Source organism: Rattus norvegicus, chromosome 1 (genome assembly GCF_021556685.1).
Source record: "Rattus norvegicus strain SHRSP/BbbUtx chromosome 1, alternate assembly SHRSP_T2T, whole genome shotgun sequence".
In the NCBI taxonomy this organism is placed as follows: Eukaryota; Metazoa; Chordata; class Mammalia; order Rodentia; family Muridae; genus Rattus; species Rattus norvegicus.
The window spans coordinates 53,148,321-53,220,409 of record NC_141534.1 but is presented as its reverse complement, the minus strand read 5'-3'; the positions used below and the strand labels follow the sequence as shown (position 1 = coordinate 53,220,409).

General features: G+C 43.9%; 1 long non-coding RNA gene across 3 annotated transcripts; it reads left to right on the top strand.

The window, feature by feature from the left end:
* Positions 1-16,447: 16,447 nt before the first annotated feature.
* Positions 16,448-28,194, top strand: LOC102549608 (uncharacterized). Of its 3 annotated transcripts, none has more exons than XR_015645393.1 (5): positions 16,448-16,787; positions 16,940-17,027; positions 21,469-21,651; positions 23,718-25,089; positions 27,920-28,194. It is a non-coding gene; the product is annotated as an uncharacterized LOC102549608 (long non-coding RNA). The 3 variants fall into 3 exon arrangements; XR_015645390.1 differs by having other exon boundaries at positions 16,940-17,166; XR_015645391.1 differs by lacking the exons at positions 21,469-21,651; positions 23,718-25,089; positions 27,920-28,194 and adding an exon at positions 17,602-17,712 and having other exon boundaries at positions 16,940-17,166.
* Positions 28,195-72,089: the final 43,895 nt, after the last annotated feature.

The window sequence follows — 72,089 nt, the reverse complement described above, 5'->3', positions numbered from 1 at the left end:
AGTTTGGATAATATTGGTATGAGGTCTTCTATGAGGGTTTGATAGAATTCTGCACTAAACCCGTCTGGACCTGGACTCTTTTTGGTTGGGAGACCTTTAATGACTGCTTCTATTTCCTTAGGAGTTATGGGGTTGTTTAACTGGTTTATCTGTTCCTGATTTAACTTCGATACCTGGTATCTGTCTAGGAAATTGTCCATTTCCTGAAGATTTTCAAATTTTGTTGAATATAGGTTTTTATAGTAAGATCTGTTTTTTTTTTTTAATTTCCTCTGAATCTGTAGTTATGTCTCCCTTTTCATTTCTGATTTTGTTAATTTGGACGCACTCTCTGTGTCCTCTCGTTAGTCTGGCTAAGGGTTTATCTATCTTGTTGATTTTCTCAAAGAACCAACTTTTGGTTCTGTTGATTCTTTCTATGGTCCTTTTTGTTTCTACTTGGTTGATTTCAGCTCTGAGTTTGATTATTTCCTGCCTTCTGCCCCTCCTGGGTGTATTTGCTTCTTTTTGTTCTAGAGCTTTTAGGTGTGCTGTCAAGCTGCTGACATATGCTCTTTCCTGTTTCTTTCTGCAGGCACTCAGCGCTATGAGTTTTCCTCTTAGCACAGCTTTCATTGTGTCCCATAAGTTTGAGTATGTTGTATCTTCATTTTCATTAAATTCTAAAAAGTTTTTAATTTCTTTCTTTATTTCTTCCTTGACCAGGTTATCATTGAGTAGAGCATTGTTCAATTTCCACGTATATGTGGGCATTCTTCCCTTATTGTTATTGAAGACCAGTTTTAGGCCGTGGTGGTCCGATAGCACGCATGGGATTATTTCTATCTTTCTGTACCTGTTGAGGCCCGTTTTTTGACCAATTATATGGTCAATTTTGGAGAAAGTACCATGAGGAGCTGAGAAGAAGGTATATCCTTTTGCTTTAGGATAGAATGTTCTATAAATATCCGTTAAGTCCATTTGGCTCATGACTTCTCTTAGTCTGTCGACATCACTGTTTAATTTCTGTTTCCATGATCTGTCCATTGATGAGAGTGGGGTGTTGAAATCTCCCACTATTATTGTGTGAGGTGCAATGTGTGTTTTGAGCTTTAGTAAGGTTTCTTTTACATATGTAGGTGCCCTTGTATTTGGGGCATAGATATTTAGGATTGAGAGTTCATCTTGGTGGATTTTTCCTTTGATGAATATGAAGTGTCCTTCCTTATCTTTTTTGATGACTTTTAGTTGGAAATTGATTTTATTTGATATTAGAATGGCTACTCCAGCTTGCTTCTTCTGACCATTTGCTTGGAAAGTTGTTTTCCAGCCTTTCACTCTGAGGTAGTGTCTGTCTTTGTCTCTGAGGTGTGTTTCCTGTAGGCAGCAGAATGCAGGGTCCTCGTTGCGTATCCAGTTTGTTAATCTATGTCTTTTTATTGGGGAGTTGAGGCCATTGATATTGAGAGATATTAAGGAATAGTGATTATTGTTTCCCTTTATATTCATATTTGGATGTGAGGTTATGTTTGTGTGCTTTCATTCTCTTTGTTTTGTTGCCAAGACGATTAGTTTCTTGCTTCTTCTAGGGTATAGCTTGCCTCCTTATGTTGGGCTTTACCATTTATTATCCTTTGTAGTGCTGGATTTGTAGAAAGATATTGTGTAAATTTGGTTTTGTCATGGAATATCTTGGTTTCTCCATCAATGTTAATTGAGAGTTTTGCTGGATACAGTAACCTGGGCTGGCATTTGTGTTCTCTTAGGGTCTGTATGACATCAGTCCAGGATCTTCTGGCCTTCGTAGTTTCTGGCGAGAAGTCTGGTGTGATTCTGATAGGTCTCCCTTTATATGTTACTTGACCTTTTTCCCTTACTGCTTTTAATATTCTTTCTTTATTTTGTGCGTTTGGTGTTTTGACAATTATGTGACGGGAGGTGTTTCTTTTCTGGTCCAATCTATTTGGAGTTCTGTAGGCTTCTTGTATGTCAATGGGTATCTCTTTTTTTAGGTTAGGGAAGTTTTCTTCTATGATTTTGTTAAAGATATTTACTGGTCCTTTGAGCTGGGAGTCTTCACTCTCTTCTATACCTATTATCCTTAGGTTTGATCTTCTCATTGAGTCCTGGATTTCCTGTATGTTTTGGACCAGTAGCTTTTTCCGCTTTACATTATCTTTGACAGTTGAGTCAATGATTTCTATGGAATCTTCTGCTCCTGAGATTCTCTCTTCCATCTCTTGTATTCTGTTGGTGAAGCTTGTATCTACAGCTCCTTGTCTCTTCTTTTGGTTTTCTATATCCAGGGTTGTTTCCATGTGTTCTTTCTTGATTGCTTCTATTTCCATTTTTAATTCCTTCAACTGTTTGATTGTGTTTTCCTGGAATTCTTTCAGGGATTTTTGCGATTCCTCTCTGTAGGCTTCTACTTGTTTATTAATGTTTTCCTGTGTTTCCCTAAGTGTGTTCATGTCTTTCTTGAAGTCCTCCAGCATCATGATCAAATATGATTTTGAAACTAGATCTTGCTTTTCTGGTGTGTTTGGATATTCCATGTTTGTTTTGGTGGGAGAATTGGGCTCCGATGATGGCATGTAGTCTTGGTTTCTGTTGCTTGGGTTCCTGCGCTTGCCTCTCGCCATCAGATTATCTCTAGTGTTACTTTGTTCTGCTATTTCTGACAGTGGCTAGACTGTCCTATAAGCCTGTGTGTCAGGAGTGCTGTAGACCTGTTTTCCTCTCTTTCAGTCAGTTATGGGGACAGAGTGTTCTGCTTTCGGACGTGTAGTTTTTCCTCTCTACAGGTCTTCAGCTGTTCCTGTGGGCCTGTGTCTTGAGTTCACCAGGCAGCTTTCTTGCAGCAAAAAATTTGGACTTACCTGTGGTCCTGAGGCTCAAGTTCGCTCGTGGGGTGCTGCCCAGGGGCTCTCTGCAGCGGCAGCAACCAGGAAGACCTGTGCCGCCCCTTCCGGGAGCTTCAGTGCACCAGGGTTCCAGATGGTCTTTGGCTTTTTCCTCTGGCGTCCGAGATGTGTGTGCAGGGAGCAGTCTCTTCTGGTTTCCCAGGTTTGTCTGCCTCTCTGAAGGTTTAGCTCTCCCTCCCACAGGATTTGGGTGCAGAGAACTGGGGGGGGGGACTTTCTAATGTTTCATATTTCAGTCTCCAACAAAAAGCTACTCTTAAATGCCTTGAAATTGATACGAGCATCTTGATGGGGAAATCCCCCAAAGCTGAGGTCAAGATTCTAAGAGCTGAACCAATATGATTGCATATGCACATCTACTGTAGTTAACAGGCACTGTTGGCTTGGAGGCAGATGGACTGAAAAACATTTGTGGTTTCTTTGGGAACAAGTGGAGGACTTAAGTATTAGTCAACGTTGGATGAATCATAACTTGACTTTCCAGAGACAGCTAGTGTTACCTGAGACCTTGCAACAACATCTCAAAGACCCAGCAAGAAGTGAAGAATTGAAAACATCTTTGTATAAAAACCAACCAACAAAATTGTTAAAAGAGCTAATCAAAAGAGATGATATACTAATCCATGTCCAGCTTCAGGTATTCTCTCCTAGCCTCCAGTATAGATGCCTATGATGTTCCCAGAGCATAAAACCTCAGTTGCCCTCAGTGCAAAGCGAGTCTACATATCATCTCTCCCTCACAACCTACTTATAGTGGTCTCATTTTTCTTTCCAACCAAGCTATGCTTCCAACACAGAAAGCAACCAAGCCGCCAGAGAGCACCACAGGTCTCCCCTTCCTCCCATTACTGCTTGCAGTAGCCAGTGTCTTCTGCTGAAAATGAGGCCATGGGAGAAAAGGCAAGACAGGCACCCAACAGGTCCTTGTTCTTCAGCTCCTCCATCATCGAGTGAGCCAATGGCCTATGTTGGTAGGATGATTTTCATCAAGAGATGGAGTAAGGACCACTGAGTTAATTTGCAATGTTTCTGTGGTTTCACTAAGACCAATATACATGTGAACTTGAAAAGTATGTCATGCCGACATGGGAATTGAATGTCTGTGGCCCACCAAAGACTCACAAATTGAAGTCTGATCCCTGGGGCCTTGGGAAGTGATGACGTCATAAGTATAGAGCCTCTTGAATCAAAATAGTGCTTTCTAGTGGGAAGCCCAAGAGAGACTTCTCATCCCGAAGACCAGTGGTTCTCAACTCTTTAACACTGTGACCCTTTAATTCAGTTCATGTTGTAGTGATCCCCCCAACCATAAAATTATTTTTGTTGCTACTTCATAATTGGAAATTTGTACTGTTATGACTTTTAGTGTAAATACTTTCGGAGACAGAGGTTTGCCAAAGGGGTCATGACCCACAGGTTGAGAGTCACCTCATAGAGGGGAAAGATGCCATCTATGAATGAAAACTTTGGTCTGCACCAGATCTCAAATCTTCTAGCTTCTTGATCTTTGAATCGCAGCATCCAGATCTGAGAGTACATTTCCTAGCTGATGTTATTTTGTTATAGCAGCCTGGAGAGACTAAGACATTCAATTGCATGAACAACTTAAATTCTCAGCATGTCCACTCTTTGAGACAGGATCTCCTTTGAGAGCCTGTACCACTGAGCAAGCTTTCCCCTTTCCAATGCCAGTCTGAGCTGGCCAGCACCCCTTGTACTTTCAGAAGTTCCCTCCTCCTACTGTCCCCACCGAGACCTCCTCTGCCACTCTACGTGGCATGTGCACATACAACCATCAGTCTGACTTTGCACAGCTCTTCACTAGGCTATTGAAATACTTTGGTCCATTCATCTTTTACTCGTGCACCTCTGGACAAGATTCACTGATGACTGTGGAGGAGGCCTTGACAGAACATAAGAGAGCAAGGCCTCAGTACTGCTTCCAGTCTACCCACCCTGGCTTCATGTCTTTTGTTGTGATGAACACCCGGACCATAAGCAACAGGGGGAGGTTCGGTGGGGGATCTGGATTATGATTCCTGCTCATAGCCCATTTCTGAGAGAAAAATCAAGGCAGGATCTGAAAGCACCACATCCAATCAAGAGCAGAGAGAGAAGAAACACCCAATCTCTGTTGACACTCAATTATCTTTCTCCTCTCTTGCAATGCTGGAGACCTCTTGCCTAGGAAATGTCTGTCACACAATGGGCTGGACATGTGTGATAGGTCCAGAGGCTACCATGAAGGTCCTGAACTGAGACTGTCTTCCTAGGTATTTCTTTTTTTTTTTAATATTTTTTTTATTAACTTGAGTATTTCTTATATACATTTCAAGTGTTATTCCCTTTCCCGGTATCCGGGCAAACATCCCCCTCCCCCCTCCCCTTCCTTATGGGTGTTCCCCTCCCAACCCTCCCCCCATTGCCGCCCTCCCCCCACCAGTCTAGTTCACTGGGGGTTCAGTCTTAGCAGGACCCAGGGCTTCCCCTTCCACTGGTGCTCTTACTAGGATATGCATTGCTACCTATGAGGTCAGAGTCCAGGGTCAGTCCATGTATAGTCTTTGGGTAGGGGCTTAGTCCCTGGAAGCTCTGGTTGCTTGGCATTGTTGTACATATGGAGTCTCGAGCCCCTTCAAGCTCTTCCAGTTCTTTCTCTGATTCCTTCAACGGGGGTCCTATTCTCAGTTCAGTGGTTTGCTGCTGGCATTCGCCTCTGTATTTGCTGTATTCTGGCTGTGTCTCTCAGGAGCGATCTACATCCGGCTCCTGTCGGTCTGCACTTCTTTCCTTCATCCATCTTGTCTAATTGGGTGGCTATATATGTATGGGCCACATGTGGGGCAGACTCTGAATGGGTGTTCCTTCAGTCTCTGTTTTAATCTTTGCCTCTCTCTTCCCTGCCAAGGGTATTCTTGTTCCCCTTTTAAAGAAGGAGTGAAGCATTCACATTTTGATCATCCGTCTTGAGTTTCATTTGCTCTAGGCATCTAGGGTAATTCAAGCATTTGGGCTAATAGCCACTTATCAATGAGTGCATACCATGTATGTCTTTCTGTGATTGGGTTAGCTCACTCAGGATGATGTTTTCCAGTTCCAACCATTTGCCTACGAATTTCATAAAGTCGTTGTTTTTGATAGCTGAGTAATATTCCATTGTGTAGACGTACCACATTTTCTGTATCCATTCCTCTGTTGAAGGGCATCTGGGTTCTTTCCAGCTTCTGGCTATTATAAATAAGGCTGCAATGAACATAGTGGAGCACGTGTCTTTTTTATATGTTGGGGCATCTTTTGGGTATATGCCCAAGAGAGGTATAGCTGGATCCTCAGGCAGTTCAATGTCCAATTTTCTGAGGAACCTCCAGACTGATTTCCAGAATGGTTGTACCAGTTTGCAATCCCACCAACAATGGAGGAGTGTTCCTCTTCCTCCACATCCTCGCCAGCATCTGTTGTCCCCTGAGTTTTTGATCTTAGCCATTCTCACTGGTGTGAGGTGAAATCTCAGGGTTGTTTTGATTTGCATTTCCCTTATGACTAAAGATGTTGAACATTTCTTTAGGTGTTTCTCAGCCATTCGGCATTCCTCAGCTGTGAATTCTTTGTTTAGCTCTGAACCCCATTTTTTAATAGGGTTATTTGTTTCCCTGCGGTCTAACTTCTTGAGTTCTTTGTATATTTTGAATATAAGGCCTCTATCTGTTGTAGGATTGGTAAAGATCTTTTCCCAATCTGTTGGTTGCCGTTTTGTCCTAACCACCGTGTCCTTTGCCTTACAGAAGCTTTGTAGTTTTATGAGATCACATTTGTCGATTCTTGATCTTAGAGCGTAAGCCATTGGTGTTTTGTTCAGGAAATTGTTTCCAGTGCCCATGTGTTCCAGATGCTTCCCTAGTTTTTCTTCTATTAGTTTGAGTGTGTCTGGTTTGATGTGGAGGTCCTTGATCCACTGGACTTAAGCTTTGTACAGGGTGATAAGCATGGATCGATCTGCATTCTTCTACATGTTGCCCTCCTGTTGAACCAGCACCATTTGCTGAAAATGCTATCTTTTTTCCATTGGATGGTTTTGGCTCCTTTGTCAAAAATCAAGTGACCATAGGTGTGTGGGTTCATTTCTGGGTCTTCAATTCTATTCCATTGGTCTATCTGTCTGTCTCTGTGCCAATACCATGCAGTTTTTATCACTATTGCTCTGTAATACTGCTTGAGTTCAGGGATAGTGATTCCCCCTGAAGTCCTCTTATTGTTGAGGATAGCTTTAGCTATCCTGGGTTTTTTGTTATTCCAGATGAATTTGCAAATTGTTCTGTCTAACTCTTTGAAGAATTGGATTGGTATTTTGATGGGGATTGCATTGAATCTGTAGATTGCTTTTGGTAAAATGGCCATTTTTAGTATATTAATCCTGCCAATCCATGAGCATGGGAGATCTTTCCATCTTCTGAGGTCTTCTTCAATTTCCTTCTTCAGTGTCTTGTAGTTCTTATTGTACAGATCTTTTACTTGCTTGGTTAAAGTCACACCGAGGTACTTTATATTATTTGGGTCTATTATGAAGGGTGTCGTTTCCCTAATTTCTTTCTTGGCTTGTTTCTCTTTTGTGTAGAGGAAGGCTACTGATTTATTTGAGTTAATTTTATACCCAGCCAGTTTGCTGAAGTTGTTTATCAGCTTTAGTAGTTCTCTGGTGGAACTTTTGGGATCACTTAAATACACTATCATATCGTCTGCAAACAATGATATTTTGACTTCTTCTTTTCCGATCTGTATCCCCTTGACCTCCTTTTGTTGTCTGATTGCTCTGGCTAGAACTTCAAGAACTATATTGAATAAGTAGGGAGAGAGTGGGCAGCCTTGTCTAGTCCCTGATTTTAGTGGGATTGCTTCGAGTTTCTCTCCATTTAGTTTAATGTTAGCAACTGGTTTGCTGTATATGGCTTTTACTATGTTCAGGTATGGGCCTTGAATTCCTATTCTCTCCAGGACTTTTATCATGAAGGGGTGTTGAATTTTGTCAAATGCTTTCTCAGCGTCTAATGAAATGATCCTGTGGTTTTGTTCTTTCAGTTTGTTTATATAATGGATCACGTTGATGGTTTTCCGTATATTAAACCATCCCTGCATGCCTGGGATGAAGCCTACTTGGTCATGGTGGATGATTGTTTTGATGTGCTCTTGGATTCGGTTTGCCAGAATTTTGTTGAGTATTTTTGCGTCGATATTCATAAGGGAAATTGGTCTGAAGTTCTCTTTCTTTGTTGTGTCTTTGTGTGGTTTAGGTATAAGAGTAATTGTGGCTTCGTAGAAGGTATTCGGTAGTGATCCATCTGTTTCAATTTTGTGGAATAGTTTGGATAATATTGGTATGAGGTCTTCCTAGGTATTTCTAAGTTGTAAGAAGTTGACAGTTAAACTAACCAGCACAGAATCCTCTGATTCTTTGCTTTTTTTCCTCAGACAAGAGGAACTGATAGCTTTGAGATGGCTTTCTGACACTAGCATCCTGGGATATCCTGGATGCTTGGAATGGCTATGGTGGGAAGGAGCCAGCAAGAGAGATTGGCCCATGGCCTGATGCTCAATGAGCTCTTCTAGATTAGAACAGACAGCACGTGCACGTCCTTGTTCTGAGCACATATTCCTGTACATTGCAATCTCCTCTGCTTTCTCCAAACTGAGCTCTCACTACACACAAATAACAATACTTTAGCGAAATGCTATCTCCTTACCTAGCACAGTCTAGCATCCCATTCATGATCCTCCAGCCTCTGCCACCCAAATGCTGGAATTACCACCACACCAGGCTTCAGGCATTTCTCATTCTTCAGAATGGACACTGTTTCCTAGTACCCTTGAGAACATGGCAGTGTCCAAGATCACAGCTCACCAAGCTGAGGTGCCCCACCTCTCCCTAATCCCACACTATCTGACAAGGCTGCTTTGCCCTCCCAGTTCTTTCGGAGAACCACAATTCCACATCTGTATGACCAAGGTCACAGCCTGCACACTCTGTAGCATCTGCTATTACAAGCCACAGGGATGTAAGTTGACTGTGGAAAAACACCCTGCACTAAAACTAAACTATATGCTAGTATGCAAATCCATTACAGCCTCAGGAAACATTTTCTTATTCCTTTATTATATCAGTTTGCTTACATTCTGCTTGGATACATTTAACAAACTTTTTTCATTCTACTATTTAAACAGTAATTTAACTGAATGGTGAGTGTGGTTCGGTGTGTTACAGGAGATGGACAGAATTACCATCCTGAAGAAAATGAACATCTAGAATAGAAACGGGCAATCAGTTACAACAGTAGAACAGGGAGAGATGTATGAGGTCAGAAGCATTTCTATGTTTCTGTTGATTTGGCTTTAAAACAGCCTCTCTGTAGCCCAGACTCACCTTAATCTCACTACATAGCCATGACTAGTGTTTGGCTCCTACTCCCCTACCTCAGGCTCGTAGTGCTAGGTTTACAAATGTATTGCCACCATGCTTGGCCTTTTTCGATCTCCATGTCAACTTTCCTCGAAAAATAGTAGCTTGTATCAGTGACCCCATGTTTTTCTTAACAAATAAACATTGGTATCTGTCCACTAGACCATCACACCTAAGTCTACCAAAGATCCCCATGCTTATGCTTTAAAGATTTCTTAAGCTGTAGCATCCAAACCAATCACACAATCTAAGAAAGACACTGTCACAAGATCAAATATTGGTAAACACGGCTCAACGTTACTTTTAACTTCTTGAGAAGGAAACGGAAATGAGCTGAGCACTTGAGCATTCCCTGGTAATTAAATTTTCTCAAAGTAGGTCATGGTTCCCATTCCAACTGTCTGAGGCAGCCCATTCGGTCACTGGGCAGCTTTAATTGCTAAAACATTCTTCCCTGTTACCAAGTGAAAGCCCTTCTTCATTTCTCCCCGAGAAGCCAGTTCTGACCTCTGGAGCTCCAAGTGGGGCTGGAATCTTTCTTCTCCATGATGGTGGCCCTTTAGTTCATGGGGTTAGATCTCAGGCCCCTGCTTGCCTTTCTTTCATCCAGACTGGCTCCCAGTCACTGTCACCTTCAGTCTCCTGATCAAGCAGGAGCTGATTTCTGATTACATTTAACCTTGCAGTTTCCTGGTCCATAATATCCAGCCCCTCCTGTTTCTATGGAAGCTAGCTAACAGGACAAGACTGAGTGCCTGTGGCTATGAGTTAACACCGAATGACCTCCCTCCCCTGGCCATTCTCCATATAAACACTGTCACCACCTTTAAGACTGTTTCACACATGTGACTATTTGAACAGTCTTGCCATGTCTGTGTTTGTGCAGCTGGGTTTCACTGACAGGACGACACACTGTCACAGCTACTCTGCTACATTCATAGTCTCAGATTCCACACAGTTCCCACTGTTCCCTGTTATTTAGAGAAACTGGCTCTGGCATGCCTCGTGTTCTGGGAGGGAAGACTCACAACACCCATGCCTTTGATAGACACCATCCTCCAAGTCCTCATGCTGGTAACTGCATATCTTGAATCAGACAGGACCCGGCAGGGGGAAATCCCCTTTGCATCCATAAATGAGGTTTAGAATGACAGTCTTTGAATAAGCCCCTTGGTCCCCTGCCCCTCTTGTCATTGGAGATCTGGTCTGCAAGCTCCTCCACCCCTCCACTTCCTCACTCCCTTCTGCCTTCATCTCTCCAAATGTCCCCCACTAGAGTTGTATTAGTGGAGTGAAGGAAAACGCCATAGATAGAGGCATCTTGGTTTACCAGTTGTCCCATTTTAACCTATGCATTGGCTTCCTCATATGCAATGTGAGATGATACCTACACCTCATAGAATCACTGTTAGGATTAAGAACAGCTTACACCAAGGTCTCAAACCACCGGGAGTGACTAAGTTTAAGTAGCTACAGAATATTGGAGATACTTTAACACTAAAGGAACGCACCACTTTCAGTTCTTATTTCTGCTCTTCTACTTTATGAAGGGCTGGGGATTCAACTCTTGGCCTTGTACATGTTAGGCAAGGGGTATGCCTCCAACCTTTATTTTAGTTTTTCAGTTCTGGGTCTCCTACAGGATCTTCACACCCACAGTCTGCACAGCTCTCCCTCCTGTTCCCCGCTAGGTCTGTATTGTAAGAGTCAACCACTGTTGAACCCGCTGTTAGTGTTCATCTCCTCTGCAAGGGTAGAGCTTGATTAAAAGGAAATCAATTCTTCATTTGGTTCCAAGCAGCTGGTACCATGCTTGCTACATCTACAGTACCCAATACATGCTTCCTCAGTTAAAAGTGAAAAATTCAAGATAAAGTAGAAGGATATTTTTAGAACCCTGAAGGTATGTAAATTCCCAAGAGTGTCTCAATGGTAAGATGTCACAATTATATTCCAGGGAAGTCCTATGTGTGCCAAGTGGTACTAAAGCTTTGGAGTGGATGCTCATCCTTCACACACAGCTGATACTAGCCTGTGCTCTGTAGAAGCTATCTGTCAACACATATGTCTCTTGCCTTGGGTCATGACCTTCTCCCAGGCAGGTCAAATGATTTCTTGATTTTTAACTATTTTGCTCTTCAAAGTGATTGACATATAGTAGGTGCATACTTAAAATACACTTTCAAGATGATTGACACATAGCAGGAACAAACATAAAACACAACATAAAACCTTTTTATAAAGATCTATTTTATTTATGTGTATATGTGTGTGCATGTAGGCATGCATGTGTGTGTGGATGTGTGCAAGTGTGTTTATGCCTGTGTATGTGTATATGTGTGCACATATGTGTAGTGTGTATGTGTGTCTGTGTATGAATTATATGCATATGTATGTGTGTGCATGTGTATATGCACATGTATGCATGTATATGTGTATATATTGAGTGTGTGCGTGTCTGATCAAGTAAGTGTAAATGTGTGTATAAGTGTGTACGTGTGTATAAGTGTGTGTATTGTGTGCATGTAAGTGTATATGTGTGTGTTCTGTATGTGTATAATGTGTTTGTGCATATGTGTGTTCTATGTGTGTATAGTGTGTATATGTGTATGTATGTATTCTGTATTAAACACACAGACATTACAGATATAAATTATACACATAGTATGTGTATATGTATTCTCTGTGTGTATAATGTTTGTGTCCTGTATGTAAGCGTATGTATGTGTTTAGTGTACGCGTGTATGTTTGTCTTCTGCTAGTGTAGTGTGTGTATGTTTGCACACATGCACATGTGGACAGATGCACACCAAATCCAGAAAACGGTCTGGTCTTCTGGAGCTGGAGTTACAGGTGTTTCAAGCTGCCTCATGATGGTGCTGGGAATGAAACTCAGGTCGTCTGCAAGAACAGCAGGTGCTCTTAACCACTGATCCATCTCTCCATGCCCTAAAATACTATTTCCCACCATGGGATGACACATTATGGGGTGGTATCTCTGCCATATTATACTTCCAACCTCCAGAACATGAGAAGATAATCTTCTTTCAAGTTGCCCAACCCATGCCACTTGGAGCAACACAGACAAATGCAGCAAGTTCCAATATCAAAACCCAGTCGGGAGAGCAGAGACAAGGCTAACATCTCTGCAGCTGCAGTTTGGCTCTGCAAAGGGTTTAGTGTTAGCACTTCAGCCTCTGTTATTCTTACGTCCACAACCCTCATCTATTCTGCCCCTTAGACTCCTCAGGGCTCAATCTGTTCCATCAGCTTGCCTGAATTTGGAATCTCCTGGGAGATGCACCCAGACCTGTCTGTGAGGGCATCTACAAAATAGACTCTCCTTCAATGTGGGAAGTATGATTCCACCAACCAGAATTCCAGACAATGTAAGAAAGGAAGAAAGTGCCAAGAACCAACATTCATTGCTCTCGGCTGACTGCAGCAGACACATGACACCAGCACTTTGTGCTCCATCTCTGTGCTTCCCCATCATAGTGAACACCCATGTAACCCTTGATCAAGTCAATTTAATCAGAATTTTTTGTCAGGGGTGAGTAGACTAACCAATAGAAAGATATCAAAAAAAAAAAAAAAAGAAAGATATCAAAGCAGCAGGGCAACATTCTGACTAGCAGAGAGGACTGTGACCCAGACAAGAAGGGTCCATGCCAGTGTATGTGATCTCAGGCTAGACCAGGTCCTGGCATCATTGTTCTCTGTGCTCCACCCAGGATCTGGGAACGGTGCTAATTCACGATGAAGAAGATACAGCATTTCTTATCTGGTCCTCGGAGTCACAAGGGAGACGTGCTGGCCAGAGCACGAGGTAGTCTCCTAACATTTGAGATGTCCCCATGGCAGGAAAGTTATGAGAGTTGCCTGTGGTGAGACTGAACTAGAGCTGATTCTCAAATGGGAAGAAAAATGTGAAGCCAAGAGAAAGAGGAGGAAGGGGAAAGCAGCAGAGACAGAAGCAAGGGCTGAAGGGAAGGACCGCGCGGGGCATCATAGCCCTGAGCTGCAACTTGCAGAGCAGACAGAGATGAACAGCTTCCTGGGGGTCCTTGCCAAGCTTATCCATCTTTGATGTGATAAGCTATGGGCACAGAGACAAAGACAGACCAACTAAGATTATTATTACTTTTTTTTATTATTTTGTTCGCAGAAAAACAAGAATATTAGACCATTTGGCTTGTTTTCCAGCCTAGGGGGAAAAACTAACAGTTGGAGTTAAAATGTGAGCATACCTCTCTCTTGACACCAATACAGGCAATAAATAAATAAATAACAGAAAGGCTTGGAGGCTCAGAAACTTCACAGAGAGACTGAAGAATGTGTAAATCGCATGTGATTTTTTTTTATCCACATCTCCTTAATTTTAGGAGACTCTGTAGCATAATATCTTCACTTTGCAAGAATCAAACACACGGAATAGGCTATTAATCGGTGCCTTGGGGACTCCATGTGGTTTTAAATTCTCCTTTCAACTTCTGAGCAAATACAAAATAGCTTTGCACTGGTTCTTCTTTTTTCTAAATTGTATCCATCCTTACAAATTGATGGTAGTTTTTTTTTTTTCATCCACAAAGTTTGTGGCAATTCATCTTCTCCCGGTACACAGAGCCTTGCAACTTTGGATTCTTCTGTTAACTGGAGGAGGGAAGGGGGTTATCAGTGCAGGAGCCAAGACAAGTCATTCCACTGAGTCGACAAGCTCCTAAGTGACAATTGTAAAATGCCAAGACCCTAACTGACCTCAAGATTTAAAAAGTAAGATGCACAGGAAAATTAAACTCTGGAGCCCTTCAGCACTTTCAGGAGAGTACGTTTCAGATGCCTCCGGGCATGTACAATGGAGGTCTCGATGCACATTGAGGGGATAAGAATAGAGTGGATCTGACACCACCTGCTATGTACGAGGCTCAGTGGAAGGTGGCCAGTCCATTGAAGAGCTGCCCTCAAGGTGTCTGGCCGCTATTTTACAGCGTTTGAATCCAGAGGGACAGTTCAAATCCAACTCACAAGTATCAACTGAGGCTTACTGAAAGCCAAGCATGAGGCAAGAACCCTTAGTGCTAAGTCTTAAAAGGAAAGGAAAAAGAGTGCAGGATGGTCCACATCCTAGGAGGACCATTAGGTCTCTGTTTAGATGTAAGCTTGAAACTAAAAGAGCTGGACAACGGTGATGTCTAGGTGACAAGATGCCTAGGCACTGTGAGGTGAGGTTTTTTAACAGACAGAGACAGACTTATAAGCAGACTACAAACTTCCTTACAAGATAGGATGCATTGAGGTAGCAATATTCATAGGAACAGAAGAAGAGGAACTGGCTGTCGGGGACTGAGGCCAGGGGCATGAGACAGTGGGCATGAGAAGTTCTGAGAAGTGATGATCGATCAGTGACATGTCTACGGTCAGCAGCACAGCACCGTGTGCTTTCAGACGCGAAGATGACAGACTGCACACTGAGCATCCACATGTGATAGCAGCAGAATGCAACAGAACACAAGGATGTTCAAGGCTGTGGAAGTGCTGGGTCTTTGATTGTGGGGTAGGTATCCTCAGGGTATATAGATTAGAGCCCAGTTTCCTCGAAGTGTACAGATTAAATAGATACAGCACAACCTGTATAGTAACTCCTCTGTCAAGCAAATGGATAAAGAAACAAAATGTGTGTTTGAGATAGGTGTAAAGGACCCCTTCACATCAGAATCCTTTTCAGAAGAAAGGCTCACTTTTGGGTTGCTTGTGAAAAGCCTACATCAGAAAAGAATAGAGAGTGTGATAGTTTAAGTAAAAATGGCCCCCGTAGGGAGTGGCTGTTAGGAGGCGAGTCATTGTTGGAGGAAGTGTGTCACTAGGGGGCGGGTTTTAAGGTCTAAAATGCTCAAGCCAGGTCTGGTGTCACATCCACTTCCTGCTGCCTGCCAATCCCTGTGTAGATCTCTCTGCTCTTTCTCCAGCACCATGTCTGCCTGGATGGTGCCATGTTTCCTGCCATGATGTTAATGGGCTGAACCTCTGAACCTGTAAGCCAGCCCCAATCAAATGCTGTCCTTTTAAGAGTTGCCTTGGTCATGGTGTCGCTTCGCAACAATGAAACCCTAAGATAGATACACGTACTGATGGTATTGGCTAGAATAATAAACCCACCAGTATCTCAGGTCTTTTACTCTTCAAAACTATAAACTAATATTTTTATTCCAGAGATATAACTTGAGTAAACATTTAAATCAAAATAAAAATAATAAAGAATGCCCTCGTTGGATAGTCCTCTGTCCACGCCCATACAGCACTGGGTGGGCTCACTAAGTTTAAAATCAAGAAGCATTAGGTAGAGAAAGAAAAGTGGGGGTATAAGAAGAGATAAAGGGAAGGAATTGGAGGAAACGTTATCAAAGCATGTTATATGCATATATGAATCTTTCAAATATTAAAAACTGGAGAAAAACGGCTAATAGAAATTTCAGGCAAAAGCGCTTTCTCCCACAAGAGGGCGCTCCTGGACCCGAGAGCTGAGGGATTGAGTCTGCAGTTCTGGGACGCTCTGAAACCTAGTTAAGTTACAGACAGCAGACACACTTTGTGGCTTTTCTGCACTCTGTAATGACGGTGGGATCCAAAGATCAAGGCTCTTATCAGACAAAAGCACTCGGGCTCCTTACTGGCAGCTTCTAAGTACAGAGGAAACTAGGGTGGACTACCCATGCTTCCATAGAGAATTTTCAGCTTTCCGGCTGCACGTTCTGTGGGAAGGACCATTCTCCCAGTTACTCAAGTCAAACTGAACTTCCATTTCTTGTTCCGGCCAATCAAGAGTACCAGTCGCCAGAAATTAAAAATAGCATGTTGCTGCAGGACAAGGTGGTAAATGACACAGAACTTTGGGAAAGTCTGGCTGGCTCCAGCCAAGCCTCACCCTCTGCCACTCCCTGTCAGGGAGGAAGCGTGAGGCTCCTGGGAGTATGGCCAGGAAAAGGTTGTGGCCAGGCAAGGGCGCGGAAAGGATTTTTCCTTTGAGTCAGGGATGACAGCTGTCCTCGTGAGGGGAGGAGTGGAAAACTGGATCTACTGAGCAGTGTCTGCTAAGTCCAAAGAGGCCTTCAGAAGCAATAGAACTGCCAGCTACAGTAGTTCGTGGGACATCAAAGCCGCGATTAGCACAGCTTCCTGGCTGTCGCACTCCGCGTATTTATGGCGCGTTGCACATTTAAGTGCTATTCTCATAAGACGTTTCAGCTGTCAAAGCGCCATATTTGGGCGATAAAAGTGACTGAAATTACCAGGGGGTCCTGCGTTCCCAATCCCAGCATTGTGCCAAAGCCAACGACAACCAAAAACCACCGAATTTATTTCACCATTTGCGGAACACCTGTGAGCAGCCTGGTGGACATGCAGTACACATGGGGTCCAGAGAGAGGGGGCTGCAGCAGGTAAGCCTGTACATGTGAGTTTATGCCAGTATCAAGGAGGGGGTCTCTGAAGAAACAAAAAGCACTATTTCCGTTCTTCGTTTTAAGGTAGGGGTGTGTGATCTGATGGCAAATTGAGACAGGACACTAACTCCCTCTCTTCTGACACCCAGACAAGATGGATGCCCTCCAACCTGACTTCTGGTTTTGTTCCTTCTCCTTCAAAATGGCGCATCGTGTCTGTGTCCTGTGGAAAATATGGTAGGTTTGGCCAGGGAGAGCAATGGCCAGGACATACAAAGAGAAGGAGCCTGTGACCACAATGTGTTCCCTGAGCTGAAGGACCCTGAGAGACCACATCTGGTCCCTGTGAGCATAGGCTTCCCACAGCTCCTTTCAGGTGGGTGAATTAAATAGTGAATACAGCATCATCACAGGCATGGAACCGAACAGAATATATCTCTGGCTTCTATTTAAAGTATATGTCTCCCACTCTCCCACCGTTGCATTTAATGTTTGTGGAATGTTAGACATGGGCAAACCATCAATGTCTGTCTGTGTGTGTGTGTGTGTGTGTGTGTGTGTGTGTGTGTGTGTGTGTGTGCGCACGCACCTGCCCATGCATGCACGCGTGTGTTCCCTACTCAGTAATTCACAGCCAGTTTCCTTACGTTTTGGTTCATACAGCCTGTCTTCCCCACCCCACTGCCAGGGACCCCTTCCCTGGGTTCAGCCCCCCCCCCCCCCCACACACACACAGCTATTCAAAGCCTAGTTTTCTTACAGAAGTCTCCAAGACTAGTACCATCATTCTCTATAAACACCTCTCTTCTAGGAGCTGGGCTTGAGCCTGAATCTCCTCTCATACGGCCACTTGCAGCTTCCCAAGATAGCTGGGGTCAAGATTTAGTCAGCCTTCTACAAATAAAGCATACCCTGACCCAACCATAGACGCCTCTGGTTTCAAACAGTTGCATCAGCCGGCACTGAGCGAGAGAGAGAGAGCGTGCGAGAACGCAAGCTCGAACTGGCACTCAGTGAGAAGGGAGCTGCACGGCAGGAAAACCTTTTTCTAATTTTCCAAACCCATGTTAACTTATCTTTGTCAAAATTGTGAAGCACTAATGTGCCCAAATGAAAGGTCAGAGGTATAGACTTGCGTCCTGTCTTCATTTCCTGTAGGAACAGTCTATGTGGAGTCAGGCAGGGAGTGTCCGAAGAGGCTCACAGCTTACCTGGGCCAGTCCCCATGAAGAAGGCACAGATGCATGGGTATTGGCTATGGACCATTCGATGGTCCAGTAAAAACAGTGGAGCCAGGCTCTGAACCCAGCCTGAACCACGAGGACCCATGCTTACACACTCCCCTTCCAGTACAAAAAAACCCATTCCCTAACAAAGGTCCTTTAACAGGTCTAACAGAAAACCCCTCATTCTTTGGTAAGAAAAAAACAACTAAATAGGAAAAAAAAATACTCCCAGGGCAACCAGTTTCTGGCCCCTTTCTCTGTGGTACCCTAAGCAGCAGAGAGCTACAACCTTCCTTTGCAAAAATCTTAACTTGCTTTTCTTTAAAAATATAGACAAATTCTCAGCAGCATCTGCGTGCTGGGGACCTAACACCTGTACTCGACATGAGGGCAGAGACGCTCGCTGCTTAGTTTGGTTCCCCTGGGGTGGTATGACGTCTTCTGGATATTTGAGAACTGTGTGGCTACAACACACACAAAGAGAAACTTTAGTGATGTTGGTGAACCTTTCTAACACAGATGTTGAAAATCAGCAATCTGAAGGGCTTGGGATTGGCCCCAAACCTAGCATCGGACACAGTTGCTTTCAGACTCCTCACTAAAGCAGATTGCCCGTGTAGTCCACGCTGCTACTGAGCACTCGGGGGAAACTAAGGCAGGCAATCACTTAAAGCTGAACCCAACCTGCATTACCGGATGAGGTCCAGGCCAGTGTGGGCTCATTGTTGTCTTTAAAAACAAAACAAACAGAAAGACAAGATTTCCCAACCCAACCTCAAAGGCAAGCTATCCCCCAAGGTTCCTAGCCAAAAAAAAAAAAAAAAAAAAAAAAAAAAAAAATTTGCTTAGCATTCAGAGATGGGAGGAGGGGACACATGCTGGGCTTTAGAATCAGGGTGGATCCAGTTGCCCACACAAGTGGTATAGAATCAGGCTTGTCAGGCATCTCCTTAGGCAGATGATGAACTTATAAAGCAAGTGGGAAGGTTTGGCAAGAAGAGGGAGATGATGTAATTATATTATAATCTCAAAAAACTGTAATAAAACTTTCTGGTTGGGGTCCCCTGGGCCACTAGGGGGAGCCAGGAGAATGATATGGAAGGGTACTTGGGGGGTCACCAGATCTGAGGAAGAGCTTAGGAATCACTACCACAGTGACTTCTGAGAAGCTCACATCCCTCTCTGAGGTGCTCTGGAATCATGTCGCTGTGTGCGGTACAGACAGAGGTGCTCACTGAGGATGCTGGCCCTTCCCGAGTCCGAGACCCACAGCCTCAGTTCTGGGCAGCCAGAGGCACTCATAGCTAAGCATGAAGGACACGGAGGCCGCCAGGGCAGGGCTATTCTCAGACTGTTGGAATGGAGGTGACAGGTCACATCATGGTGGTGTTCAGAGCAATGAGGGACTTGGCGCTTGAGAACATAGCCGTAACTAGACTGTCTCTGAAATTTAGGACTCCTCAGAGAGGTGCAGCAGCAAACCCTGAATGGGGAGGGGCTGTTGGACACAGTCATTCGAATAGAACATTTCACGTCTCCAGGGCATCAAGCAGCACAGCCTGGAGTTACCACATCCACATTACCCAAGAGAAAGGTCACAGACTCCGCCCATCTAGCGTCTGCCCTCACTCATTTTTTTTTCCTCTTGAAGGAAAGTGCTGACACCATTTCCCAAGCCTTAATTATACATAAAAGCTCTCTCTTTAGTCAGAGAAAAGCTGGATGTAAACTCAAACCCATATTGACATTATTGACCCACCACTGCCCCACACGAGCCTTGCATCTGCCTGCCAGTATGACAGAAACTGGTGGACAAAGGACACAAATGTCCCATGTCCTTGACAGACGTACAGCTTTCATTTCCACATCGGGAGAATTCTGTCCTAGCAGATCTGCGGGGAGGAAGAGAAACAGGCTCCTGATAAGAGCTTGGCGTGCAACTCCCCGGCATCTTTCAAGTGACAAGCAAGAGCTTCTGTGGCTCACCACTCTCTGCCTAGACAAATTCTAAATATGGATCTGCACATATGTACAGATTAGACTGAGCACACAGGAGCAAAACAAGCTGGCCATCCGTCCCTCCTGTCCCCTCCCTCCGTAGGAATCTGGCTGGGGATGGAGGTTTGAGTTCCGTACGGACATTCTTAGAACCCAGCTGAGCAGAGCACAGGAAATCAACATGCCTGCATCGGAACTGTGTTCTGCTCCATTACCCCACTTGTCAACCAAGGGTTATGTTCTTGTTGCCCCAGGTCCTATATTCAAAAGGGGGCCCACATATTCCACCATAGCATCCCCAGTGCATTAGCACTTAATGGCCATGAATCATGGAGCAACACTCTGTGTGTTTAACCAAGGTTATGGGGGTGGGGGTGTTGTTGTTTGTTTGTTTGTTTGTTTGTTCAGCACAGTGCTATTTTGGTCTTGAGCATACTTTTGGCCTTTGTGGTTTTATGGAAATTCAGTGTCCTTCAAGGGAGGGGAAAGAGTGATGTGCACCCAGAAGAAATCTGGTTTCTCAGCTCAGGCCCTTGGCTGCTTTGGAGAAACTGGGAGACAATATTCTGAGCTGCTCAGCAGCTGTTTCTGGCTTCTCTATGGTTTACCTGTCCTTCAGTTTCTGGTGACATTGCCATCTTAGTCCCATTTAGAGGTCTGCTATCCTCTGTGGGCTTCAATCTCAAAATATTCTGCGATGGAGTGCCTCCAACACTGCCCAGGAAACCCAGCTGAAAACTCAGAATGTATGCGAACAAGAGGGTCATTCGCTTGTTCAGCTAGACCTTCCATTCATGTCAGAGAGGGTTTAACTAAAATGACCAAACAAAGCCTCTTAATTAGAGCTGAAAACAATAAAGAGACAGACAGACAGACAGGATGGATAGATAGATAGATAGATAGATAGATAGATAGATAGATAGATAGATAGAAGGGTGGGTGGGTGGATGGATGGATGGATGGATGGATGGATGGATGGATGGATGGATGGATAGGCAGTCAGGCAGGCAGACAGACAGACAGACAGATAGATAGACAACAGATTCAAGATTCAGAAACATTTCTCCTGGGTAAAACTAAAGCTGAAAAACAAATTGTTCTGTAATCTATGAATCCCAGAAATGAGCCACAGTGGTTGGAATCACCAGTGTCTCTCCATTTTGAAGGAGTTTGGGTGGCTGCGTCAGGGTGCATGACGCTAACTGCTGTGTCAATGAATGACTACCTGGACTGGAGGGTATAAAGATGGCCTCTTTGTCAGTCCAGGCCGGTTCTCGGACTGTGAGAAGCTTTCAGGGCCCTAACCTCCTTCCTTACCATGACTGCAACGTTCGCTGGGCTGCATGGTACTCAGCCTCAAATCACAGATCAGAGAGGAAGGCGGAGAATAGCTTCCTAGCCACTATGACAAAGGAGTGATGGACACCACCTCTGCTTTTGTGTTCATGGTAAAGGTCACCAGGTCTTAAGAGTAAGCCAATGATGCTGGGAAGTGACATCCCCAACAGACCAATCATTTCCCAGAGACGAATCTCAGCAAGGCCAGAGCAGGCTGGGTTTCCAAGGACAGTCGGTCGTCGCTGACGTGCAGTCATCCAGTGTTGCAGTGGATCCTTGGGGCAGCATCTCTGACCTCGGTAAGTCTGTCCCACACCTTTGCAGTACCCAGGAACCTACAATTCTCCAACATATCAGGAAACCCATCTGTCTTCATCCTTCATGCAGATATAACTAATTCTGAAAACATTCTTACACTGGACTACGAATTCATGCTCATAAGCCTTCATACAGCGCTGACCCATTGGTGTTGCTTCTACCTTTCTAGAATCATCGGGATTTAGCTATATCCTTCAGTTGACGGGTTTTCAAGAGATCAAAGAGCCGTGTGCCTCCTTTAGGTGGTTAGTTTTTCTAAACATTCTCAGCCTCACATTGGTTCTGTCGTCCTTCACACTAGAATACTCATGTAGTTCAACCTTTCTAGGAAGTTTAGCTAATGGGGTCTGGAGAGGTGACTCAGCATTTAAAAGCATGTATTGTTTATTTGTTTATTTGTTTGTTTGTTTGTTTGCAGAGGACCCAAGTTCAGCTCACAGCACCCTTTTCAGGCAGCTCACAACTACCTCATTGAAATCCAGTTGCAGGAAAATATGGTCTCTGTGGGTGCCAGTATTCATATAGAGTACACACACACACACACACACACACACACACACACACACACACTCACACTCACACAAAAGTAATAAATCTTTTAAAAAATATTTTTGCTAAGAATAAGAACACAATATCAAGAAAACAGAAAACAGAAGCGGAAGCAGGGATGGGGAGATGGGTGGAGAAAGTCTCAGTGCACCCCCATTATACAGAGAAGCTTGCTCTGAGCATCCTTCTGACCCCAGTGCCTTACTGGCTGTGGCTGGGTTACCTGTGGTCCTCTGTTTTCCTACCCAACCTCCGTCAGCCTTTGTGCACGGTGGGGCCAGGGTGTTTGTTTCCAGCCAATGCTTTCTGAAGCTTAAAAAGAAAAACACAGCAGAATTAAAACGATGACAAAGGGGGCCTGAGACCGAAAGGCGGTATGTGGGCTTTACATCCCCAGAGCTGTGCTCTGCACAGAGAGGTGACCATGCAGTAGATGCCCAGTCTCTTTGTGTCCAAAAGAATTAATAAAGTTCAGATTAAATATTAAAAAGGAAAGCTCTAGCCAGCTGTTTCTGCAGGAAAGCTGAGAAATGGAGAGTTTGCTACTCCTCTGCAGGGCTGGCTCTATAAAAATAACAAGATTTTTTTTGATACAATTAAATTTTGCAATTAGAAATTGCACCACGTATAAGAACACTTTACATTGGCGGTGCTGTTCTGTTCAAATGATCCAGAGACGTAGCTGGCCTCCTTTTATATTTTATTTTGCTCTATTTTGATGGGAGAAAAAGGTAGGCAGAGTTGTGAACAACCTCTTAATACAGTTTAGAAACTTGGTGTGCAAAGGGCACTGATATAGTAATTACCAGTTTTCTTTTATCAGCCGCCCTCCCCTGTCACCTCTGCTATTTAAAGTTACTGTTCACACACTGTGGCTAATTCCTTTTGTTAAATTTCACATTGAATGCAGCTTCCTGAATGTTTGTTATTGCGGGCCTATGGATGTAGGCTTCTCAGATAAAGGGAAAGCCGGGTGCATTCATCTGTACGCAAATTGAAAATGAGTTTAACCCCTTGACTTCCGCAGCTCTGCACCCTTAGGCAGAATATGTTCTACCCATCCGACCGACATGATTTAACATTGTGGCAACATCTGTGTTTTACATTTAAGGGCATTTTCTAGAACAGCCAAAGCAACTGTGTGTATGAGCTATGTTAATGCAAAGAAACCGACTTGGGGAGGAGGCCCAGGGCCTTGGTTGGGGAAAATGATTCAGAGCTGGGGATAAGGAGGGAAAAAAAATACAGCAACACTTTTGAAGTTGGAAAAGGCCTATTTTCATGACTACGGGCATATTTCCTGTCGAATCATCAGATTATTGCCAGCCAGAGGCCTTTTTAAGCCAAGAGAAGGAAGCAGAAAGGTGCTGGAGAGAGGACTTTTGCCCCACTCTCTGCCCCGCCCTGCCCCTGCTCCTCTGCTGTCTAAAGTAGCAGCACTAAGGGAAGCCCCCATTTGTCTTCTCTCACCTTTTTTTTTTTCTATTGCAATTTTCAGAGAGAAGCAGAGGGAGGAGAGAACATAGAAAACAATCGACCATGGCTTTCTCTTCCTCTCGGTTTAACTTCGAAACAAGAGGCACAAAAGGTCAACCACACAAGAATGGATTTTGCATGATTCCAGGGAGAATTTAACATTGGTTGGTTCGTCCAGCAAACACTTGCTGAATGACCCCTACCCGGTCCCCCTGCCCTGACACACTCTGTGGTGTCCCCAACCTTGTACAAAGGAGCTCTAAAGGGCCACGTGTCACAGGAAGACTGACATAGACAGGAAAACACATAGGCAGTAGGTGGAGAGGAACTGAAGCAGGAGAATGACAGGAAAGGGCTGTTGAGGGACAGGACAGTCAGACTCTGCAGAAACTCCCAGATAACCACCTGCATAATCCGTGCTCTGGGAGAAGGGCAGAACAAGCCCTAAGAAAAGGCCAGGAAAGAGCCTACATGAGTACTACAGAAAGCAATATGCTGGACGAGACCAGGGAGAGCCTAGGGATGAGACCTTGAAAGCTGTCAGGCCTTGGATTTTACCCAAGGTCCACAGGGGAGTCAATGGAGGTCTTTATCTGTCGATGTGTTTAACAACTATTGTTTAAAAAAAAAAAAGCAACAGGAATCTTGTGTAGGCATTGCCCACCTCCAATAAGCACTTTTATTTCACCCAAACTCCGCCCATCTCGATGTTATTTTATCGTGTCTTGTTTTTTGAGATAGAGTCCGGTGTACTCGCAGGCTGACATCAAACCCGTTATGTAACTGAGGATCACCTTGAACTGCTCTCTCTCCCTACTGCCTCCGTCCATCCCCCCACCCCCACCCCCCACCCCCAGTACTGGGATTCAAGTCTGCACCACCCGGCAGGATTTACCTAGAGCTTCATCTAGGCCATGGGAGATGCCTGCCAGCAAAGCGTCCCTCCCCACAATTGTCCTGCAACACTCTTAATTCTGTTTCTTTCCCACATAAATAATTCAGTGTATATCACACCGGATCACTGAATAGTTCCTTAAAAGCTGCACTCTGATGATCAAACACTGTGGCTGTGTGCAAGAGGAGGCTGTGTGCGTAGCTTTCATTCTACTTCGCTCGGATCGGAATACGAGGAAGCCTTCGTGTCCTGCGCCTGGTTGATAGTCACTTTATTCTCTCTTAATCTGGAGGTTCCTTTTCATTGGAGGGTTTAAAGTAAGGGGATTTCATACTTCTTGTGTGTTAAAATCTCTGCTTAAGCCCTGTGTGGTGAGAAGCTGTCCTGAGAGCTCAGTGGAGGAAACAGCAGCTGCTGGGATCTGTGATGGCGACCGAGTACCTTGTGGGAGCAGCCCACATTCAGGGGATCCTGAAGGAGGAGGAAAGAATTCGGAAGGGTAAAAGAATTGCATGCTGACAGTCTTGTTTTTCTAGGTAGAATTTAGCGGGCTGATTTTTTTTTTTTTTTTTTTTTTTTGGTGTGGCGTGCTAACTGAATTTTCAGATTACAAATGTATTATCTACCCGAATAAATGAATCAAACTTCCAGTGGACCCACGCGTGGAAACATAGATATATTAAAAATAAAATTAGGTCTGCAAGCATGCTTGGATAAAAGTAGGGTAATATAGCAAAAGGGAATCTCAAATTCACGCAATAACATCTTCTGTTCGGATTACCCCACACGCCTAAAATAAGATTGTTTCTAGTTACCCAAAAGTGATTTCCTCTCAGAATTGATCTTTTTCCTTGAAATTCTCACTGATTATTTAAAGTGACAGCATGGCCTGGTAGAATTAACTATTCTTCCCAGAGAGACAACAAAGTATCTGACTTTAAAATTAAATTCTATTAAGAAGAGGCAGGCGCTGCAGATTACTTGAGCCAAGCCCTGTAGATTGTTTCTGGGTCCTGGACTATCCAGGGCCAGCCACCCTATAACCAAGCCCCACCGCGCCCTGCAGCCAAGCCACGCCCCTCAGCCACACACAAACCACCCCCCACTCCTCTACTCCTCCCTCACTCCCCCACCCCCCACCTCCAAGGGCGCAGTCAAGCCCACCCTTGTCTCTCCACTCAGTTGATAGTTTTGGCCAGATCCCCCTTTGGCCAGACCTCCCCCTCTTGCCCTCCGTTCATCTGCAGCAAGTTTTCCGACATTCTTGCAGAGTTTGGAGTGAGATTCTAAGCACTCTCATAAACTTTGTTCTGTGTTCTTTTACCCATGGGCAGCTTTCTGTACGCTCACTGCCCATTTGAATTGAGCTTTCAGAGCATCTGGAAGTGTCGCTTAGGAAGGCAGCCAGTATGCTCAGAGGTCCCTTGGGTTATGACTCAGATCCTCTACGAGCCTCCAGTCAGTTTCTTAGGTCCCATTGTCACTTAGAGCTTTAAAAATGGAAGAGCTGAAAAAGGAGGAAAGGAAGGTAAGCTAGAGAAACCCATCATGGGGTGCAGCGAGTTCCATTCATTAACATTATTATTTAGCATCAAATCTGAACCAGCTCTGAAGCACCACAGGTGCAAATGAACAAATGGGCCCGCAGGCAGTTTCTTCTACTCTTCGGATCCATGCTGTCACTCTGCCCAACAGTGAAATCAGGATTCCGGTTTTACCCCAGTGGTCCTCTCGCTCCTTGTAATTTTGAGAGCATGCGCACAGCTAAAACTGAGGCTCATGCCTGCTCTTCCTGTCCTACGCATGTGCTCACTGACAGCGAGTTCCCTGACTGTAGCAATGCTGTGTAGGACCACCTGTCTCTCTCCAGTGATGTGATTCACATTTCCTCGGGTTTTGACACAGAACCAATGTCATTACGACTGGTATTGGGTAGACAGGATACCAGAGACTACTCCTCATTCTAAGCTGTCAGCCGCCGCCTGCATTTCTTGGAGAAATCTGAGGCTCTATCTCTCCAATGCCTGTCTTCTAGATAAGAGATCACAGATTGAAACACTAATAAATGGGCTCTTTTTTAAAAGGCAAACAAACAAGAGCTCTGATATTCTTTGATGCTGAGTGGGCAAGATGGCTGTCTAGGTAAAGGTAATCATCACCAAGCCTTGAATTGAAGCCAGGACCCACAAAGTAGAAGGAGAGATCCAGCTGTCGCAAATTGTTCTCTGACCTCCTCATAAGTACTGTAGTATGTTTGCATGCATGGAAACGTATATACATGCATATGTATAGCAAATAACGATAAATGCCAAAAAAATCCCTATGATGTTTTCACTGGAAAAGAGGAAAGCTTAAAGTTCCTTATATCTGCAGATAAGAAGATTAAAAAATCCTTTCCCCTGATTCTATCAGAGCAGAGCATTTGGTTTTTCATGAAAGGCTTTAGGAATCTGCTGAACAAAAATCACATGCTATTGATATGACCCGTTTTCCTCCCCCGGGAGCACCTCACAGATCAATAGCTCAACAAGGATGCTGTTCTCTGTGGCTCTCTCTACAATCGTGCCTCAGACAGCATGTCCCTCGTCCACCTGAGAGGGCTCTTCCACATTCTTAAAGGCCCTTCATTTCCTATAGGCAACGTAAGGTAATTAATAATTACCATTTTGATGGTGAGCGGTTTGCCTTGTGCCAGCCACAGAGCTAAGCATTTAATATAAGTTATCTCACTTAATCCCTTCAACAACTATTAAGATCTCTTCATTAAACATACGAGGCACCTGGGATTCAGGAAGTTTAAATAACTTGCCCAGAGTCGCTTGATTGAATTATAGAAACACAGCTCATCGAAGCTTATGTTCTTCTTCCTCACTCCCTTCTGGAAAAGTACTTTTATCATTTGCTCATTAAGGCCACCCAACATCATATAGTGAGGTGTGTGTGTGTGTGTGTGTGTGTGTGTGTGTGTGTGTATGTGCCTGTGTGTGTGTGCAAGTATGTGTATGAGTGTGTTGTAATAGTTTATGTATGTATGCTTGAGTGTAGTCTATATGATTGTGTTAGAAGAGTGTTGTGTGTTGTGTATGTGTGTCTCTGTGTGTGATGTGTGTATGGTGTGTGAGTGGCGTCTATGTCGTGTGTGTCATATGTGTGTGACATGTTGTGTGTGTGTGATGTGTGTGTGTTAGATCTATGTGATGTGGTGTGTGTGTGAATGTGTGTGTTAGTGTGTGTGTGTGTGTGTGTGTGTGTGTGTTTGTTTAGTCAGACTCATTTCCTTTGTTACATTTCCAGCTGAGTGAGCTTCATAGCATTTCCTTATTCCTCAGGGAAGTGGATTCTTTGCAAGAACCCAAGGTCAGCTCTGTGCAGCGCTTCCTGTTGAGCAAGCAGGAAGTGTGCAGGAGTCTCCAGGAAGCCTGTCAAGGGGAGATTCCTGCAATTGAAAAGACAGAACCGTGAAGGAGCCAGGCTGGCCTTAGGACTTGACAAGAAATAGCTGTTATACCCTCACAAATAAAAGGGGAGGATAGAAATTTTTATTGTTTAAAAATTAGCAAATACTTTCTACTCACATGATATGAAATATGCTATTCTATGCTATTGGTTTGCAATTTCAATAAAAGTTGACGAAATCCTGAAACGAGGGGAAGGGGCTTCATTTTGGAAAAGCCTGCCTGTAGACAGTGCAGAACTATTCTACCCCAGAGCAAAGGCCAGCTTGCAGCAGACAGTGTGGCAGCTGGGGGTGAGGGCAACTCAAAGGCACTGGTCTCTGTTTCTAGGCTCTCAGAATGTCATCTTCTGGGACATTCCTCTTTTGTAAATCGTTGAGAACAAGAAACACTATGCTAGTTTAGGGTTAGTAAACTAAGTGCAATTAGGGAAAGAGATAAAGCAGAATTGTCTAAGTTCTCATGCAAGAGAAAGTTTAAGTTTACAAAGGAGAGGACACATCCATTTATGCTGTCTGAGAACGGTCTCATTGAACAACCCACGGCCCAGATTTCCTCCATGTCATCTAGTCTCCAGCTTCGCTCCAGTTTCGACTACAGAATGCCCTTCATGACCTCTTTAGTTTTTGCAGGAAAATGGTTCAAGGTTTCTTCCAAGAGACAGACTCTCTCTCTCTCTCTCTCTCTCTCCTCTCCTCTCCTCTCCTCTCCTCTCTCCTCTCTCCTCTCTCCTCTCTCCTCTCTCCTCTCTCCTCTCTCCTCTCTCCTCTCTCCTCTCTCCTCTCTCCTCTCTCCTCTCTCCTCTCTCCTCTCTCCTCTCTCCTCTCTCCTCTCTCCTCTCTCCTCTCTCCTCTCTCCTCTCTCCTCTCTCCTCTCTCCTCTCTCCTCTCTCCTCTCTCCTCTCTCCTCTCTCCTCTCTCCTCTCTCCTCTCTCCTCTCTCCTCTCTCCTCTCTCCTCTCTCCTCTCTCCTCTCTCCTCTCTCCTCTCTCCTCTCTCCTCTCTCCTCTCCTCTCTCCTCTCTCCTCTCTCCTCTCTTCTCTCTCCTCTCTTCTCTCTTCTCTCTCATTTCCTATGGAGGAATGCCTACTGGAATTCTCTGCCTAGAACTCACCAGGATGTCCAGCATACTGTTTCAGAGCCATTCATCCCATTCATCCCATTTATTCTTGGCCTGCCTCAGATTATGGTACCCCCAGTCAACTCTTTTCTTTAAGCAGGAAGTTGAGAGTCATCTTTGCCTTGACCTGCTTCCTCCACTAGTCCCTCATCAAGGAAATCAACAAACAAGGTCTGTTGCCTTTTTTCCAACTGTCTCTTAAATCCATCTTCTCTCCAAACCACTATCAGGTAGTACCTCACATATTCCCGGTGTGTCTGTTGCACAATCATCTGTGATGCACCAATGGATGGATGGGTGGGTGGATGGATGGGTGGGTGGATGGATGGGTGGGTGGATGGATGGGTGGGTGGATGGGTGGATGGATGGATGGGTGGGTGGGTAGATGGATGGGTGGGTGGATGGGTGGATGGATGGATGGATGGATGGGTGGGTGGATGGATGGATGGGTGGGTGGGTGGATGGATGGGTGGGTGGGTGGATGGGTGGATGGATGGATGGGTGGGTGGGTGGATGGATGGGTGGGTGGATGGATGGATGGGTGGATGGATGGGTGGGTGGATGGGTGGATGGATGGATGGGTGGGTGGGTGGATGGATGGGTGGGTGGATGGGTGGATAGATGGATGGATGGGTGGGTGGATGGATCGATGGATGGATGGATGGATGGATGGATGGATGGATGGATGGATGGATGGATGGGTGGATGGATGGATGGGTGGGTGGATGGATGAGTGGGTGGGTGGATGGGTGGGTGGATGGATGGGTGGGTGGGTGGATGGGTGGGTGGATGGATGGATGGATGGACAGATGGACATGACTCAGGTCAGATCATGTTTATCATAACTGCATCTCCATGCACCATGGTAACTCCATCTTGATTTTCCAACGTTGATGCCAAGTGACCCAACTTTAGACCCTAAGAGTATTGACAGTACCCTTTCAGAGCAGACATGGACATGTTTCTTGACGTGACAAAACTCTCTGTAGGCCTTGAATTTATCCTATCACATGACCATAGAATATCTTTAATCATTCCCCTATTTCTGCAGCCCACTTCATAAAGCCTGTCTCCATGAACTCCCCGGAGCCCATTTCAGTTTCTGACATCTCAAGTCTTTCTCCTCTCTGAGTGTCTGTTGGGCACTTTGTTAGAAAAGGCCAACTTTCTTTGAGAAATCAATAAAACTAGAAGTTGCAAAAACCCTCAAAGCAGATGGTGGGAGCAATACAATGACCCACTGTTAACGGAGGAGGATCTCTGGGAACAGTCAGGGAATGGATGATCAAACAGAAGAACTGGAAGATCTCACAAAATCACCTTTCTGCCACAGTGGATTAATTTGAGGGCGCCTTCCTTTCATAGGCAACACCTATAAGAAGTAGGTGGCGGGCTGGAGAGATGGCTCAGCGGTTAAGAGCACCCGACTGCTCTTCCAGAGGTCATGAGTTCAATTCCCAGCAACCACATGGTGGCTCACAACCATCTGTAAAGAGATCTGATGCCCTCTTCTGGTGTATCTGAAGACAGCTACAGTGTACTTATATATAATAAATGAATAAATAAAAAAAATTTTTTTAAAGAAGTAGGTGGCAAGACATATTTTAATAAAAACATTCCAAACTTGCTTGCATCTCATTGTTCTGCAGCCCCTAAGAGCCTAGGCTGAGGAAGCATGACCATGATGTGTGTAGCACTGGGACTGTGTAGACTGCATTCAACAAAATGTCCTGTGCACTACAGGGTCACATCGCTAGGACTTAGAAGTGATAATCATTTGAGTTGTTAGGTGGGCACCCCAGTTTAGAAAATTCCTCAGAAGAGGTGACTTCAGATAGAGTGGGCATCTGACTTTAGGGTAATGATGTTTTGGCAGGAACGCCAGGCCACCTGCTCACATCCGGTGTCATTGACACATGCCACAGACACCTGTGTCATTTTTTTTACACACACTTGTAAACACCCAAACACAAGAGGTGGGGCTGGAATTCCAAAGTCTTCCTGGAGGGTCAAAGGGAAAAGATAGGTCCCCTATCTTGGTCTTTGCCTGACAGCTAATACTTTTGACCTGAAGTTTCCAAACAGTGTCTTTAAAATCCTATACAAGGCTTAGAGAGCTGAGCACACAGTTGTGTTTGAAATCCCTGGATTCCCTGACACAAGACCGGTTTGAATTGCCAGGTGTTACTAGTGAAGGTGATGTGCCAAGCTTCCATGTTGTGTCCAAATGGATGGGTAAGAAGTGGCTTTTCTGCCATTGAAATCTAAATTTCTCTTGTGTGTGAAGTCAAGACATAGTCTTGAATCGGGATGGTTTTTTAGAACTTTTCCACCATGAATGAGTGCCTCACATCTAATTGTATAAATGTTTGATTCTTTTCCTCCATTATACAGAAGGTCTCTGTATATCAGGTGTTTAATTGGCCATCTATACTCTCTCGGGATGTCTTTTGCTGTTTGACCTTACATAACATACATATGCTATACAGAGTCAGTTTTCAAAGTATGACATTATCACTTTTTCAAAGATTAATCTGGACTTTGGATGGTCTTCAGAATGTTTTTCAGGATAGGGCTGTATCTGATTTTGTCTTTTTCCCAAGAAGGCTGACAAGTTATTTGAATATCATTTATTGTAAGAGCTATGTGTTCCTAAGAGTGATATGTGTGCATATCGGACTCAGAACATGAGGTTTGCATTGATCAAAACTGTATGTGGGTTTTGAATAGAGGCATCCAAGGCAGCCGTTGGGCTTACATCCTGTGGCAGAATCACAAGGCAGAAAGCACCTTTACCCTCTAAACCATCTCACCAGTCCAGTCTAAATCTACAGTGTGTTCTTGGAGTTCTTCCTAACCTTTAATTTCTCTATTCCTTCAGTCCTTAAATGCACTCAGGATTCTTACAGAATGTTAGATTATATCTTCCTTTCCCAGTAAACTTCAGCATCCAGCTACCTGGTTTTGTGAAAAAAGTGTGTGTCTATGTGTGTGCATCTATGTGTATTTGTGTATGTATGTGCATTTGTGTGTATTTGTGCCTGTGTGTCTATGTGCATCTGTGTGTATATGTGTATGTGTGTATTTGTGTATGTATGTGTATGTGAGTGTGTGTGTCTGTACACACACACACACACAGACACACACACACACACACACACTGCACTAGACTCAGAGATGAACCTGGAGGAAGCTGTCATGTAGTTGACAATGAAACACTTGTATCTCCCTAAGTCTTCCTCGGTGTAGCAATGGATTGTAATTGATTTTAAGCCATTACCTTCTAGTTTATTTGTATATATTTTACCTTGTAATGCCCCAGCTATTGGGATTGTCCTCATTTGTTATGCATGCTGATGGGCCGTTTGTGAATATAAAGGCTATCGATTTTTATATGTTAATTTTATATTCTAGCAATTGATTACTCTTTTTCAATTAGATGAGGTTTACTATTTATTCTTCGGAGGGAGTTCTTGGTATTTTATTATGTCAGCTGAGATAATTGTATTGTTTTCTAGCCCTGTTGCCGTTAATTCTTTACTCTGATCCAATAGCATTGGCCAATACCCCTAGAACAATGTTAAATGTGCTAAGTCAGTAGGGATCTTTATTTCTGACCTTCAAAGGAATGGCTTTAGTGCATCTCAATTAGACCTGATTCTGGAATTAAAATTAGGACACGTGTTAGCCAAACCCAAGAGGTTTCTGTCTTCCTCCCTACCCCTGTTTGTTGTGATCACGTGATGCATCTCAGTCTGGCATGAAAGTCACTGTCCTCAACCTGCTGTGTTTTTGGGCTGTCAGTGTTAACAACTTTGCTTCCCTTCATACAATGATATAATGATATACAATATATTTATATGAATAATATATATTCTAATATATTAGAGATTTAAATTTCTGGTCCTATTTTTTCAAGATATTTTATAAAGAGCGGAACCGATTTTGTTGATGACTGTTTTCCATTTCTTTAGAAATAGTTATCTAATTCTTCTCCTTAGATCTAACTGTACCATGTAGGATATTGGGAGTAGTCCTGACTGGCCATGGAGGAATACACCTATAATCCCAGCACTCAAGAGGCAGAAGGTGTGGAGATTGTGGCAAGTTGAAGGCCAGTCTGGTCTACTCGGAGAGAACCTATCTCAAATAGATAAATAAATAAACAAACAAACAAGTAAATAAATTTCTAATATGAATCAAATTTCCACAGTGAGTAGCTTTGGATTTTCCCATTAGTGTTGACAAATGGGTTTGACTGCCCTCCCTTGCGGGTCCTCCATTGTCTGTGGAGGTGACCCAGGCCTCCTAAAACTGATCTGGACATGTCCTCACGTCTGTCTTCCGGAACAGCACTACAATGCGCACAGCATCTCGGTCAGACTCTGCATTGTATAAGGAGTGGCACCTGGCGCACATTTCTACTTCTCCTGTGCAAACTGTTTAAAGATCTTATATCCACTGGGGTTTTTCTAGTAAACTGCACTGAACTAGGAGATGATCACCAGGCTTTCCGAAGTTACCTGCATCGATGTGCTCGGATGCTCATCGAAGTTACCTGCATCGATGTGCTTGGATGCTCATCGAAGTTACCTGCATCGATGTGCTCGGATGTTCATCGAAGTTACCTGCATCGATGTGCTCGGATGCTCATCGAAGTTACCTGCATCGATGTGCTCGGATACTCATCAAAGTTACCTGCATCGATGTGCTCGGATACTCATCAAAGTTACCTGCATCGATGTGCTCAGATGCTCACCTAGAATTTCTTGGGTTCTATATAGACCCGGCGTTCCTTATCCCTTTGTTTTGTAAAAACTTACCTATATTTTTTCATGTTCCAATTAATTAATGTTTTTTATATTCACATTTTAAGAATACCGCCTCCTTACTAACGTAATCTAATATCATCTCTGCCATTCTAACGTTCTGTCACCTCCTCCTGTTCTCTCTGAGTATCATTGACCACCCTTTGTTGTTCTTTTTCTGTTTCTACCTTGATGTTTTGTTTCCTTCTGTCTCTTGCTGCGTAGCTCAGGCCGGCCTCAAATCATGCCTCTCTTGCCTCACCCAAACCCATCACCTCTGAAATCACAGTGCATACATAATCACGGCTTCCTCTTTAAACATTAGCTTTTTGTCCTAATCTCTTCCGTTCCACATCTTTTCACATTTTTAGACGCTTCCTTGAATCTTTTCAATTAAGTTCTAATTGTTAACCGCAGTTTATTTCCTGTTTTTTTTTTTAACTATTTTTACTAATGTGTACGCGTGTGTCTCTGGATGTGTGCACAGGAGTTTTAGATGCCTACAGAGGGCAGAGATGTTTGATTCCTCTGAAGTCAGAGTTCCAGGAGGTTAAGAGCTACCTGATGCTGGCTGGGAATTAAACTTGAGTCCTCTGGAGTGTAGCATATATTCTTAACCTCTGAGGTGTCTCTCCAGCCCTCCTAGTTTCTTTTTGCTTTATCAATTTCTATGTGCTAATCCCAGCATTCTGTTCTCTCAAATGGACCCATAGGACATGATTTATGTTTTCTATTCACGTTCCTCCGACCGGGCGAGTTTCCTTCTTAAAGTGCACTTCCCGTCGGCCTGTTTGTTGTCTTCTGGGTGGTTTCCTTAGTGGTTCTCAGGGTGGGAGACACACTTTGGCAATACTCTCATTTCCATTCCTCCCGTTTGTCTCTCCTCACTAGCATGATGCTGGTGGGCACCAGCTGTCCTTATTCATATTATCCACAACCTGAGAAAGAAGCATCTCAGGGGCACAGCCCCCAATGGTGTACAAGTCTCCATCCCTTCCCTGAGGCTAGTGTTTCAAACAGCAGGAAAGAAGAGCTTCTGGGAAGATGGTCTTATCCATGCCATCCTGTCTTCCTGAGCCTAGCAACTTCTAGGGTCGGCAAGTGTGCAGGTGGAATCTGGTTAATCCTCTTTTTACACATCGCTCTGTAGGTTGGGCCATCCTGTGTCTTCCAGGAAGTTGAATGTGTGATTCGTGGGCGAAGAGCATAAGAGGAAGAAACTGCACCGGGGTCACATGCTTGGCTCCCCCTACACTTCCCAGAAGATTCCTGTCTTCTTCTAGATGAGTCTGTCTTTCATTTTCTGTGAACCAGGATCTAAGCTCCCGGAAGACCTGAGGTCAGACTCTAACAAAGGCAGAAGTGAAACTGCGGGAGAGAGGCAGTGTGTGAGTGCATGGACACAGCCATATTCAAAGGGGCTGGGAATAGACATCCCTGGGGGTTCCATGAAAATTAACTGAAGCAGCATTCGTGACAATAAACACATGCCATGTTGTGCATTCTTTAAAATGTCACCACTTTATCCAGCTACTAGAAAACATCTTTCCCGGCTTCCCCGGGGACATACTTGACCCAACTTGCTGGCTCTTTCAGGGGATGTTCTAAGAACTTACATGCAGGGATTTAACACCTACTTAGCCAAAAGCCAGCCGTCTTCTCAAAGCTGAATTGGCAAATCTGGGACAGGAAACCACTAAAGGATAAACAGGCATTTTCCTATAGCCATGGAAGCTAACTGCGCAGGCGCAAGCACTCTAACGCCAGGCATGCCTTCTGCCTTTGCTGCTGTTCTTTTTGTTAAACCGGAGATCACTGAGCACTTTTCCAAAAGTGGACAAGGTCCTAAGGTAAGATTTCTGGTTTGGTGGGGGAGGGGGTTCACAGTCACTGTGAACCTTTTCTCTCCTCCTCCCTGTCAGTGTAGAGTTCCACAAGCGGCAAACTGGCCCATCAAGCTAATAATAGGAAAACCATTTTCTGACTTCCTTCCTCTAATTTGCTCACCATCCACCCTCCTCACTCATACCCCAGCCCATCTTAGTCGTCAGAGCTTGCCTCTGGCTCTCTACACCAGGAATGACTGCATCTGAGTGAAAAGAGGAGACGGATAAAATATTACCCTAACCTCAACCGCATGAGTAAAGCCCTTATTAGAATTCGGAGCCTACAGCTGGAACCTCCAGCATGGGACAGGAGATAAAGTTCCGCATTGTTAGCTTACAAGTGCCTTGGACTTCCTGGCAAGGGCAGGGAATTCCTCAGTCATTTATGCAAGCTTTCAGAAACGCTCCACTGTTCCCCAACAAAAAAGCATTCACGGTGAGAGTGGGGGCTCCCCCACCAGACCTGGAGAGTGGCTTTGGGGCCTTGAATGGACGCTTCTCGTCCGGTGTCAATGGCCCCTGTGGGAAAGACAGTGATGTCACCGCAAATGCATTTGGGGTTTTGCTAGGCCGTCTTTACTTGCTACCCACTTCCTCCGATGTTTCTTGACTCTCTCTCTCTCTCTCTCTCTCTCTCTCTCTCTCTCTCTCTCTCTCTCCCTCCCTCCCTCCCTCCCTCCTTCCCTCCCCCCTCCGTCCCTTCCTCCTTTTTTCAGCTTCTTTGAGGCCAGTACTTCCCCACCAGTGAAGCTCAGATCCAAAGGCCCACATCAGTTGCTATGGCAATGCCTGCCTCCTACACTTTCTTTTCTCTTTTCTTTCTTTCTTTCTTTCTTTCTTTCTTTCTTTCTTTCTTTCTTTTTTTCATAAAAAGTAAAAGAGGCTTGAAAGAGAGGGCAAGAATGAGAGGAGAACAGAGCCAGTTTGGCCCTCCTCGGTGTCCATGCTGGTTGAGAAAAGACAGAAGCAAATGAGGGGTAAAAACAACGGAACCCACAAGTGGGAGCAAGCAGAGGCCTTTTAGGAGCAAAATGTACTCCTTCACTTGCTTCAAAACCATCCAGACCTCTGCTTGTGGCAGCACAAGAGATGGGTGAGCCAACGGACAGCAGAAGAGTAAAGAAATTTCCACAGGAGCTCAGGTCCTACTTGCAAACCCACACCCAATCCCAACATTTAGAGGCAGCTCCTTTAGAACTCGGCCCTATCCTCAGAATGGAAGAAGAGAGGAAAACGTCAAAGGGGCTTTAATCTCTGTGAAGAGAGAACACATACCCTCATGTCCTAGCATGTCCAGATCCCAACTTCTACCGGAACCTGGCTGCAGAAACCAGTTCCAATGGTTTCAGCTGTGTCTCCTCAGCCATTGCTATAAAGATGGCGTCATCAGACATCCCAGGATTCCTTCCCTCCTGAAAGAACAGAAACGTGTCATTTCTGGTATGTCTCCCCTACATTCCTCAAAAGTTGGACAAAGCAGTGTGACTCACTGTTAATTCTGTCAAAGCAGAGGTGTCAGGTGAGAAGCCAGACTGTTTACTGTGCGTACCCTGATCCACATGGTCCAGTCTGCTTTGCAGGGCCCTTTTTTGCTGTCACCTGCCACCTGATCTACCTCCTGAGTCTTGGGTCATGGGCAGTGATCCTTTCCCTTCATACTTCCCAAAAAGCTAGTCAGCTGTGGAGCAAGCATCCTGTCTCCATAGGGTGGCCCAGACACCTGTGTCCTTGAAAGGTTCAACTACTGAATGCAAAGCACAAAATACCCCAGAAGGCAACAGCCTGTCTGGAGGTGCCACTAACTAGAAATTATTGGAAAGGAAGAAAGGTGGCAGCTGGTGTTCTGAGGGGACAGCTTGAAGGCAGGTCTGAAGCAGGGAGATGCAGAGGTCGGAAGTGTCCATCTTAGAGACCTGTGTAATCCAATCCTTCTATTTGGCTTGCCCCTCAGCTGTGATCTCCACACAGGGCCCTCTCTGATGGGGCTCAATCCTCTCACTCACTTCTAGATGTTAAGTAAGTTTACTTCCTTCCTTCGTGGCCTTGGCATGTGTGTATTCAACATGAACAGGTATTCATACATGTTCATGTGTTTTTAGGTGCATGTGTATGCATGTTCATGTAGAAGCCAGAGGCTAGCCTCAAGTATTCTCAGGAGCTACTTACATTGTTCTTCAAGACAGGCTCTTTCAGGAGAACCTAGTCCAGCTACAAAAGATGGCCAGTAAGCCCCAGGGATCAGCCAGTTTCTACCTCTCCATTGCTAAGACCAGAGTCTTACTCCACACAGCCAGTTTTGTATATGGCGGCTGGGTTGAATTCAGGACCCTATGCTGGTGTGTATTGCTACCTTACTAGTACCTGTGTGTTCAGTTGCGTATCTCCCTCCTCTTCCCTCAATCCCTCTGTCCCTCTTTCTCCTTGTCCTTCTCTCTATCTGGTGCGTGCATGTGTGTGTGTGTGTGTGTGTGTGTGTGTGTGTGTACATGTATTCATGTTTGTATGCACATGCTGATAGAGTCCAGAGGGCAGCCCCTCTCTCTCATTCCTCATGTGTCCAGGTGTTGTATAGCTTTTCTGTTCTCTAGACAATGTCTCTCTCATTGGCCTAGATGCCATTGACTAGTCTAGGCTAGCTAGCCTGACCTGTAAGCCCCCAAAGATCTGTCTCTCCTGCTCTCGAGCACTGGAATTATAGACATGCACCACCATGCCTGGATTTTTGCAAGGATTCTTGGGATCAAACTTTGTCTTTATGCTTACAAGGCAAGCACTTTACAGATGAGCCTCTCTTCCTAAGCCCCCGGTAATTAAGTGTTCATCTGTTAAAACATGCGCTCCAGGTTAGAATGCCATTCTTATGATCAAGCAATTTACACATTATCAAGGTTTTATCATAGTAATGACACTAACACCAAGATTGACAGTCATGGAGCAGAGGCCCAGGCCCTTGTGGAAGGCCTTTAGGCCCCTCTAGAGACCCAAATATATCATGCTTTAGTTCACTTAATACACACTACATAGACACTTCTGCTTCCCCTGCTCCTGCCTTGCCACACTCTGGGCTGTCACTAAAGACCCTCATGTTAGCAGGCAGTATCCTGGGTATGTCTCTCCAGGGGCCTCCATGTCAGCCACTTTCTTCAATGGATACTAGGCCAGATGACATCTCCTTCCCCCTCCCCTCCTCCTGTGAAGTTGCCACAGGTTGTGTCCCTGCTTTTCCTAAATTCACTCCACAGACTCAGTTCTAGCTGTGTCTTTCACCTGGTTCCTTTCCTTCTGATTCTGATGATTTCCTTCTGAGCAATAGCATCCCCTTAACTTCAACCCGTGAGCTTTGGCTAGAGATTTCCAACACCTAAATATATCCAAATGATTTGAATGTGGCCAATGAGAGCTAAAGCCCTCTGAGTTTGTTCTTGCCATATGGTCTACAATGGTCTAGTCGGGGCAGGTTACAAGCCTAAGGCAGCATTCTTTGGTAAAGACCCTGTTTTCTGCTGCTACAGCTGCGCCTGGCACTTAGCAGAGTGGATGTGTGCATGGTGTTTGCTGAGAGCCATCTGTGTCTGTAGCTGGGTAAGAAGGAGGGACCTGGAAGAGCTGAGCCCAGAGATCAGAAGGATGTAAAGTCCAGAATGAGCCTGCCCTAGACCTACTCATACTCTTTGTAAATATGAACCAATAAACTGCAAACCCTCCACTCATTTTTCTTGCTGTAAAACCAATTTCTGGGCTTTCCCCATTGACGGAACTGATCACCATTCTCCCATATGCAAATCCCCTAAGTTATTTTTAACTCATCAATCATACCCTTACTTAGTACCTGGTTATTAGATTCTGTCAGATTTTCCACTGAAAGACCTTAGACAACCAATTTTTCTCTTGCCGACATCTATCTCAAACACCACACTGATCCAATTTCCCCAGTCAAACCCATCTGGATTACAATAATATCCAAATGGACTGCCAGGTGGGAATCAGTCCTCACTCCTCAGGCACACTGGCTTTTCTGAAATCTCTAGACTCTTCCTTGTTCTCTCACTTTGTATCCTTCAGCATCTCTCCCCTTGACAATTAAGACCCCCGGTGTGCTGGCCCCATTCTCTCCACAGTCTGAATCTCATTAGTCAATTCAGTCACACCAGTGTTTGCTCAGTAGAGGCTGCACACACTTCCCTGGGATCCCCTCAACAACAGGCTTGGCAGTCAGGACCACAGACCGACTACTTCCTGACAACTTACAGCACAATCTGAGAGTTGTCAAATAATAATGATATTTGCTTTCAGAACAGAATAGCGCTGCAGCAGAAATATGTGTATGGGCCTGCCGTAGTTAAAAAAAAAAAAAAAAAAAAGCTAAGACAAATACAAAGATGAAGAAAGTTAGGGAGGATATCCTGGTCTACTGATGAGATATCCTGGTCTCCTGATGAGATATCCTGGCCTCATGGTGAGGTATCTTGGTCTACTGGTGGTCCACCAGCTTATCAGCAAGGAAGACAACTGTCCAAAATCAAACAGGAGTTTGCTAGGCAGGAGTGTTGTCTGAGAGAAGCAGTGGCCGTCAGGTGAGCAGCTGTCCCTGGAGTCCTTTGTGACAGCTTCCTATCAAGCATGCATCTCAGTGTTCCTTCTTCCATCTCGCCGAGGTGTTTTCATTCCTGGTGTTGCTTTTAGGGTTGACACAGTGTTTACTTTGGATTCTATTGACTAGCACAGTCCCGAGGAGGAGGCTCTGTGTCGCCTTGGCTCAGGGATCATACCTCATCGTGCTGACCAAGACTTCCTCATGACCGTGTAGTGATTTGAGTGTCCTGTTTTGCCGTTGCTGATACATTCTTTCCGAGTGCTTCTAGATATCCCTTCCCTTCGTCGTTTTACTCCACAGACTTCCCCCTAATAACCTCGCGTGTATTATGCATTGTTAGAGTCCCCAGAAATTTACACGCAAAAGGTCAAACCAAGATCTCTTAGTGGCTGCGTGTCCCCAAGAGGGAGAATACAAACATCAGAGAGCAAAGAGCAGAGACAAGACAAGCTGACCACAGGGGGTAGATTCCCCATCCTCTCTGTGACCCCGGATACACACCAGGAAAGAAAGTCCCAGCTTCCTTTGTTGGGGGACACAGAGAAGACCCCACTGATAGGCCGCAGGTGGAAACTGACACCTGACAACTTTCTGCCTCGGGGCCAGGAGAGAAAAGCAAAATCACAGCAGTGATTGGGAAGTTACTCTCGCTTTCCTACAATTATTACAAGAAGAACACACATGGGGCCGTAGCGTCCCCTCAGCTGTCCCTCGTTTCTCTTGTCCAGCTGAAAGGAACTGTGAATAGAAGCCAACATAAGATAAGCTGAGGTTGGTTAAGAGCACTGGCTGCTCTTCCAGAGGTCCTGAGTTCAAATCCCAGCAACCACAAGGTGGCTCACAACCATCTGTAATGGGATCTGATGCCCTCTTCTGGTGTGTCTGAGGACAGTTATAGTGTACTTATACATAAAATAAATAAATAAATATTTTAAAAAAAGATAAGCTGAGGTAAGAAGGGGCAACCGCCAGGGGGATAAGACAGTGCAGAGAGAAGCTGTAGCATGCCACCAAGTAGGCCCCAGTTTAGCAAAATGAGTCCCCTTTTTTTTTTTCCTTTTCTTTTTTCGGAGCTGGGGACCAAACCCAGGGCCTTGCGCTTGCTAGGCAAGCGCCCTACTACTGAGCTAAATCCCCAACCCCAAAATGAGTCCCTTTAAAATATGTTAATGAGGCTGAGGAGATGACCTGGGAGGTAAGAAATAATGAAGTCCCGAGTTCGAATCACGAGCAAACAGCTAAAAACCAGCAGAGCTTCACAGGTCTATTATCCCAGCACTGGGGGATGGAGACAGGAAGATTCCACGAACACGCTGACCAGCCAGCCTAGGTAAAATGTGAGCTTCCAGGTCAGTGAGAAACTTTATCTCGAGGCGAAAAGGGAAAAAAAAATCACAGAGAAAGAAATCCGACATCTTCTGGCCTTGTCATGTGTGTGCACATAGACACATGCATCTCCACTAGCCAGTGCGTGTGAACACACACACACACACACACACACACACACACACGGTGATACCCTTATACTTGTGCCTAGTAACTGGGATACAGTCTTTCTGGATGTCAACAAGTTAAGCTGAAGCCAATAGGGTGAATCTTAATCCAATTTAGCTGATTAAAAAAGAAAATCCAGTAAACCCACACATTGGTAAAGACAGAGAGTCAGGGATCTGAAAGGATGTTACGACCTGCTGAGGAACATCTGGGACACAGGAAGCTGAAGCTGTAAGGGCTTCCTCTACTAGAGGTGATATGGCTCCAGCCGCAGTGGTGCCACAGTTCCGACTTTGGAATCAATGACCGTGTGAGCATTTCTGCACGAGTCCGTTAGACTTTTGCTATGGCCACTATAGGAAGTAAGTACAGACACCAAGGCCTGTAAAAGCGTGCCTCAGAATGAGGGGACAGCAACAGGGATGTAAGGTGCCGATGCTAACAACACATACTGCTCAGAGCCTCAAGAGAGCCTACTGGGGAGGGGCGGGGCTAGGGAATCAGAGATGCAAACACAATGCTACCACAGCAATCATACCCCAGACTGTGCGTCTCCCGAGCTGTGTCCAGCGATGGGTCTGTGGACCATGAAGAGGCCATAGATGACCAAGCCACTTTTGCCAAATACAGAAACCTATCCTCAGGGATTTAGGAGATACTGGCTGAGATGCAACTGAAACCATACTGCGACTACCTCAAGCCATTCCAACGCTGTCTTCGTGTGTGTCTATGCCAACAGATAAGAGCCCAGCCCAGCTCTGAATTGTCCTTGGGCTCACCCTTCTGATGCTCCTTTGTCCTTCCCACAGTCTCATGTGTGTAAGGTCACCTTAGCTTTCTCCTCTTGGAGAATCTAATCTGGCATGGAGAAGATCCGATCTTCAGACTTCACTACATCCTCCGAGGGCCAGTGTTGTTCCCAGTCCCGTATAAACTCCTCAGAGGAAGATGTCCTCGGCTTCTCTATTTACTCACTTAAGAATGCTCAAAAATAGCAAACGCCCTGGGGCTCAGCATTCAGAAATGAGCACAGCCAGCTAATGAGTTTCTCCCACCTTCTGAGTTCTCTTGATTAGCTCGGTCTATTAGCCAGAAGCCACGATGTAATCGGGCACCTGCCCACTGGGGCCTAAATGAGAAAGCCCTCATAACTTGTGCTCAGAACCATCTAAGAGTCCTGTTACTCTAGCAGAGTGTAGATAGGGAAGTGTAACAGAAAATTAAAATTAAATGAAAACAAAAGAAAAAAAACAAGAAAAGCAAGAAAAGCTGGCAACCTGCAGCACATTCTCAATGGCTGAGAGCATCACAGGGCAGCCAGTGCGTACCTGATGAAGAAGGCCTTACGGGTTCTAAGATGTTACTCCAGTCTGTAGAGACTGGAGCAAAGCAAAATTCCCCTCCTCTCTTTTCTTCCCACAAAAAGCATTGTGAGCTTAGGCTGGGCTACCTTTTACTCCTGACTTAGAAACCCTAGCGGTAAAAACTCCACCTGCATGGCCATGAGAACTGACTCTTGGGGCTTTGGGTGGCCCTGAGCAACAAAATAAATGCTAGTTTACTGAAGGCTGATTACTGTCATTACCGCACTTAGGAAGCCACTCAATGGAGCATTTGTGCAGCCAACCTAAGTCCAACGGCCCCTGGAAGGTATGAGAGCTGCGAACCTGCCTCCCTCCAGTGCCCTCACCTCGGTCATTGCCTTGTCAGGGATATGAAATGGAAGCAGATCCAGATGTCAACAAAATGAAAGCCAAAATGCTAAGATCGGAGGTGTACTAAGGAATCAGGTATGGCCAAAGGAGGTTCTGAGCTGGCCCTCAAAGATTAGGCATTTTACAGAAAGAGAATAGACCATACCTGAATCCAGATGGGATATTGCTAAAGCCAGCTGGCAGAGGAAGTGTGCCCCGGGATAGGGAGCCTGCCAGTTGCTAAGGAATCCGGGCCTTCTGCTGTAAGGACACAAAGTGTCAAGCAAGAAAAAGAGAACAAATCACAAATGCTACAGGGGCTGGGGCTTCATTTGATAGGCAGTCAAGTCCCTTCCTAAGCTAACAGAATCCGAGTAGAAAGTGATGGGGCCAGGGATGTGGCCAGTGGTGAAGTACTCGTGGGGCTGGTAGACCACTCTCATGGCATGCACAGATCTTAGATTCTGTCCCCAGGATAAAATAATTTATATGGGTCATTTGGACTTAAGGACAGTCATTATGTATGGTTGGATATTTTTGTTGTTGTTTTATTTGTTTGTTCAACCATTATGGGGTTGAACTCAGAGACTGGGATACACATACTTGATTTGTATGACAGAAGTCACCAGTCAGCCCTTAAACTGGGCTCTGCCTGGCAGCACACCAGCCTGTGCCATGCAGAGAGCTCGTGAAGAGAAATCAAAGGAAGCAGTTCATCTTTCCATGCACAAAGAACAGGCATGCTAAACATATTTTTCACTTCACCAAAACCCATTATTTTCCAAGTTCTATGTTTTTAGTTCCTTCTCAACACAATTTTTCTCTCTTTGTAATTTCTTTACTATATTTAGTTATTTATTGGGGGGGTTGATACTTGCCACAGCCTACATCTGGAGATTAAAGGAAAACTTTTGGGGGTTAGCTCTCCTTCTACTGTGTGGGTCCTGGGGATTGAACTCAGATCTTCAGACTTTGCAGCAAGTGCCTTTACTGACTAAGACATCTCACTGGCCCTTCCTTATAATCTTAACCCACTTCAGTCCATTGTTTTAAATGTTGTCATTTGTCGCGCCCAACCTCGACCAGCAAGGGAGACACGACCAGCAAAGATTTCCTTCATGCAGTTTTACTCAGGAACCTTGATACAATCTTCTGACCCCAGGAAACCCCCGCACCACACTTAAATAGCTAGCGCTGGCCAATCCCAGCAAGCCACGTGGGTCATGCAGATAGGCTGTCACTATGCGGAAGCTAGCAGGCCAGGCAGGCATAGCCAAATTAGGATTTGTTTACTGCAAGGAGCGCTCACCGTTGGGAGGGTGGAAGGCGGAAACCAGCGCCATCTTTGAGGCATGGCACGTCGCAGCTCCCTACAGTCATTATGTGTATATGTATATGTGCACACTGCATGAGTGTTTTATGCATTTTCTTGATGGGATGGATCACACAGTTGAACATTCAGGATCCAAAAGAATAACTTCTTCCATTAGAACCTGTTCTCCTTTGGGTCCTCTGAGTCTGATAATGCCTTCCCTCACTTACTTATTCAAGGCTAAACAGTGGCACCTAAACATCCATTCTATCTTCTCATTCACCTACTGCCTATGCATCAATCACCATGAAATCTTTACCCTCACACACTTCTTTCTCTCCACAGTCTCAGTGGCACTGCCTCCTTCAGACTCTTATAGGTCTTACTGTCACCAACCCCATCTCATCCCTGAGCCCACCACCAATCAGCTTTCCTCATTGCTAGGCAGTGATCATGCCCACCCACATCTGCTCAGGCTAGTCTCCTGCTTCTAAATAAAGGCTCACCAGTCTTTGAACTTGAGGACTGCTTCTTTACCTGTTAGTTACTTGATCCTACCCATGGCTTGTCAACTTGTCCTAGTCAGTGTTCTATCAATGTGAAAAGACACCATTGACCAAAGCAACTGTTATGGAATCTCTCCACCCTTCCACCATGTTGCCCTCTGACTGGTATACCTTCCTTCACTCCTCCCCTGGGTAACATTTTCTTTTTATATCTAAGGGTCTTTTCCTTTAGATGGTTATCTAAGAAAAGCAACAACAACAAACAAACAAATAAATAAACAAAAACAAAAAAATTCCCTTTGAAGCTCAACTCTAAACTAAAAATGATTTTTTTCCATACCAAACTCCAAAATGACTAATATACTTCACATTCTGACTTGTCATAAGAAATATCACATTCATGCAATAAAACCCCACCACAGACTCACACCCACAGCGACAGAACTCTGCAAAAGAAAGTTGTTACAAAGCAAGCTTTGGCAACCTCCCTCAATTCTGAACCTCACCATCCACGTCAGTTCTTGGCTTTTTAAAGGGGCTCAAAAAGGGTTTTGACTTTGTAGAAATAAAGAAGAGAGAAGGGTGGGTCTGCTTCTAACCCAGTTTTGCAATTAGGACAGAAAGCAGGTTGGTGTTTTCTTTGATCTCTCTCTATCCAACAAATCACTAACTTTGAATCAGTAAATTACTTCATGGAAATATGCAGAATGAAAGCAAACGTTTTAACTTGGGATTTCCAGATTCTTTCTGTGACCTCAGAAGTGTAAGTCCAGGCAGTCATGGTGAAGTATCTGGCTAAGTCTGGTGCCTGATGATGGGGAAAAAATGTAACTACAAAAGGAAGCCTGCGTACACAAGCAAAGCCTTCTACTGGGAGTCTCTTCTTTTGTGTAGCCAACATACTCGTTTCAATGTGAGACAGATTTAAACAACAAGCCACACACTTCTTGCACTTATGTTCACAACATAGCCTGACCATAGCAATTACCCCCAAAAGATCTGAAATATACAGATTCTAAAATCAAAATCAACCATATCTAAGTATGATTAAATGTGTGATCAACTGATATTTATTCCAGACATGCAAGGTTGGTTCAATGTTCAAATATCATGAAGTTCATGCAGTTCACCATACAAACAATGTGAAATAGAAAAGCCATAGGATCCTATAAACATGGGAACAGCATCTGAAAATCTAATACCAATTCATGAATTACAAACAGGAACAGATGACAGGAATGCACAGAACACTAAGAACTAAAGGAAACTCCTGTAATGGAGTGAAGAACATTTGTAGAAACCTTAGCTCTCACCACAACTTGACCGAACACTTTCTCCCAATGTCGTGATGGAGTTACAGGGTGTTTGCTTGCAGTCTTTATTGAGCAGAAAAGGACAGATCGTCCAACCAATGTAAGAGTTTAAAGCAGAAAGAAGGAAAACGACAGACAGAAAGGAATAAATTGCATTGTCCTGCAGCTGACAACTTACACACCTCAAAGAAATATGTCAATGATTAGAAATTAGAAATTACTATAATGAATTAAGTCACAAGATGTAAGCTAAGCCCTTGAAGTCCAATCACATTTCTATATGCAGAAACATATAAAAGTATTTTCTAAAATTAGATTTCATTTAAAAAAATTTATCAGTCTGTAGCATGTCTTATAATGTTCTTAAAGATTTCACAGGGCTTGGATTTCAATCACATTCAGTTTATAAAATCTACCCTGAAAACTTGGACGTTTGGTGGCTTCTAGCCACCGGTGCTGGAACTGGTAGAGATCAAAATTTCAGAATAGTACCATTTTCTGCAGAGAAGAGTGGGATCCTTAGAGATAAACTTTAAAAACATAGGATCTATATGGTAAGACTATAGAGATGTGAGAAGGCATAAATAAAAGAAGATACTAGGTCTATAGTTTGGAAGACCACACAGTACAGATGTCGATTCTCTTCAAGGCAATTGAATGCTTAATGAAGCTTTTGTCAATATCCCAAAGGTTGTACAGACATACACTGGCTAATCATTTATTTTATTTTTCAAATAAAATGAAAGTGGGAGGACTCTGAAGTGTCAAGTTCAGGACTTGAACAGCCTCTGTCAAGGTAGCCTGCTGTGGAAGTTAGGCACAATGGTCCACAACAGAAAAACGACCCAGAATGGATCCTCCTGGGCTGTTTCAATTGGCTTTTGATAAGAGGGGGAAAAGTAAGTCAATGGAGGAAAGGCATGACAGGTACGGGAACAATTAGACACTTCTAGAAAAATCAATTACTTCATTTACAGCCTAAACTTTACATCTATACGAAATTTAAGTAAAAGTGAATCACAAGATTTAAGTATAAAATCAAACATTTCCAAACTTTCAGCACAAAGCACACTAAAGTTCTAGCACCCATGGCTAGAAGACACCAAATGTCCAAGTTCTTAGAGAAGATTTTCCTAAACCGAATGCCGACTGAAATCCGAACTCTGGTCTGTGACGTCAGTAAGAACATTAAAAGGCATGCACTATAGACCTGCTTTAAAAAAAAAAAAAAAAAAGGACCAAATTGTACTTTTAGAAATAATTACTCTCTCAAATATAAAGAACTCTCAAGTCTCAACAGTGATCAACAAACAAACAAACAAAATAAACAACCCAATTCAGCCACAGGCAAGAGGCGTTTTGCAAAAAAAAAGTTCAGGAGGTAAATGGGAAATTGAAAAATGCTGCATATCGTTGGCCACTGGGGAATGCAAGTCAACCAAAATGAGGTGTCATCACACACCTACCACAACGGCTGGAAATAAAAAGCTCCCGCCAAGGAGGCTAAGAAACTCCCTCACTGCTGAAGGGAATGTGAAGTGACATTGAAAGAAACAGGCACTTCCTTAGAAATATGAACACACTGGTAGCAGGTGACTTGGGGACTTGACCACGGGGGCCGTCTCAGGAACATGGAGGCCCGTGGTCACGTGACAATCTCCACATCGACGTTATTTATAATTGCCCTTGACCACCAGGTCTCCAACTACATCATCCAGACAGTGGATTATTGACTGGATAGAAAAGTCATTGACCTATTTACATGCACAGTGACCTGGAGGGCCCTCCAGAGAACTAGATCCAGTGAATAAGCCAATTTTCAAAGTTTATATCTTCTATTTTTCCACTCATGGAACATTCTTGACTCAGTAATGGTACAAAGATGGAAACAGACGAGTGAGTGGCAGGGGGTAGAGAACTGTAGAACAAGCTGGGGGTGGATGAGCACGGGAGAAGCCCATGGGAACCCTACTGTGTCTTCTCAGGGCAACCGATATACTGATCTCTGTATGTGAGAGGGCTATATGCCTCCAAACACATACGCATGCACAAGTACACAAGCCAGGGCATGACTCTGGCTTAAGAGTTCATTTGAGATCACACCAATATAAACATTAAAAGAAAAAAAATGGCAACAGAAGCTCAACGTAAAACTCTGAACATAGCATGGCATCCACACCATTTCTTTTTTCTTTTTTTCAGAGCTGGGGACCGAACCCATGACCTTACGCTTGCTAGGCAAGCGCTCTACCGCTGAGCTAAATCCCCAACCCTGGCATCCACACCATTTGCATAGTTCAGGGGATATACCTCCATTTTCAAACAGCAACAGGGAGGACATGAAAGTCTATTAGTATCTAAGAAGTTTCTAATTCTAGCATCTAGATGTCTAGGATCTTCCTCAGAATGCTATCTTCCCTCCGTATTTTCTTTTATTACTTTCAACTGTGCCTTAGTACTTCAAGTTGATAAATTCTCTAATTCAGTTACATCAAAATTTGTTTCTACAAAGTTAAAACTGAACTTTAGCAATGGACTCCTGACATATCTTTAAAAGTCAATGAATGTGTCTTTAAAAATGGTATCTTTAAAAGTCAATGAATTTGCCTTAAAAATGGTCTTCCAGAACACATATTTCCTCATCTTTTAAGTCCCTCACTCTTACTTTCTGTTGTTTTCTGGTTTTGTGTCTTCTGCCGGGGACCGCCTATCAGAGAGGCGATCATTCTCTAACTCCTGCCCAACCAAGTGAGTCCCACAGGCTTCCCGGTAGCCGTCAGCTGGTGAATGCCCATTACCGTGACGCTACTCCCGCAATAGGTATTGAGTGGTCCTTAATAGGATATGGTGATTGAAACAAGGAATTTGTTAATGCCATCTTCCTCCTTCGCACAAAGAATACACGCCATGCAAGCAGAAGCTCTCCTCCGCTGGACCCAGTGTAAAAGCCCCTGCAGTCAGCGACGGGCTGCTGACCCGGAACAAACAACTTAATCAACTTCAGTAATTATATTTGGTTCATTTTATGTTAAACCATGAAATCAAAAACTCTGCTCACATTAGAGTCCGAATCGCTGTGCTAGCCACTGGGACGTCCTCGGCAGGCACACAATCTGTGGAAGTGCCCAGAATTTGTTCCCTCCAGGCACAGAAGTTTTTATCTATTTCCATTTTTAACATCCTGTCCTCTCCTTGGAGCTGTCCAACAAATCCCCTAGCTCTTCTTTTGCAGATAAGTAACAGGGAGCTTCCATTTGAATGAACAGAATAGGAAATTGAGTCTGTTTGCAGGCCTCTCCTGTCCTTCAATTAAAGCCCTCAGGGTGGGGGGCGGGGAAGCTTGGGGAATGAACAGAGCTCTATTTCATGCCCTGTGTACTGACTGAGACAAGGCTAGGCACAGCGGGAAAAGGTGAAGCTGGGGTCCAGGACGCAGGATGAATTCACTCCATGGTGTTTACTGACGGGTTGAAGTGCCTGCGCATGTATTGCACATGCGCAGGCCACCAGCCTGTAGGTGGAGCAAAGGACGCCTTGGTTAGATGAAGGCAGGAAAGAGGGGAAGATGGAAAGGGGATTTGCTTATCAGTCCTTCAATTTGAGAGCAGCAGTGCTTCACACACTGAATTCTGTTCTCAGGACCTTCTCCTTCACACGGGATGAAAAAAACCTGCAAGATAATAACTGAGGATCAGCTACAAGCCCTACCACCACAGACCGTTTTCTCCAAATTGGCATATGACAAATGGATAGATAGATAGATAGATAGATAGATAGATAGATAGATAGATAGATAGATAGATAGATAGATACATACATACATACATACATACATACATAGATACATAGATAGATACATAGATAGATACATAGATAGATACATAGATAGATACATAGATAGATACATAGATATAGATAAATGGTGGGAGACAGGAACAAAACAAATATATACTTAAAAGCCCATTTTTTGTTAAAGTAACTGTGTAGTTTCAGTACATTTTAAAAGGGATATCTTATTTTTCTCAGAACTTTTAGTCCTGAAAAATATTTCCTGTATTTACACAAAGCCAAATATTTAACTCTATAGATTGTGGGAAAAAATGGTTAATGATATATATTTACAGAAAAAACAATAATACATATTTAAACATAACAAGACCAAAGTATGAATTCATTTTTTCTGTGTATAATTTTACCCCCAAATATTCCAGTACTTGTGTTGGTTAATAATAGAAAAACCAGTGTCAGGGTCAGCAAGGTGGCTCGGTGGGTAAGGCGCTTGCCAACAAGCCTGATGATTTGAGTTTGATGACTAGGGACCCACAAGGGTGGAAGGAGAAAACCAACTTACGAAAGTTGTCCTCTAAGCTCCACACATGGGCTATGGCATACGTACAGATAAATAAACAAACTAATTAATTAACTAATTAATTAAATCTTTTTTCATGACCACAGTGCAGTCACCTCACTTCAGCAAGGCACTGGCATGCCTGCATTTGAACTATACTCTGTAGCTTTGCCACAAGTCCTTCCTGATGTTAGTTCCCTCCAGAGCAGGATCCCTCTGGGGCCATCGTTGGTTTCCCTGCAGAAGTGACCACTGCCCTTTCATCTGAATGCTCACTGCCTTGCTTGACTGTGTTAGCATCTGTGGGAACTCCGCCCCTCATCCAGTCAGCAGAAACTCGTGCATGTGTTCTGTCCTCATGACTGGATCCAGGATGTGTGCTCTCCCCCGGGATATGACAGGTAAAGCTCTGTCCCTCTGAGGCACTTATCTGAGGCACTGGTGTCCTGTGTCCTTGGCACTTACCAGGTTAATCCTGGGCCCCTCAGGAGGCTATCAACTTCCACTGTTGTGGTACTTCCGTAAATGAGCAGGCAGGTTGTAAGGAGACACACTATTGCTCCTTTCCAACCTTTTCCCTTCAAGGGGCTGGGGAGAAATCTCAGAGCGCTCATCATACAAACAGGAGGACCCGAGTTCTCATCTGGGCGTCTATGTAAAGCACCAGGTATGGCAGTGTGCTCTTGGAATTCCGGTGTAGGGAAGTAGAGACCCACGCACCCAGCCAGGGCGGCCAATGGAGGACAGAAATTGAGACATTAAGAGACTGTCTCAAAAATTTAAGAGCAGAAGAATTAAGAAATGCACGCAACAGGATCTCGCTCCCCCCCCCCACACACACAACCCTCCCACACACACAAGAGGTGAAACACACATGTAAGAAATGTAGACATTTTAAGATTTGTCTAACTAGTGTCCCACGAGGAGAGAACAAAGGCTGAGAACTGATATTCAGAAAAAGAAGGATGACAAACCCGAGTTTCTCAGAATTGTTCAGACATTGACAGTTGTATAAATCAAATCATACTTAGGGCTGGGGAGAGGTCTCAGCCAATCACAGATTGTTGTGCCAATGTGAAGACATGAGTTCAGTGCCCAGAACCCGCCTATAAAGGTTACACATGGTGGCCAAGCTTACAGGCTCAGCTCTGGAGAGGTGGAAAGAAGCAGATATCTACAATCCATTGCCCAGACAATCTTGGCTGCTTGGAGAACGGTGAGCAACATCACATCTCCTGAGGAAAGACAATAAGGTTGTCCTCTGACCTCCAGATATGAAAGGGAACATCTGTAATCCATGTGAAGTTACATATGCAGGAACACACAGAGAGAGACAGATAAAATGATATTGCGAACTGCTGAGCAGTGAGGAGCCCAAGGGGAAAAGCAAGTACCCACAAGTTAGTCACAGCCACTCAGTGTTTTCTCCTTAGTGAGCCAGGAGCCAGAAGAAAAGGACCGCTAATCTCCACTTAAGTATCTTTCCAGAACGAGAGGGACTAAAGGTGCATCTAATGAGACTAAGTTCAGTTTTCGCTGCAGGAGTTTCTCTGGGATCTCCACAAGCGGCTGAGATCAGATCACATAACAGGAGGGAACATGAGGACCAGTCTAGGCCCCAGCTCAGGAGAGCTGACCAGCACAGCTGCTCTCAGTATTAAACAGAAAGGGTTAAACAGTCCCTCACCCCTCAACTTCTCTGTGTATGTTACTGTGCAGAGCATAGGGGAACTTCTCAATCGAAGCTGGGCCCTTAGGGCTAGATCTTCACCATATCTACTGCCTGCTCAGAGCTTTGGCTGTCATTTTCGAATGCGGCGGCCTCCCTGCCTCTTTTTCTGACATCATTATCCCACTCCTAGTCTGAAACGGCAAGATCCAGGTGACCTAACATACCTCCCCACACGCCTACTTTCTGGAACAGCCTGTGACTTCATTGCATGCTGTAACAGTTAGTTATAGCTTCCCTTCGGCCCTTGGCTTGTGATAGAGAATGGATTAAATGTTACAAGCATTTCCTTTTTGGTTAAGAATCAAAATGAGCAAATAAAAATGCAAAAGTAAATAAGAAATTAGAGATAAAATTGAAAGGAAATAAGCCAAATTGTCATTAGTTTTGCAAAATAAGACCATCTATTAAGAAATCAGAAATAATCGGCAGATATATTATTTTAACTAAAAGAGTTGGCAAATCTTTGGATATAAGCCCGTATTCAAAATTATAATTCATTTCTACTTACCGAAATGAAAAATAACTTAGAGGCCCGGCTGGCAAGATGGCCTATCAGATACAATTGCTTGCCCTCAAACCTGTTGTAATTCCCCAGTCTCACTCATACTGTGGAAAGAGGGAACTGACTCCCGTAAGGTGTTCTCTAACTTTCACACTTGCACTATAGCATGCACATCACACACACACACACACACACACACACACACACACACACACACACGCACACACGCACGTGCACACGCCCAAAGATTTCCAAAACCCTCATCTCATAACAAGAGCAACATGGAAATGATTGTCCTACTAGAAGGTGACTCTGTCTGTTGGGCAGTAACTTCTAAGTATTTAATCAAGTGCAGTGACCTAAAGTGATAATGGGAACTGTGCTCCATGTACACAAAGGCACTCTCGGAGCCCAGAGGAAACGACCCTAGACTAAGCATGCAGGGCCGGGCTGTGGGAAATGTGACATGCGCAAAAGAGTGACATGCGCAAAAGCGAGTCAGTCCTACTGAATACTACTGAATCGCGCGCTAACTTTCTTAGAACAAATGAGCCTCATACGGTCTCTAGATAGTAAAGAACTCCTCTCTTTTCTCCCTGTAGATGAAGTGGGACTTCAGTCTCACAGGATCGTCTGAAGCCTACCAGGCTAGCCTTCACCTCGCGGGTGCCTTTATCCCACCACAGCCTCCTGGGATCGCGGGCATGTATCCCCATGCCCCAGCAGTAACGGACTTCTTAAACGAGAACCAGAACAGCAGAAAAGATGGTGAACCTGGTGCCTCCTTGTCATTTAATTACATTTAACCAGTGTGTCTACATTTAAAACCGTGCTATCAGATTTCTTCTTTATTGTTATATTTTAAATTACATAAACAATTTTAGCATAAAAGAACGATCTTTCAAAGGCAAGCACAGGAGGATTGCTGCAAGTTCAGGCCAGCCCCGACTACACAATGAGTTCTAGACCAGCTGGGGCTATAAAGAAAGACTCATTCTCAGAAGGCCAAAATACAACAAAATGAATTTTTTTTTTTTTACTGGTTTCTAAAACCTCAGAATATTTCAAGTCACAAAAAGGCACCAATGTTAATTCTACAAAAGATTTTACTTGCAAATCAATTTGCCGGTGTTCCCTTCCAGAAAACAGCATAATGTGGTTGCATATTGTATTATAAACAGATTTTTTTCCAAATAAACACTCAGTTCCACAGCTCCAAATAAACCATCCTGAGATGTTGGCACTTGATTACTTGAAGATAATAATAATAATTATTATAATATTTCCTGAGGGACCAATAATCTAGCAAATTAAATCCAGTGAAATGTAAACATGTCACCATTATCTTTCATTATTGCTGAACCAGACCAAGGAAAAGCACAAGGGTTTATGGGTAAAATCAGGTGCGTGTCAACAGTGACCACACAGAAGTCCCTCTGCCATTGAACAGAAACACCTGGCTCAGATTTTATCGATCCAATATAAAGCCTTGAGGAAGGGAGAGATTTGCATCAGGCTCTGACCCTGAAAAAGGTCTTGCGATTTCCAGCTCCAATCCAACAACCTCCTATTGCCTAAACATGACTGACGTGTACTGAACATTTTCATCTTGCCCAGACTAAACTGCTATCGGTGGACTGAAGTGTGATCAGGTATGCACATACATCGGAGCGTGTGCCCATGTGTGAACATGCCGCCGTCAGAGGAAAATGTTGAGTGTTTCCCTCTATGACTCCTCCATATAATATTTTTGAGACAAGGTCTCTCACTGACCTGAAGTTCTCTGAGTGAGGCTGATCAGCTTGCAAGCACCCTGGATCAGTCTGCTCCCGCTCTCCGAGGCTGGGGTCTTGGACACATACAGTCAAGCCTAGTTTTAATGTGGGTGCTGGGATGTGAACTCGGGTTTGCTTGCCTGAATAGCAAGTGCACTCACTTACTGAGCCATCCTCTCCCCAGCTCTCAAGGGTGTGATTCATAAAACCTTGAAATTCAAGTGGAGCCTGACCTCTGAAGAGGGTGCTTTCTCATAACCTCACCAAGTCTGTGTCGAATAAAATCTGAATTAAGTGTTCTTTGAGATTCTAAACGGAGCTTATTCAAACCTCCTGTGTGTTCCAAATCTCAATTCCATGGAGATCATCTCTTAAGAGCACGAGTCAGCCTCACCTGGTTGAGAACGCTCGTGGCGTCCCAGGATGCATGGTGTTCAGACGCAGAGACATGCAGGTACTTAGTATCTTTGTAGCTCTCTCAGGTCTGCTCAAGGTGGATGGACTGTGCTGACACTCACAGAGGCCAGATTTTATTCCACAGTTTTCTCTATTATATTTGTGTTTAATTGTAGTGATGTATGTTCTTATCATCGCCACATAGTTCCTTTTAATCAGGTTGTGATATTGTAATTTTCAATCCTTTGAGGTAGGACATTTATGTACTGAGTGGACTCCTATTTTCCTGGTCCATGCACTAAAGGCGAGAACCTCCCCATGAGTTCCTCTTTGACCGTGTTACACACATGTCTGTGTCCTGCCTTCATTTACGTTAGTCCGATGTGTTCTTCAGTCCCTTGAGACTGCTCCTTCGGTCGGTTATTTATCAAGGTGTTACAACTTAGTTTCCAAATATGTACTGAGCTTATCGATATTTTATCCTGATGTATTTTCTTTTTCTTTTTTCTTTTTTTTTTTTTTTTTTTTTTTGGTTCTTTTTTTTTCCGGAGCTGGGGACCGAACCCAGGGCCTTGCGCTTCCTAGGCAAGCGCTCTACCACTGAGCTAAATCCCCAACCCCCCCGATGTATTTTCTACATTGATTACACACTCATAGGTGCCCCTTCGACTCTGTCATGTCAAGAGCTTAAGGGCCATCCTCTCTACCACCAATGACGAAACAGAGTGAACTGAAAACCAGTGGCTTTTCCTGTACGAAGAAACTCGAGATGCAAGGCAAGTCACAAGCACCACACCCAAAGACAAGGTAAATGCAGAGAGGTACAGCTAAGACCCGCAGGCATCTATAGAAGGCAGTGAAATTACAAGCCATGGGAATGTATAATAGCGATTTTGATGCGATATGACCCCTGACTGTGGCATGGTACCGATGTGAGAACTCTGAAGGGTGCACACTCAGAGAGAGTCACACTGCCATAACTCCAGGACCCTGGCTAAGCCCCCATGGCAGAGAGCTAAGTTCATCTCCTTGTTCTGATAGGGGAAAGGAAAGTAGACATCACGGAATATACTCAACATTCTCTGCAGCCAAAAAATCGCTCTCCAAGATTAGAGTCTCCTGCCAGGTTTTATTAGGGAGTGGGGTTGGGATTGGAGTCTGGGCCATTGCTGGAGCCGCAATTTGTCCCCCTCTGTTACCTGGTGAAGCCAAAGGAATACTCATGAAGGTCACACACCTCAGGACATGAGTCCACAAATCCTAAGGTTATAGAAAGCATCTCCTCCCACTCGTTCTACCATTATGTCAGCAGCACTCCACTACAACAGTAAACTAGGGAGAGCATTGGGGAAATCCAGTGGCTGCAGAGAAGAGGCAAACAGGGACAAGGACCTCAGGAGCATCCTCTATCAGCAGCCACCTATTCACCCTAAGCACTCAGGGTAGATCTGTGTTACCTGCCTACTTCTCCTTTGTAACTCCCTGGAGTCACACCCCTGAGGCACGCATGTGGTAAACAGATTCCCAAGACTCCGTACAATCCCTGACTCCAAGGCAAGGTGTGGCCCCTCCTGCTCCACCCTGCCTTCTCCCTTCACATCCTCTCAGGGCAGTTACTCTGAACTCTTCATGTGCAGTCCTGAGTTCATTAAAGCAGGGGCTCATGGTTCAGAGGTGCTTCTGATCACTGCCAATAGTTCCTGAGAAATAAAACAGTCTGCATAAATATGCGTAAATTAAAACCGTAGTTCCTCATCTGTATCTCGGCTCAATTCTGTGTGTAATAAATTATTTCCATTTTAAACTGATGTTGTGTTGAGACCTCAAAATGTGTCTGTTCCAATGCGAGTAGAACATCATGACAGTCCAAGATCCCCTACCCTTAACTGGTTTCCCTGAACATCTCTTTGGCAAGCCCTCCATTACCTCAATAAATCTCACCCTTGTTCTGATACCTCAGTTCTTTACTTTTTCTGTGGGTTTATTTATTTTTTTTTATTTATGTGTCTGTGCGAGCATAGGTGCACGAGCTTGTGGAGGCCTGAAAAGGCTACCAAGTCTCCTGGAACTGGAGCCACAGTCTGTTATGGGTCTCCTGCTGTGGGTACTGGGAGCTGGATTCTGGAAAAGCAGCCAGCACTCTTAGCACTGAGCCATCCCTGCAGTCTCCCTTCAGGTTCTTACCTCCATGAGTGCTCACTAAGCCTGCCCTTTATCCTAGCATCTGACTCAAGAACACCACTGTGTTTCTGCAGAGGGGGCTTCATTCCATTCCTCCAATCAGGACACCGCTCCAGTAAGAAGATAAAATCTCTAAGCACTCACTCTACACACGTGTCCCAAGTTCTTAGTATAATTAATTCACTTGGCCCTTAATTAGTATTGATTAATTGCTATTACTTTTCTTCTCAAATTCATTTTTCATACTGCCAAGCCAAAAAAAAAAAATGTCTCTAACTGGGGCTAGCTCTGGGGAATAAAGTCAGGGCTGTTAGTGGTTGAAAAGTGAAGAGCCCTCATGATAAGCCACATGAACAGGACGGTGAAATGTGGAATCTTGGAAGCTGAGAAAGCGTCTCAGTGTGCCCACACCCAAAACCCCACCTCTCTGGTTCTAGAAGACAAGGAAGACAACCTTGGAGCTGACCAGCCATATCATAGGAAGACCAGAATAAAGAACATGTTTACATTGTGCTTCATTAAGAAAATTTTAGAGACTTTTAGGATTCAGCTTGCATCCCATGTCAGTTCTTGAACTAAGTATGGTGTTAGGATGCAGCAGAAGTCATGAGTTTTCATAGAAACCCATACATGTGGGGAAGGGGTGTTTATTCATATAGACAAGGATAGCAGCTTCCATCAGAAGAGAGACAAAGAGGCCGGGGCACCTCTCACACACACTACCATGCACTTATTGGTTACAATTTTCTGAGTATCTTACATGCCACCCAAATTCTTGTGTTCACAGAAGAAAGAGGAACATAGACAACCATGGCATTTGAAATGTCTTCTACAAACATGAGGCTCAGGATACGAAGAAGCACATTTCCTTTTCCTCAAGAAATGAACTCTGACACAGACTTACCCAAATGCACCACAGAAAAATATAGGAAAGCATACACCCACTTAAACTCAATTATTAGCTATCAAAATTAACATCTTCTCTAGAACCCTGGCTGGACGGTACTGTGTTTTAGCCGATACAAAGGCTTCAGCCATGTCTTTGGTAATTTAGCCCAGTGTATTCTGCATAATGGAAGGACCATTTCTGTTTCTCCTTGACATTGCACTAAGCTATTTCTAATTCAGAGTGGGGAGTTCATTGGTTTGCAGCAAACCATTTGGGATAACTAATTATCGAAGACAACCTCCTTCTGTTGGATCTAAATGTGTTTTCTTGTTACCACTATTTATTGTCCCTTAGTTTGTACAACGAGACTGCTCCATCCTCCTCATAATGACATGTTGAGCCTGGGAAGTATTTACCCCATGTCCTTGAGACTTCCAACAACTACTCTACAGATAGTAAACTTGCCATCGTTAACTTTTGAATAGAAGATTGGTCATTGCAAATATCTCCCGTTCACACATCCCATCAGCCGAAAGCAAGTAATTACCTTTCTTTAGGCTAGCCAAACTTGATAAATTGCGAAAGCTTTCCAGGGTACTGTTGCCATCACCCAGCTGTGGTGACAAATCAAGTAGGGGATGTCATCCAAGTGACTTCATTACTGGGCACAAACCGGGGGAATAACTTTCCACATTAGCATCCCTTATGTAGAAACTGAATGGATATTATAATGACAGAGAAGACATGATTTTAACGTAATATTGCTTCCGTTGATATAGGTGTTTACACAATAATTTGGAAAACATATTTGGATTGCTTTTTCCTTCAACATAGGCTCATTCTCTTTCCTCTGTGATGAAGCCGAGAAAAGGCCTCATGGTTGCCATATGGGGTGTCTTCCCTAGATGTGGGGGAATTGTTCTGCCTGTACTTCTTCACTTGGAGGCTGCTCACAGCCACTCACCCCACACCACTTCCCTCCATGACCTTCCTTTGCGTCCTGTGTTCCTGCACAATCCTGAGAATCTATCTTGAATGCCTGCCTGCTGAGCTTTGAACAGAGCTCAGAATCATAGCATGTCTAACGGCACATCTCAAGGTGAGATGCCCAACTTCCTACATCTTATCAGAGTACATGGTATTAACATGGCTTGCCATGCCTTCATTCCTTGGTGAAGCAGTACCCAAGGGATTTCTCATAGCTATTTTTTTCCTTTAATGGCCTACTCTTTGTAGGCTAGCCACTATGGCAGAAGAGCCTAAAATCTCAGTGATGGAAATGTATATTATAGTTTATATTTCTTCAATAAGGATTATTAGTCCATTCTCACCTATTTATTTTCTATTTGATGTTTTCTTCATATTGGCATGAAGTCATGGATATTTGTCCTTTGGGTAAGCTTTGTCCATTCAAAGACGTTCAAGTTCTTTTTGCTCATTTTACTTGGGTTAACTGTCTTTCCTTATGAGTCTTTTATCAGCAAATGTATTGCAAACACATGTTTCTGCTCATGTCTCTAGAATCTTAGTGGTAGATGTGATTAACAACAACATCCAATTATCATTATCACAATTTATCAAAACATTCCAGGAAAATCAACACCTCGGGAGATTTCTTCCCTTTTGAAGCAAGAAAAATGTGACTAGCACAAAGCTTTCATCCCCACACAGAGGATGCTGACAGGCAGCCTCAAGTTCTCAGACTAAACATCTAATAGCTTCCACAAGAGACACAATCAGGAAAGTGTCCAATACCTTCTTTAGCAGACATAATCAAAAACAGCGTTGCCCATCATTGTCTACTTCACCTTCAACGTGGACAAGCTGCTCGGCAAAGAAAGTTCCCACAGTTACTGAAGAGAAAAGCAAGTGCATCGGATTCTCACATTAATGCTTATACATTCAGGAATAGAAAGGGGGTGGGTAGTGCTGACATGTGCCCCTAAGCCCAGCAATTGGGAAGCAGAAGCACGCAGACCTCTGAGTTCAAGAGCAAGTTCCAGAATAGACAAAGCTACACAAAGAAACCCTGTCTTGAAAAAACAAAACAAAACAAACAACAACGAAACCAAACCATGTATTCAATGAAATATAATCTTGCAGTACATACCTATATCAAAACATGACTTTGTACTCAGGTGGAATGATTTTCAAAACATACCCAGGCATATGAACAGGTATAAGAAGTCACACGTCAAGTATGAAAAATACCAAGTACAGAGAACAAAAATGTCCACGTATCTCTGAATCCAAAGACTTAATATAATCCCAAATCAAAATCCCAGGAAAATAGTTTAGTAAACATTGGTGAACTTCTTTTAAAATTTTTACAGGAACTAGAATGATCCAGAATAGTCAAGTCTGTGTCAATAAAAATAAAAGAACCCTCTAACTATGGTGTCAGTATAGGGTGACAGACAAGGAGAGATGCCTAGGGTAAATGTGACGAGATGTCATTTCAAGCCATTCTTGACTGCTCATCGGAGGAGGGGGGGTTTTAATAATTAGATACCTATTAATTACAAATGGAAACACTTGATTCACCTTTATACCAAATGCAAGCCTCACTTGTGAGAGCTCACAGGTCTAAGTATAAAAGCTAAACAATGATATTGTCCAACGAAAGGGTCACAGAATGCAGAATGTTATAACATGTGGACAGGGAAAAGTGTCTTCCATAACATTCGAGTCTAGCAACTATAAAGTCATTTTTTCAAGAGGAGGAAGAAGAGAAAATCTCTCTGTAAACTCTTTAATGTCTGCATATTCCCTGAACTCCCAACTTCAGGCTCTGCACTAGACTTAGTAATATTACCCTACCTATTTGGCACTCAGTCTTTGACCCAAAATGTAGAATAGGGGCACTTGACTAAATATTAGTAACCCGTTTGTGTCTTGTCCACTATCATGCCAAGATAGTAAAGATGATTTCTTTCACCTAGATCCTGGTCTCCTTAATTTCAGACTGGCATTTAAGCAACATTTCCAAATATAAAATTCCACACACTGTCGAATGGCTAGAAACCCCTCTGCAACTTCCCTAGTTCTCTGATAGGGAATCTTTCCTGTTGATTCCAAGTAACAAGTTCCCAATAACAGTGTCACTATAAAAATTACCAACTGAACTGAGCTTTAGATGACAACAGGCTAATCTAAGCCACACACAGCAGCACATCAGACACAGTTTCAGCAGCTGATCCAAACTACCGCACCCTCATTTCCCAGATGAAATGGATTTAAGTGGTTAAAACACTGGAAAAAATACTTCAGACTTTATAAAGGAATTATCTCAAATAGAACCCCCAAATAATATGTATCTGCACAAGATACATGTGCTTTTAACTGCTTATAACTTTATAAGTTATAATGCAATAGAAATGTAAGTGGAAATGGAAAGCCTAACAACTTTATCCCTCGGTACTTGAGGTCCCAGGGTTTAAACCCAAGATCTCATACTTGCTAGACAAGCCATACCTCTCATCCTATCACCTGGCCTATGAATGCCTCCTGTGAACTAGGTGTTGCTCTGGGTCTGGCTGACAGGACTTGATCTATGATTTCACAGACACGAATACTGTACCTAACACAGACAAGCTACAAAACAATAATTAAAGGTTTCCTCAATTTAAAAAAAAATTGTGCATGTCTGTGTGTGCCAGGAACCCGTGTGTGCCTGTGTGTCTGTGCATGTGTCTGTGTGTGGAGGGGTGTGCCGTGAGTGTGTCTGTGGGTGTGTTCTGTGCATGTCTGTTCATGTCTATGCATGCCTCTCTGTGTGTCTCTCTGCATATATGCACCTGTGTGTGCATGTGTGTGTGCACCTGTGTGTATATGCTCATCAGTACAGGTGCTTGTGAAAGCCAGAGGTGCCAGATCCCATGAAGCTAGAGTTTTGTGAGCCAAAATGGGTGCTAAGAATTGGACCTGGCTCCTCTGTAGGGGCAGAACAAGCTCTTAACTTCTGAAGCATCTCTCGCATCCTTAAAGACTGAATTTTTGACAATCTCTATGAAAGCAGATGAGCGTGTCGAAAGATGCAGAAAGCTTCATGGTTTGGGAAGGGTGTAGGAGGAATTGCTGTTTGTTCACAGAATAGCACCATATATTCATTAGCTCTGATCCTTAACGAGGTATGTGTCCATTAAAGACAACTCAAGACATGTAGGGAAGTGGAGCAGAGAGTGGCCTGCCATGCTCTTCTGGAATATAACCAACAGCCGAGCAGGATACTGTATTTCCTTCAACTGATTTTGTTTTTTAGACATGACCTTAAAAATATCACAATGCGAATTGAGGTGGTTAAAAAAAAAACACAGCTGTTAAATCTCTGAGGGCTAGTAAGACTATGTTCAGATATAAACTCAACAATATTGCAAGCTATTTTTGTTTTTTGTAAGAGGAAACCCCTCAGCCAGGCATGGAAGTACCTGCCTGTACTCTTGATATGAGGCAGGCTGAGGCAGGAGGATTGAGAGTTTGAACACAGTCAAGGCTACACAATGAGAAAAAAAAAAAAGCAGGGGCGTGGGGTTTCCCATGACATAAGCAGCTTAAATCATTTGCAGCTTCCTGAAGTAGAAAGGGATTAATACAGAGACTCTGGCCAGCATGCAGAGAATACAAGATTTCAGAATGCTGACCCCTAAATGAAGTGTATGTAACACACACACACACACACACACACACACACACACACACACACACATACACACACACACTCACACACACACACACACACACACACACACACACACACACACTCACGCCCGTCAAGGTTCATGTACCTTCACAAAAGACTGGGAAGAAAGATTGTAAGAGGCAGAGGTAACAATACATCACTCCAAGGAAACTGGCGCTTTTTGACACGAGAGAAGCTGCACTATAAACTCACAGGCATCGTGACAGCATGCACAGGATCTGCATAGGCTCAGCCCAGACCACACCCCAGCAGGGAAGTGGGAGGCAGGCACCAAGTCCCACCTCTACCTGAAGACCCATTGGCAATTGAGAGAGAGAGAGAGAGAGAGAGAGAGAGAGAGAGAGAGAGAGAGAGAGAATTCTTTAATGATGTGATTCCTGGTAGGTTGGTCACGTCCCAGTGGAAGCTACATACACAAGACTAACAAATAACACAAATTGGATATATTGGTTAAACAAACAAACAAACAAACAACACCCCTCATATGCCTGATGGAAAGAGGAGGAGTTAGGAGTGTGTGAATATCATCAAGAAAAGATGAAATTCTCAAAAAATTAAGAAAAATATTATTTTAAAAGTAAATTCAACCATAGTAAAAACCCTCCCCCAATCACAAAATGATGGAAAATTGATTGTATGGCCTAATATTTCAAAGAAAAGATGATGTCTAGTACTGGTGTTGTCACTCATACTGTTATACAACAAGTCCACCCTTCAGCCCTGTCACCCTGTCATCAACCTCTACTCCGCAAAGGTCTTGTCTCCTGCTGTCGTATCTAAACACCTGCCTGGAGGTTTCCTGATGTCTCTGACATGATCCCACTTTGCTTTCCAATCTTTGACAGTGGCCTCCTTCCATGGACTCACTCACCGTCCAACACAATCATCATAGTAATTTGTACACATGAGAGGGTCAGGCTCAACTTCCATTAGGCTCCTGCCCCCACTTCAGCGGAAGAGAAATCCTAATTGACATCTTGTGTTCCAGGACACACCCTCACATACACACTCACCAATAGTCTCCATGGTAACCACAACACTACCATGTCAAAGTGCCCAATACCCAGAATCCTAGGTGCCATTTTGCACTGATGAATGCACGAGGGTTAAGTGGGGCTCTCCCTGCTTTCATCATCATTTACACAATGACTGGAAGCAACCACCTGCTCGCTGATGAAGACCAGTGGCCCCTGCAGAGAGTGGTGGCATCTAAGGTTCTCTTGTGCATTCACAAGCCTTTGTTCTCGTGTTTGTCTTTATTAAGGAACCCACACTACAGGCCCAGCATCACACCATTCCTAGGGAAGCAGTCAACAGAAGAACCCCAGCAGGTCCTCTGTTAGCATAGCCCATTGCTTGTAGAGGTTTAGTCTGATGCTACTTGTACTCTAATGCTAAATGCTGGCTCTCAAGATCTGGTTGTGTTCCCAGCAGATTACAATCAACCCAAACCAAAACCAATATCCAACAATGTCAAAAGCTCAAGGTCTGATGTCAAGAACTAACTAAAGCTATTCTGGGTTACAAAGGACTTGGACAGCCCCCACCGACACCTCTGTCCAGCTCTGCTACACAGAACATAGGCAGTGTTCCTAGTTAACTCAGATCGGCTCCACTCCACACCTGACACTGATCTTCATGGTTGTCCCACAATCCTGGCAGCTTGAATGTTCTGGAGGTCTCACTATAACTACAAGTATCCCGTCACCAGTGGGATACTTGTCTCTCACAGCATCAAGCTACAGCTTCTCTCCATGACCCATCCAATCCTGAGGTCTCTACTGCAACCCAGGCTGTACTTTAACCAATGGCCTCTCACAGCACCAAGCCTTGGTGGCTCTCCATGGTCTTTTCAACCCTGCAGCTTTAATGCCGTAAAAAAAACAGTGCCATGTGAGAGACCGTTACACATTACCAAGTTCATCTGCCAGCTCTAGAAGCAGCATTTGCCTCTCTGGACCACAGATTAGGTTTTTGTGTACTAATCCTGGAGAAATATTCTCAGATTTCACTTCCAATTCTGATCACCAATTAATCACAGCTGATGTGTTTAGTCCCAGATGACCAACATCCATTGTTATAGTAAAGCAAACATTTGACTTCCACAATTCTTAATCAAACCTATATCACACAAAGAATGTTTAGAAAACTCTCTGGGGGACTTTTGGGTAGCCCCTGAGAACTCTCAAGCCAGGGCTCAATCATCTTCATTTCTTTTGGCATTTTTAGTTTTCAAGCTCTCACTGAGCAGCCCCGGAAGCTCTAAACACTCAATGCCCTTTCTAGCCTAATGTTCCAAGTGTTTCCACAATCCTAGCCCCAAAACATGGTCAGATCCATAAGAGGAGTGTTCTGCACTGCCCGGTATTAATCTGTTTCAGTCTGCATTTCCTCTGCTCTGATAAACCACTCTGACCAAAAGCAACTTGGAGAGGAGATGATTTACTTTCACTTACTAACTGTAGTCCATCCTTAGGCAAATCCTAGGTGGGGGTACATAGAAGGAACCTGGAGGAAGAAACCAAAGCAGAAATAACAGAAATAACTCCACTACTTCTTGGCTTGTTTATCTACCTTTCTTACACAGCATAGGTGCACCTACGTAAGGATGGCACCACCCACAGTGGACTGGAACCTCCTACATCAATTAGCAATTAAGAAAATACCCCCGGGCATGCCCATGGGTGGATCTGATGGAGGCAATCTTATAACTGAGGTTCTCTTTCAGGTGTGTTAATTAACAGTCAAGACTAGCCCCACCAAAATGTCTCTACTGTTGAGTTCTGTTCTTTTGACGAATATATTCCCCAAGTTTAAATGTCAAGTGTCAGAGGGCCTGACAGACTTCTTTATAATTCTGAAACTTCTAGAAAATAGAAATAAAATCCAAGCAACAAGTAAATAGAGAGGCTTTGGGCTTACATATCAATATGGCCTGCTAAAGAAGAGCTAAAGAAGTTTTCATTGCAAAATGTTAATCCTAACTCACTGGCCATGTGTGAAGAAACATGCAGGCTTAAAATGTATTCTTTGTCAATATCTCTGAATTCTAACCAGAGGTGGGGACAGTGTGGAGATGTGACTTGGTCCTAGGCCTTCAGAGCCATCACAGCAATGCCATGAGCCTGTGAACTAGGGAGAACTGTGCCAGACCCATTTAATTTCCCTGAGGATAATGGTATTCTCATCAAAGCACCAGAGCAGATTCCTGGGATCCTCAGGAGTAGAAGGTTCTATCACAGACAGTGTGATCAATGCTCTGGCCTCACTGGTTTGAAAATACGATTTTTAGCAAAAGCCTCTTTATTCTCTCTCACCTTAACGAAGAGAAGAGTGGTGTCTGGCTGTATAGGGGCATATTTGCCAACATAGGGATACTGTCTGTTTCCTTGGATATATTTCATTGTACCAGCTAAGCACTGAGGGTGAGATGAGCAAACAGAATCATTTATTTGCTCTTCATAGGATATGTATTCACAGAGGTTAATTTAGAGCTATTGAATTACTGTGGTATTGATTGCAAACTTTGCATGAACTAGAATAATCTAAAAGACAAGCCTCTGTGCATACCTGTGAAGGGTACTCTAAATTAGCTTACCCATCTGAGCATATTTGTGAGGGATTATCTAGATTTGGTTGATTGGAATAGAAACCCCCACCTTAACTGTGGGCAGCACCATCCCTTAGGCTGAGGTCCTAGCTAAACCAAAGGGAGGAAGCCAGTAGAACTCTGATGTTCATCCTCTCTCTCTCTCTCTCTCTCTCTCTCTCTCTCTCTCTCTCTCTCTCTCCCCCCCCCCTCCTTAACACTGCATGCAATGTGACCAGCTACTCCGTTCTCCCTCAGTCATGCTTTTTCTGCTGTGATGGACTGTGTACCCTCAAACTTTGAGCCAAAATAAAGTCTCCCTTCTTTAAGTTGCTCTTGTCAGGACAATGAGACATATAATTGATATAATCATGCAAGTAGCATGAAATTATTTAATATTGTTGACAATATTATTTAATATTGTTACATAAATCATAGCAACTTTTAAATACAAATATAAACTATGAATATACAAGCCAAAGGAAAAGCTCGGTAAAAAAGAAGAGCCAGAGCCAGGGAGTTTTGCCTTGAATTCCTTTGCAGCAATTAGAGTAAGCAGCAGCTGTGCTCAGCACACCCAAAATCAAACAACAGTTGCTTGAATAAACAAAAGGATTGTGCTTTGTTTTGTTTTGAGCTTGGTACTAGGATAATAAAGAAATAGAAATCTTGGAATCATAGGTATTTGGGGATTTTTTTTAAAACCTGTGTCCCTGTAGTATCTCTATAGTACATGCAAAATATAATCATTTGCTAGTATTTCCTATAAGGCACATTAACTCATACCAATGGCTTGACATCAAGGCTCCACTTATGAAGACTAAGACGCCGATTGGTTGAGCACTGCAACTTGTTACATGGCTACTGGTTTGGTCCAAAATTAAAAATTCAGACTGTCTGGATTCCAGAAGAATAAAAGCCTATGATCCACTCAGTTTAAACAGAGGCAGGACAGTATATGTATCTGAATCCCCCTTCCCTTTTAAAATAAAGTTCCTGGATTCTTCCACCACTCAGCATAACATTCTGAGATAGGAGTTGCCTCACATGACTCAAGCTCCACTTAGTGAAGCCCTAAGCACAAGCTGAGGGGTGTTGACAACATAGGATCAGGAGGACAGAAGAGGAAGAGTGTGTGAATCATCAAAAGAAAAACACTTCTGCTCACAGTGTCATCTTTCAATGTGGGCAAAGATAACCACTTTGGTATGGTATTGAGCCTTTCTTGAAAAAAAAAAAAGTCGGGGTTGGGGATTTGGCTCAGTGGAAGAGCGCTTGCCTAGCATGCGCAAGGCCCTGGGTTCGGTCCCCAGCTCCGAAAAAAAGAAAAAAAAAAGAGATAAAATAAAAAAAAAAGTCATCTTGGGAGAAAAACATGCAAGCTCCATATATTTACAGTGGTAACCAGACCCCAATAATGGGACTGTTTATCAACTCCCATTCAACAGAGTCAGGAAAAAACAGTACTTTGACTTCCGTGGTAAAAGGTGTTGACTGTTTGTGGTGGCACATTTGAATTTTGAAATGTTCACTCTGGTTGGAATACTGACCTATGGCTAGATGGCCCTTGTTTCCAAATGTTGGTAGTAGTTGAACTTGTAACTAAATAAAAATTAAGGAAATACATGGATAGGGATGTCAAAAGGGTGATGCTTCTATGAAAAGTAAACTGAGTTCAATCTCTACTACAAAGCTGAGTTCACTGCTTATGGATTAGATAGAAGCAAATTAAGAACTGATTAATTAGTTCTTATGTGAACTAATTAATTAGAAACTAATGTGATTGAGGATTTCTGAGCTCAGACATCACATATGACTATTTTAGTTTTGGTTTCTTTTATTTTATCTTGACTTTTAGGGTGGGCCTGCTTATAACTGTAATGTCTAACTCCTTGTAGAAACTCAAGGAGGAAGGTGTGGACCATACCTTATAATTGTGGTCTATAAAAAATCTGTGTAAGTACAAGGCCATGCACTCTGGGCAATGGGTTCAAACAAAACATCTAAATGGCTCCCCCTGTGCTCTCTTCATAATCTCCCACCTAAACCCATCCACAGTCATCCCCTGTCTCTACTCTTTCCACCTACATCATAAGCAATACATTTCTTCAAGAGCTGAGATTACTTAGTCCTTTGAGGCGATGCAGCCCTGCAGAGATCTGGCTGTGAGTATACAGTGACTGCACTGTCTCAGAGCCCTAGGCTTCAGCCTATGCTCTTGTATCCTATCCTGAAATAAGCCTGTCTTTAGACTTTGGTTTTTGAGACGAGAGTCGGATAAAACAGCAGCGGGAACAGAGGCACGTATGTAGTCATATTTCAGCCTTGCCCACACCTGTTGAAAATCAAGACACAGGAACTGCCAACTGAACATATACAAGCTTTGATTTGGACTAGACAGGATTTGGACTAGTGGGTGGACAAACCAAGTTCTAGGCTCCAGTTAGTGAGGCAGCTGGCAGGCACAGCAACAGTAGTGGTAGCCAGAGAGAGGAGAAGTCTTTGCATAGCCATGGGTGGGGCTGGCTGCCCATTCTGCCCAATGCTCTGTCACTTCAAAGGAATGCCATTTGTTCTCCACCCTGACCTCCAGGACAGAAGCTTCCAGCACACAGACAGCAAAACTTGTCAGAAAGTGATCACGACATAAAGGTGTAAGGGTGGGGATTGCCACACAGATGTAAGGAAATTTACAGAACCATTTTGGCGAGTTGAGAATCTCTGGCTTTGAACCTCATAAAATAACCATATGCCCACACAGATCTGAACATGTCTACCTTAGATGTTGATGTTACAGGTAAAGATCTCCACAGTCAATGGATGGGAGGGAACACTATTATCTTATCAGCCTTTAGATAATTAGACAGACAAGTTATTAACCAAGTAGGCTAAGGGGGCTAGCCAGCAAGCCCCAGGGATCTGCCTGTCTCCACTTCTCCAGTGCCAGGACTTAGGTAAGCACCATTGTGGCTAGCTAATTTTACATGGGTTTCTGGATCCAGCTCTGCTACTCATGATTATGTAGCAAGCACTTTACCAACTATTTCTACAAACCTTTGTGCTTTTCTATCTTTCAGTGTTAGGTATTGGGCTCTGGACCTCATTTGGGCTAAGCGAGCAAAGTCTGACTTTCTAAACCACACATTCTAATGGGGTTGTCTTAGGCAATATATTTGGAGAAACAGAAATCTAGGAATTAAATGAAGGAAGTGGGACAGAGAAGGAAATGTTAAAACATGGCATCACTTTCTAACATTCAAGTAGATACCAGGCCTCATACTCTCACTGTGAGTTACAGATTGTGTTTTTGAATAAAATTACAGTGTTGTTAACAAACAGGCTTGTCTACAGGGTTCTACATTTCTGTGCTTAATTCAAGATTACTATAGATGTCAGGTTATTTCCCAAGATGAATTCTTCCCTCAGTAAAGTTCACTCACAATAAGACAGACGGACATAGCTGGTGTATCTACCCATCTTCTTTTACCACGGCTGTATCATTCATTACTGACCCCTAAGTGGTCTGCCCCAGCCATAGAATCTGCTATTTATTCATTTGTTTCATCTTCTCAAAAGCCCATCAAGTTTCATGATTATCAGTGTGCTCAGTCTGTAGGTAAAAATATCACTGGACTGCCTCAACCCACCAGCTCCCTAATAATGACACAGAGACTTATATTTATTTATGAAAGCTTAGTTCTTAGGTTGCTACCACCCAACTAGCTCATTTAACTAGTTTATTCTAATCCACATTTGTCACATGGCTCGTTACCTGTCATTCAGTCCTGGTATGCCCAACTTCCTCCATGTTTGGTGGTGGGGCAAATCTCCTATACCTATTTCTTTCCCCAGAATTCCTTTCTCGGCCCAGAAGTTCTGCTCTTCACTTTCTGCCCAGCTATTGGCTATCAGATCTTTATTAAGCCAATCAGAGCATGTCTTAAGCAGGAGAGAAAGGAATGAATATACAGAGACACACTTTCACACAGTGTACAAAAAGATTACCCCAAACTGAAGAATTTGAAGACAGAGTAGAAGTATTATTACCAAACCTGCAATCAAGTTTAATGAATACATGTCCCTAGTTCAAATTATACCACCAACTATCAGGACCTAGGTGGCTACAATGTCTCCACCTTGGCATGCAGGGAATACTCCCTCCAGCCTCAATGGTCTGCCATGTCTACTGCCTACCCTCTGGAACGTAGCTCTGAAATAAACTCCAGGTCCCTCACGGTACAGCGCCACACAGATGGTTGTCATTTCTAGAATTTCATACTGTGCAATTCAAGCCACTGGAAATGTTAACCTGCTTGTCCGTGTCATCTGTGCTCTGTTTCCCAATAGCCAAATGACCTCACCCCCTGTCTCATAGCTGTTAGCTTGCTCTTTGATCCATCAAGTCTTTTCTCCATGAGTCTTCCAGGAGGACACTTCCAAATAGATCGACTCAGATTACATCTCTCAGATAATCCTCCTGTTACCATCAGAGTAACATATTACAGCCACATTACAGCCTTCAGGACCTTTAGAGATAGACTCTCATGGCCATGGATGTGAACATGGACACTGTCTATTTCATAGGAATGCACCAAACATCTTCCTTCCCAGGACCGTGTCTTGTCCCCTCTTTGAAAAAAATCTTCCCTTCAGTCAGACCATCAGTTCCTAATTTATTCTGAGAGTTTTTAGTCATCTTCCAACAATAACAATACAGTAATAGGGGAAGACCCACGTCTAGACCCTGTTCTAAAATGAGATAGTAGGTAGTTAGGGAAGCTATCTGTGACTTGGTCCCACTATGGGTAATCAATACCTCAAAGATAGTCTTGGTTTGAAAATGCACTAATGTAGAGTTCCGGGATGTGCTCTGCCATTTCAACATGCATTGGGAAGGAAGGGCCAGGATCAGGAATGTCACTACGGAGTTTGCCCTATCCCTGAGCACCACACCCAATTTCTCTTTCATCATTCCCTGCACTCTCAGCAGCATATCCCCCCTCCCCCAAGGCCACCCTTCTGCTGTTTCCTCCTCACACTCCAATGTGCACTAGGACGATTTACTTCACATCTCTTACATATGTCCTTGAAAGGATTGCAAGGAGTTAGAGTCAAGAATAGAGTCTCTAGAATTTAGCTCAGAGACCAGCCTGGGCTACATGGAGAACATGGAGCGGTACCTGTCAGCTATACTCAGAAGCATCCTCC